Below are 72,089 nucleotides of genomic sequence, written 5' to 3'. Positions count from 1 at the left end.
ATGTTATCAAAAATTTAAGGTATAGGAAATTGCACAGAGAAGAAAAAACTCTGGTATCATTATCGTACTGTTCGGTCATGACCTCTCTGGTACAAGAAAACTAAAATATACGGTATTAAAGCTTTTTTGTATTTTTTCAGCTCATATGATAAATTTATTGAAAAATCTGGTTTAAAAAATAATATTTCTTAGTACTTCATCAGTAGTAAATAGTACATGAGCTCAGAAGTAAATTTAACCAAATAAATGGTTTCTTATGCCATGCTCTAAGCTATCATTATAAAATTACCACATTTTGAGACATTTACTAAATTTTATCGCACTTTATAACACCATATTTTATTATAAATTTTACCAAATTCTTAACCAAAGGGCATTGGCAAATATTATCAAGCTTTTTGGTATTTCCATAGATCCAGAAATGTGGTAAATGTTATCGTATTCTTGCAGTTTTGACTATATTTTTATCTCATTAAAATGCTGTCAAAATTTAGTGAAAATAATGACATATTTGCAATTGTAAATGTTTTGTAATATATATTTATTTAAAAGAACTAGTTATAGTGCGGCTTTGAGGAGAACAGCTCCCGCCAAAAAGTCTGGGGCTGTCTGCTGCTATGGTAACGAGTGAGATAGCATTTTTAAAGGGGGTGTAATGGAGGAATGAAGGAGTCGATTGGTCTACCAGATTGGCTGGTTTATCCACTTTCAAGAGACCTATTCAAAGTTTTAAATTAATATTTACACAATTTTTTGCTTTTTCTTAGTGAGAAAAAAATAATATGGGCTTAAACGAAACCGTATTTTCATTTATACTTTTATTCGATATACGTTAATTTATTTGGAATTCAGCTGCTATTTTTTATTGTAAATAATTTATTTTAATGGTGATTAAAAACATTTTTTTAATCAACCTCTTTTGTCTCACGAGAACACTTCTGAGATTATTTCTCTGTTTCGATCAATATTTTTTTCTCAGAAAAAGAAAAATATCTATCTTTCTTTATAAATATAGCGATTATAATCGCTATATTCAAGAGACATTCGATTTAGATTTTTTATACATAGTTTTTCTTTCTTCTTGTGATTAATTTATTAATTGTGACATACATAAAACTGAAATAAGCATTTCATAAACTGAATACATCGTGTCATTTTATACCTGTCTAAGACTTGACATATTCGTGAAAATATGGCTCGACGGAAATGATGTTTAAAATCTATTAAATGTTATTACTTCTCCAAAGATAAATAAAGAACTAAAATTTGATGAAGGATTTTGATATCTAAACTTATTATTAAATTAACATTATATAATTAATAGTTTGCCGTTTGCTATAACAAAAAGCAATTTTCAATTTCAAATTTGTATTTAACTTTTTTCATTATAATTTTTGTGTGCATAAAGAAGAGCTTTTTAATACCGTTTATTAAATGATCGGATAAAGCATTTACACTTCATATAGAAGGTTCATTAACATTATTTCTTAAATTTTTTTATCTATGAAATTTTAAGGACTATAAGGCTTAAAAAAATATCTAACTAAGAAAAAAAAATCAATGTAAAAAAATTAATTTAATTAAAAACTCTGCTGCTTTTATCATTATTTTTTTCGCTAAAAAAGAAAAATATTTATCTTTCTTTTATCGCTATTTTCATGCGAGGCATTTGATTAGGTTTCCTATATAGAATTTTTCTTTCTTCATGCGATGAATTTATTAATTGTTATTACATGCATAAAACCGGAATAAGCATTTCATAAACTGGATGCATCAAGTCATTTTATTCCTGTCTAAGACTTGACATCAAAATTTAAAAATTTATTGAATTAATAAATTTAAAAGTTAAAAACTCTTTCAAATAATATCTACTAGAATAATGTATTATGCAATTCGAAGAGCAACTTTTTGCTCTTATTTTCAATTTTATAATACTTGGTGGTTCTTACTTTAACTTTTGCAATATCGTACATTTACAGAGAAAGAACAAATTTTAAAAAAATATAAACTTTTTAGTTATAATGTTTTGGTCATTTTAAAAAAATATTTAATTTTGTTAAGAAACTAAGAATTTTAAAGAGTTTTTTCGGATCATAAATTTAATGAAAAGAGAAGTAACATTATCGCTGAAGATATGACATATTTAAAATATCAGGTTTTGTATTCATGCAGCGCAAAGTAGGAATATCAATGTGAAGAAACTTCAATTCAAATTGTTGAGCGGTATCTTTGATATTTAACAAGAAAAACTACCAATGGTCAATGAGTGAGAAATGGAACTGCGATTCCCACGCTGTCATTGTAATGCCCGTTTTCTCTTCTATTGTGTCCAAATCAGCTGATTTCTTGAAAGTTGTCAGAAAAAGGGAGTGTCCTTGACTAGAAATATGCACTTCTAAGTATAAAAATTCTCTTGCTTTGGTTTTTTTTTTTATTTTCTCTATAGGGTAAAAAAAATTACTAAAGAATTTTTGGAAAAGAACAGCTTTAAATTTAGTATTCTCTTTACTTCGGATAAAAGAAACCCCATATTTTTATTTAAAAATTCGTTCGTAATTTGTTATAAAATAAAATTTTCATATTTCAAAATAAACACTGTATTTTAATGTTTTAAAAATATTATTTAATTACACTCAGACATTTAATGTTATTGATTTCATACTCGATTGTTCGAAATATATTGCAATGACAAACAGAGCGACTGGCGAAGACATGCAGCTAAAGAACACCAAAAGTTTTGACTTAATACTATTTTTATTACAAAATTAATGCTTTTAACCGTAAAATTTGTTCTAATTAGAACATTTTAAGTAGAATAAAATTGTCTGATTTTTAGATAAAAAGATTTTTTTCTAATAAAATTTTAGACCATTACAATTTAAATATTCTTTGAATTTAAGAAGCATTTTTTTGTAAATTATAATTATCTTACCACGAAAAAATTTATACTTGCTTTACATAGATAGACATTTGAAACATAGATTTAAAACTTCCTTTCCAATATTTTTTTTTCATACAATATAACATAACCTCCATTTTATCGAGCTAATTTTACGTTTCGTCAGTTCTCGTGCATTTTTTTACACCACGTTACCTAATGTAATTGTTTTTTTGTTTTTTTTAATTTCTTAAATTAAGCTGCTAAATTCTGCTGATTTTAGATATTTATCAAATTGTGATAATAAGAACTATTTCTTTATCTTCATGAACTATGTGTTTTGGCAGTTCAATGCCTGAAATAAATTAAATTGTCACAGGGAAAAAGAAATCGTTCCCATAATACCTATCAATGTTTGTTAGTTAAAATTTTTATTTCTTAAATAACAACCCAGAAAGTTAAAAAAAAAAAAAAAGAATACTGCATTATAGGAAGTATACAAAAAAAGGGTTAATTTTTTTTTCTTCCTATGTCTGGGCTTCAAGGAAACAGGCCTGCAAAAATATTTTCTAATATTAACAGGCCTGCTAAAATATTGCTAAATATTAAAATATTACACTCAAAAGGTTTTTAAAGAGATAAAATGACGCATTGGAAGGACAATAGTTAGATGTAAAAATAAATCTTAAAAATGGCAAGCTAAAATTAAAAACGTCAATATCAACAAACAAACAATCACATTTTCAAAAAAGAAAACTCACGTTTATTTTTATGCAGGAAATTCAATAACATTATTAAAAAATGTTCAAGAAGGTTAATGTATGGCAAAGATATGATTGCGAGAACAAATTATAAACAAAAAATTTTAAACCCCTATGTAGAAAAACAATTGCTGCCAATTAAGTTAAAATAGGTAATATTACAGGATTGATACATTTTTAATATTTCATGATTATTTTTAAAGCAATTCATTTTTATAAGAATAGATTTCTTTCTGACGCATAATATTTTTTGAAATATTAGCAAAACACTAAATATTAATTATAAATAAAAACATATAAGGTTTTAAAGCTATACATTAACATTATATGTTATATACATACATTTACATGACAATATATTCACATTTATACAAAGCTAAGTAAAATAACAAGGAAAAGCATGTTCTAAAATGTTACCTGCTGCTAAACTGTGATGAAATAAAATCATAATACTAAGAAATTGATTATTCAAATATTCAGAGAGGGAAATTCAGCAGGAGAGTTAAGTCTTACCAATTTAAGAGCTCGTATATTGAAAAAACATATATTGGAAAAAAGATGTTAATAAATTGATTAGGAACTTAAGACTTACTAACTATTAACTTAAAACAGTTATTTTTAAAACTTTTTTTGAAAAAAAAAAAGATAAAGTTTAAAATATAAAAATAATTATAATTGAAATAGCCGCAAAACACTAAATAAATAAATAAATGTAATTATTTTTTAAAAATAGAATTAAAAAAACTATTTTTTTTTTGTTTAAAAATATAAATAAAAGAAAAACTTTACAATTTGGTAAATATTAAAAAATAATAAATACTTGAAAAAATTAAAAAAATTACAGTTCATTCATTGAAAACTTTGCGAGGTAAAAATGCATTAATAATGAAAAAAATTGAAAGCTTTTCGTTTCTCTACAATTCCCATTCCTCATCACAAGAATCAGTTTCCTCATCGCAGGATTCTGTTTCTTCAGAATCAGAATCATCTGCTGTGCTAATTATTAGGCTATCAACTAAGTCTTCCATTAACCCATCTTTTTCCCAATATATGTTTTCGAGGTTTTCGACATGCTGACAATGTGAGCGCCATTCGTCAGCTGTCACCCCATTTACAGCCTCGTAAAGAAGAGCAGTTAAATTAGCAAGGCTTAAATCTCCTGTTGTATTTCTCACTCTCACAAATCTTTTTACAGTTGCCCAAGCATATTCTATGGCATTCAAATCGCAATGATATGGAGGAAGGCGAACCACATGGTGTCCCTGATCTTTAATCAGCTTATCAATTGAATAGATAACTTCTTTTGGGCGATTGTTTTCGATCAGGGAAAAAAGTTCAGCCTTCCTCATACCCATATCACAGTCAATACCGTTCAGTGTTAGCCAATCCACCATGACTGCTTTCGTGGCATATTTTGTGGGTGTTGGATTCTCCACCTTAGTGTGGTAAGGTGCATTGTCCATGACAACTACACTCTCAGGTTGAAGATTTGGGAGTAATTTTTCCAACACCCACTTTCTGAAATTTTCGAAGTTCATTTGTCCATGGTAATCCCCAGTTTGGCTTGAGGCTTTGTAAATCAGTTCCGCACCTTGAACGAACCCTGCAGATGTTCCAGCATGGACAAAAATTAGTCTATTTTTCGAACTGCAGTTTACGATGGCACCAATTTTGCTATTTTCCTCGTGCCAGCATTTTTGAAACGTCAAATTGCTGTCCAGCCACGTTTCATCAATATATACAATTTGACGTGACAATCTTCGATGCTCACGCATCTCCCGAAGAAATTTGTTACGCCAGAAAACAATATGTGGCTTTTCAATTAGTAGTTTTCTTTGATTTACGCACTTTCTCCACCGAAAATTCATAGAATGCAAGATTTTTCGCAGACTTTCTTTCTTCCATTTAAAATTTATTTTTTCCTGGAGTACAGGAATCAATTTCGGAATGGAAGGAACTTTCTTCTCTTTAAGGTAAAAGTCGTGAATCGTTTGTCGTATGACACACTTATCAAAATCATCAATATAACAGTTTCTCGAAGATTCTCTTTTCCTGTTTTTTCCAGGTGTACTGAGGATCTCACCTTCTCCCAAACGGGAGACTTCTCCCTTAATTTTCTTCAAAGTATACTGTGATAGACCAGTTGCGAGGGAGGCTCTTCGTAACGCTTGTTGTATTGGCAGTTTCAGGGATTTTTCCCTAGATTCCTCAGAAAAACATTCTAGGACATTGTGGGCAATTTTCCGTGCCTGAGACTTTAATGTCTCACCTTTCTTAAAAATGAAAGGCATAACAATAAAAAACTCTAACAAAAATTTTAAAAAATTAATGAAAACAAAAATTAAAACAAACAAGATAAAATTAATAACGATTAAAAAAAATCAAAACTTAAAACAAACGTAAAACTAACAAAAATTAAATAATTAACGATTAAAATAATCACGAAAAAAAATCTTTTGAAAACTTAGCTGCCCTGTCAGAAAACGAGAGAATAAAAGAAAGACGAGTTCCTATTACTTGGCTCTAGGACTGCCACTAATACTGGGAAAGGGGAGCGAAGATTCGCCGACTTGTGCCAAGCTAAGATCATTACACACTTTCTCTCCACACCCCTATTAGAAGTGACCTACCCTCGTAACCATAGTTCCCGCCAGGACGCGAGACAGGTGTCTGGAGCTGTTCTCCTGAAAGCCGTACTATACGTTTAACAATGTATTCACCTAAAAAAAAACATTTATTTGTCATGCCGGCCAGGTGGCCGAGCGGTTAGCGCGCCTGACTGAGAAGCCAATGGTCACGTGTTCGAATCCCGCTCTGGGCATGGATGTTTCTCTCACTTGTGTTGTCCTCTGTTGTGTGTGATGAGTGCATGTGGCCCACCCTATGAATGGTTTTGTGGCAGTGTGGCGTGGGTAATGTTACGCGCCTCCGTGACTTTGGTTCACAGGTGCCCACTGGGTAACGTGAAATGAGAAACAACTCTGGCATCTTCTAAGGCGAAACGAATAAAGTTCAGAGTCTGCCATTCGAAAAAAAAAAATTCTATTTGTCATTAACACCTTCACGCCGGGAAAAGTGAAAATACTGGTACGGGAAAAGAGAAAATACTGGTAGAAGAACTATTTCAATATTAGATAATATTCGGGAGGAGTTAATCTATTCTCAACAATAACAATTCACTGTAAGGAAATTTATCACGGCGAAGAAGCAATTCAATATTAAAATTGCATTCGTTAAAAACAATTGGTAGTTATGGATTTTTATTATTCCCAGAAAAAAACTAAAAAGTGAAATTTATTGTTACCAGTTTTTACTCCGGTGCGCTGCCAAGATGAGGCAATCTTGCGTGGCCCACCGGTGGGTCACCTCGGCGTGAACGTGTTAATGTACTACGCATGATTCTCCTTTAAGATTTTACGGAGTGTTAAATGCTGCATATTTTTTACTAGACCTGTACTTATTAATCACCTTAATTTTGCTTCCTCGTTTGAGTCTTACAGTGGTCGGGTTGAAAGACAACGGTTCCCCATAGATTACCGCAGTCAAGCAGCATTAGCTGCGGTTAGTAAGCATGTTGGTTACCACTTAGATTAGCACGGGAAAGGATCGAGAGTACACGGTATCCGTCTTCGTTAAACTGTTCTATCGAAAATTTACCAAAGCGAGGTGACGATTTCTTCATTTGAGAATCTTAACACTACAATAACTAGAGCCGTCATTTTTACCGGAAATCAACTTTAAGACACGCTAAGTCCTAAAATATGCAAGCTAACTTCTTTTTAATGACTTTCACTAACTTTTTGAGAACAAAAGCATTAAAGAAAAATTTTATTGGGTTTAATAGTAAGCGAATAATTTGAAGTTCTACCTAGAGTGGCCATTGTGTAGATCATTGTGCAGCTCTAGTGCGACGTAAATAAAGTACTATTTACTGCTTTGTTTCAATTCACCTTTTTTTACTCCGTTCTTTTGTCGTCATCTTTTTCTTTGGGTGTATCTCCCTGTTCAATGAAATCATTTATCATTTCTAATTTTCCTGTTCTCAACAAGAAAAAAAATGAATAAAAAAGTAAAATAAAAATAATGCAGCTCCTTTAGTCTTTGTATTGTTTTGGTCTTGGAAAACTATATGGAAACACTAGACTTTCAATATCATAGTCCTTAAAACTATTTTAATTGTTTTGCATTGTTTATAAGGGTTTTTCGTGCTGCAAATTGATTCTTTAAATATAATGGGCAAAGTAGCTACCTTTTTTGCTTTTTCATACATTTTCTTGGATTTTTACATCTTATGCATTCTATATATGATGGAAGCACAACATGGGTCTCAGATTTAACCCCTTCAGGATCGGTTAATTTTCAAGAAAACGGTCGTAAAAGTGCCTATTTTTTTTATCCAAGCATATTATACACGTATTTGATTAATGCTGACATCTAGTTTAAAAAAAATAACATAACAATCTACAATTACCTTAAAAATATCCTGGTACTGCCATCTGGTGTGTAAAATGAGAAATAAAATGTTTTCCGATAAATAGAAATGAATAAGTTTTATTCTTATTGACACGTTACTACTGAACACTCCAGCCCGGGAATATCACGAGAGCGAGAAATAGAGGGCGAAACCTCACCCTGTCATTTTCACGGGAGCGAGAAGGAAGGGGTTAATAAATATAAGAACGCACTTTAAATTATTTAAAACATTTTTGCATGTTTACAGACATGAGTTTTCGAATCATTTTAAACATGAGACGGAATTGTGGACATGTTTGCGTTTTGGAGAGTAAGGTAAAAAGTAGAGCTATTTTGTACAACTTAACTGCTTTTTTTTAATGGTAGTAGAAAAAACAACTCTAGATTTTACTTCATTTTATAATAGTGTTTTAAACTAATAGTGTTTTAAATTAATAAAAATAACCATTTCTTAACAGCAATTACAAAGGGGGGGGATTACTCTCTAAAAACAAAAACAGCAGCTTAAAAATCCTCCCTTCAGAAATAAAATGTATTTAATGAAGCTTGTTCAGATCTACAGCTTTTAAGTGAAATCTAAATAATTTTTTTGTTTTTCCCTTCGTTATTGATAAAAAGGATTTTTTTTCCAAATTGTCTTTTTTTTAAATACTTTAAGGGCAAAGACGGTATGAAAATTTTTATAATGTAGCTTTTTTAAGACTTTGAAGTGTAATATTTGAAAATTTACTGCTGTAAATTTTATAAATCCTTTCCTTTCCGATAAATTTTAGTTTCACTAATTAATCAAGTATTCAGCTGCTTCATGGCGAACGAAAAAGAGTATTCATTGTTTTGAGGTTTTTTATCTAGTAAAATGATATTTAAAATCGTGACCTTAACGTTTTTTGGCATTACTTTACTAATAAATTAATATTATTTCACTTGAATTTCAATAATATTTAAAAGAGTAAAATATAAAAACCCATGATTTAAGAAATGATTTTCATTATACTAAAGAAAATAAAAATTAAAAAACGTTGTCACAACAATATCTACTTATATATAATAAAAATAAATCCTAAATGCTTCATAGTTGAAATTGAAGTAAGGTTGATATGATTCGAGCACTTAAACATGAAGATTCTCGTCAGGATTTCAAAACGGGAATGAAAGATATAAACCGGTTAAATTCAAGAAAAATCAGAGCTTCCAACAAAAATATGGAAGAAAAATAAACTGTTTAAAAAAGGGCTTAAATTTGTTAACATAAATTAGCATTGTTTTTAGAATATACTACAGTAACATAATACTTACGTTTTTAATACATGAAATGTTTATTCGAAACATTCTACTAAACCAAATTTCAAGTTAAATTTATTAACTTGTTCTAAATTTTCAAACAGTATCTGATATCATTCTCACTTTTCACTTAATTCACTTATTCTCATATGGAATTTTTTAATTAGAAAGCTACTTTTATTTAAATACTCGAATTTTTTAAAATTCGTTTTCTCAAGAAGTACTCAACTGATTTGTCACAGAATTTTGTAATTTGCCATATAATATTAAATTTTTTCAAAAGATGTGAAAAATTGCATACCGTACAATTCAATTTTTTTTCGATTATTATTGAATAAAATAATAAAAAAAATTAAAAACTATTTGTTGCGTGGCATTATCTTTGAATAAATGAATTATATTATTGCGAACGAAAACTTTTCAAGCCACTTATAAAGTTATCGAGATATGGTGCGAAGCATTAAAATTAAGGTTTACATAATTGGGTTTACAATGGTTTGAAAGGTTTAACCTCAAATATATAACTGCAGATGATGTTTTCAGTAACAAAATCAGACACAAAAACATACTTTCTCTGAAGAAACATACATTTTTTTCGAAGGATTTAAAAAAGTCGTATATTTAACATTCCGTTTCTCAGGAACTGTTAAACTGATTTCGTTTAAAGTTTGAATTTTGCCTATAGAATTGCATTTTTTTTAAAATGATGTAAGAGTCTGTGCCCTTTACAAATAAAATTTTTTTCAACTGTTTTAAAATAAAGTTATAAATAATCATTGAAAAATAGTCTTTGCATGAAACTTATGATGAACTTTGCATGAACTTTGCATGAAACTCATGAGGAATTTTATAATTGTAAATAAAAATGTTTTGATTCGCTTGAAAGTTTTAAAAAAAAATACGCATAATGTAAAATTAACAGTAAGGTGTCTAAACTATGGATCGATCTCCTGACTAAACTATTTAGACCATATTTCCCAGTTCACAACTACCCCCCCCCCCTTTATTTGGAGAATAAAAAATTCAAATCAGACAAAAAAAGGCATTATTTTTAAAGAAATTACGTTTTTGTGTCTGATTTTGTAACTTAATAAAATATTGCCTTTGAAACATTCAATTTCAATTCCATAACGAGAAAATATGATCACCAAATCACAAGTTATTCAGGGGTTTTCTTATATTTCTTGCGCACTGTACTTGAGTACTTTTTATCTAATATAATGTAGAGTACTTACGTTTTTAATTCGAGGAAATATGTCGTTAAACCAAATTACCATACCAAATTTTCAGTCAAATATATTAACCTGTTCTAAATTTTCAAATGGTTTCCGATTTCATTCTCACTTTCCACTTAGTTAGTTATTCCCACAGGGATTTCTTTATTAGGCGCCCACTTTTATTTCCTGGTATCATTAGGATCCCTGGATGTGTCGATAAAGCAGAAAGTGTTTCATCTTTATTCTTCAGATTTGGATTTCCTAAAAGCTTTCTCAAGCTCCCCAGAGAAAAATGATTCCTTTATTCCGGGTAGTTCAGTAATAGACTAAGTAAACCGAGACCTTAATTTCTTAACTGTATTTGCTCTTCAATTTCCTTTTTTCTTCCTTAGAAAGTTTAGATACTTTAAAGAAACTTTAAAAAATGCGGGATTAAGAAAAATAAAGTAAGATCTTTTTATGAGTTTTGTAAATATAAGTATGATATCTTATTTTTAACAATATTTAACTAATGCATGCAGTGATTTCTTATCGCAAAAATGTGTACAATATATGATGCAATTAAGTGGGTATTAGGCATTAAAAGACTACTTTATTTTGAATTTTAGCCACTTTTATTTTAAATAAAAGGAATGAATTATTTGAATTTTATTTTAAATAATTTCATAAAAACAATCAAAATACAAGTGAATAATGAATTATTGATAGGATATAAATATAGTTACAGATTTCAAAAATTCACAGAAGTTTCTGAACTCCATTATCTCTTTCACGTAACCATTGGGTTCTGCGAAACACCATTTGGGAATTGCTGCTCTAAGGTATCATGATAAAATTACCAGATTTTACTGATTTTTCAAAATTTTAATCACATGTCATATTTCATTGTTATTTTATTATATATATTTTATTGTTAATTTTATCATATTTCATTGTTAATTTTACCATATTTTATTGTTAATTTTACCATATTTTATTGTTAATTTTATCATAATTTATTGTTAATTTTATCATATTTTATTTTTAATTTTATCATATTTTATTGTTAATTTTACCAAACTCGTCTCCAAAGTACCAGTAAAAAGTACTGAGATTTCTTATGTTCTTATAGAGTCAGAAACACAGTAGATTTTACCGTATTCTGGTAATCTCTATTTCTTTTTCCACAGGGGAGAAATGCATTAAAAAAAAATTGCCAGATTTTTAATTTAAACATTGATTTGTTGAAAAATTTTTATATGGATGGTTTGGTTACATTACATTTTCATAATCATTTGAAAATGTATGTATTTATAAGCAAAATATCATCTCTACTGAAATTATTGCTTAAATTTAATTGTTCATTGCGTTCTCTTTCTTTATATTTAAAATATATTCTTTCGTTTTATATATTCATTTGCTTTGCATAAAAATGTGTTTTATTTCTAAAAGGATAAAATTTTTCTGTTTTAATAATCTATATATTTAAGCGGAAGCAAATTGGCACTGCTTTATCTTTATATTGAATGTTTATTATGAATACTTTACAAAAAGTAATGAGAACCTTATTTCAAATACAAAGAAAGATAAAACCAAGATGCATTTTTAAGATCAATCATAGCATTTCTTTTGACTTTCATATTCTAGTCTTGGTCCTAGATTATAACTCTTGACCTTTTTCAGCAACCTCTCTTTCTTTTCCTCGCTAAGTTCTTTTTCCCTTGTCAAAATCCACCCAAAAGCTAAATAAAAGATAAAATATATTAGGATTTAGAGATCGTAGCAAATATAATAATGTATTGTTTATTTATAATAAGAAGATATGCAACTTTGGAAACTTAAGGTAGACTAATTTATGCAATGTAAAAAATGGATTCTCAAATTTAATGATACATTCTTCGTTTTTGACGAAACCGTTTCCGGGTATATGCTCCGAGCAAATATTTTGCCAAATTACGAAATAAATATAGTCACTTCTCTGAGCAAATAAATTTTGTCTACTGTAAGGAAATATTTCGTCATTCTATTCTTTTTTCTGAAAATGCAGTGCTTAGTTTATCTAACTTTGTCTGTAACCACTTTATCGTTGGCACCATATAACTGGATCAATGTCACCATAGGAACACAAGAAAGACATATAGAACTGAGGGATAAATTACACCCATGCCATAAGCGGGATTCGAACCCTGGATCTTCTGGCTCTAGGCTAACTTTTTGACCACCATACAGCGCAGTCGGCTTATTTCGCCACTCTAGTTGATCTCCCACAATGTGCTACAATAAGATTTCGAGCTGAGAAAATATTTTCGTCGTATATTTGAGAGTTTCCGTTACGTCACAAATCACGTGATTTCGTGACGAAATAATTATCAAAATTAACGAAATATAGCTGAAGAATTTCTGAATTTCGAAAAGTGAAAGTTTCATTTCTGAGAGTGTGGTCTACATTTCATACAAGATAACCAAAAGTTGTTCTGCATAAACTAAATGAATAGCTTCATAAATATTTATTAAGCTATTTTATAAAAGCTATTCAAACAAAAATTAGAAACAAAAAAGTCGGTTTCAATATAATTTTTGTGTATTGATTACGAATCGAAATCATTGTTAAAACTAGCTGTTTTTGAGCAAAACAAATCAGTTTTCTTTATCTTGTTGATTAGTACAGTTGTTTAAAGAAAATTCTAACAAAAGCTTGAATTTTTCTCTTGTATGTTTTATGAAATGCTTATTAATTTATATTTAATTTCTGGGAAAACTCTGTTTTTGCTTATGTTAGTTACTCTAGTAAACCTTTATAACTAGATTTAAATTAAAATTCTGAATTTTTTTTAACAAAATCGAACATTTGCATCTTTGTATAAATTAATACAATTATTAGTACGAATTCTTGATTTTTAATATTTGTTAAGAAATTAAAGTGCAACCAATAATTTTGTTAATTCTAATATCTCCCCTAATTTTTGTTTTTCTCGCAATTTCGAATTTTTTTATTTATGAAATGCAGTTCTATCTGCAAATTGTATACTTGAATAATTAATATACAATAATATTTATCCAATTGCCCTTTTTTCTCTAAAAAACTTTTCTTTGAGAATACTAGTTTAGAAAAACTACTATTATTAAGAGAAAAGTAATTGATCAGTATATGACAAAAATTTCTGATTGACAAAAAAATTTTTAGACCGTAAATATCTCGTGCGACTTATATTGTTGCTTTCATAAATGAACTTTATACTTCTTTCCAAAAATAGCAGACATTGACATTTCAAAAGAAGGCATATTTGCATTTGGCATAAGTTAATTGAATAATCTAGCTCTTTGCAACTACTCGCCGCTAACTTGTATTATAATTTTTAGGCTTATTGCGTGAAACACACTTACCGAAATATCTTTGTACCTCAGAACATCAATCATTCTTTAATCAATTATCTTGAATTATTTTTACACAGTTTGAAATAAGCCGAGAGATGTAAATTTTTATTACAAATAACTTTCTTAAGGGTGTATTTCAAATAACATTATTAAAATTTTATTGTAAATATCCCTTTTAAAGTCTAAGCAATAAGTCTAAGCAAATTAAGATTCCTTATATATTGTCCCGACTATTCTTCATACTTTCTCTAATTAGCCAGAGGGCGTGTAAGCTGATTGTAAAGTACAAAAACATATAAGAAAGACTGGAAAATACAGAAGACTCTTCCCATTAGCTTAATGAATCGCAAAATGCCGGCGAAATTTGCGAAGAACCAAATTTTTCAATTGCCTTAGAATATTTGCTTTCCTGAAACTTTTCTACTAAAGAGAATAACTATTAACGATGCCAACAAAATTACTTTAATTTAAGTTAGGCAGCTAGGTTTTAATTATCAATCATGGGTAAAAATAAATGAGAAAATATTAATCCATATATTTTATTCACATGTAAAATATTTTGGTGCATTAATAAGTTACAAGTATAAATAAACTATATAATTAAAGCATCAACTATTTAAATTTGTTTTTAAAAGATATTTATGAATTCAACTGATAAATTAATTATTAGCTATAGCTTTTCTAACAAAAATTTATTTAAAATATTTTTAGCAGTTTCAGACATTAAAATATAACTTAAATTTTAGTTTGATAATAACAATTTTAAAAAAAATTCAACAAATAAGCGTGATTTTTCTTAACGCTTCAAATCTTTTATCATATTATGAATCTAAAGATATTAAGTTTAATTATTGAGAAGCAAACTTACCAAATCTGAATGCTCCAATCGGTTTGCAATGATACAAAATAACGTATTCATCATATTTAGCATCAACAATATCCACCCAATCTTCCAATCCAACTATAATTTATTTAAATTATATCAGACATAATTAAAAAAATTCATATATGCTATTAAACTATGTAGGATAATGATATGAATCATGGCAAACCACTTTTATATATTAAAATATTGCTTTAAACATATTTTTCCTTGTTAATTAGTATTAGAATATTGATGTTTAGTTGTAATTTTAAAAAATCAATATTTGTTAAATGAACTTTTTTATGAATACAAAAGAAAAAATTTTGATCACCTTGCAGTGTAAGAAAAACAACAAAAAAGTAGTGAAGGAGTAAAACTAAGAACAGTTCCAGGTGTAGTGAAACACCAAGAATGTTCTTTCATACTACTTGGTGTAAAATAGCTGCCGCCATTTTTATAATTATTTTTGGAATTCAGTAACACTGATATTTATAATAGTAAGATAAGATATACACAAGAGTTAGTGAAGTTAATTTTACAAAATAATATAAAGTAAGAATAACTAATTCAGGATTAATTTTTAATATAAATTTAGTTTGTAAATCAAACATAAGCGCAGAGAATAGTAAGGCGAACTCGAACTAAGCTTACAGAGCAGAAACAACAAGAAATTATGCATAATTAAATTATTTTATACTGTTTACAGACGCTTAAAAAGTGAATAAAAATATCCTTATTGCATAACTAAAAACATACAAGCAAATTTCAACTGCGAACCTTAGTTTCTGTAGATGTATAGAAGACAACATCGATAAACCATGTTAACTGGTCAGACGATTTAAAAATTACCCCAACTTTAGTTTCTGTAGATGCATAGAAGACAACATCGACAAACCACGTTAACTCGTCAGACGATTTAAAAATTACACCAACTTTAGTTTCTGTAGAGGACAACATCCACAAACCACGTTAACTCGTCAGACGATTTAAAAATTACACCAACTTTAGTTTCTGTAGATGTACAGAAGACAACATCAACAAACCACTTTAACTCGTCAGAGGATTTAAAAATTACACCTACTTTAGTTTCTGTAGATGTATAGAAGACAACATCAACAAACCAACTTTAACTCGTCAGACGATTTAAAAATTACACCAACTTTAGTTTCTGTAGATGTATAGAAGACAACATCAACAAACCACTTTAACTCGTCAGATGATTTAAAAATTACACCTACTTTAGTTTCTGTAGATGTATAGAAGACAACATCGACAAAGCACGTTAACTCGTCAGACGATTTAAAAATTACACCAACTTTAGTTTCTGTAGATGTATAGAAGACAACATCGACAAACCACGTTAACTCGTCAGACGATTTAAAAATTACACCAACTTTAGTTTTTGTAGATGTATAGAAGACAACATCAACAAATTAACTCGTCAGACGATTTAAAAATTACACCAACTTTAGTTTCTGTAGATGTATAAAAGACAACATCAACAAACCACGTTAACTCGTCAGACGATTTAAAAATTACACCAACTCTAGTTTCTGCAGATGTATAGAAGACAACATCGACAAACCACGTTAACTCGTCAGACGATTCAAAAATTACACCAACTTTAGTTTCTGTAGATGTATAGAAGACAACATCAACAAACCACGTTACTCGTCAGACGATTTAAAAATTACACCAACTTTAATTTCTGTAGATGTATAGAAGACAACATCGAAAAACCACGTGAACTCGTCAGACGATTAAAAAATTACACCAACTTTAGTTTCTGTAGATGTATAGAAGACAACATCAACAAACCACGTGAACTCGTCAGACGATTTAAAAATTGCACCAACATTGGTGCTTTTGGTGACGAAAATATTTAGCTTATATATTAAATTCACGTAAACTTTTTTCTCTGTTATAACAGTTTTCGATTTAGCTCTTCCTTCCTAATTTTATATGAAAGTCTGATTTATCATTTACTTGCGACAAAATTTTTTACGCAATTTTCTGTTTGTTCAGCATCAAATTAAAAGAGATAGTTACTCCATAGTTTTTACAGTATAGAATAGCTATCAAATAATTTTTCTCAATAGTAGAATTACATAAACTGGGAAGGCCGCGGTTGAGATAGACTGACTCAGTGGAATCTGATTTTCTTACAATTAATGAAAAGAATTTGAGATCAAATATGAATCGGAAGTTGTCATGGAGAAATCTTCAGAGGAAGGCATTGACTCACATTGGACTGTCTGGCCAACTATGATGATGATGAGTAAAATTACATAATTTTAAAAATTTTATATTTTTGTCCCATTTAGCATTAACAATGTCAGCCTATTCAGTCAAACTAGAAATTTTACAAAACATTTACATTTTAGATATAATTCAGGAATTTTATTTATGACTTATAAGAACGCTGGATGAATCATGGTTTTGAAAAAGTTATAAGCCCATCTATTCATATATAGCGACTTATTTAAGTGGTATTGTTTCAAACGCAATATACCAATAACGACGTCCAATTAATTCTAATGGGTAAAATAATATAACTTAAAATCTAATTAAATAATATATAATTGAATAAATAATGTGACTTAAAAAATTTTTCAAATAGAAGATTACACAAACTACTCCTTTTTTCGAAGTTATGTTTACTTTTTAACAATTTAAATTTTTTAGTTAAGTTCCTTGGGCAAAAATATGATAGTTATTAATGTAAACATTTGGTTAAAAATGAACTATTCCGAAGAAAGCTTCGAATTTTTTACTATCTATGTTTAGCTCATTAAATTTGCAAAACCTTTCAATTTTTTGAAATGAATTTTTTTTTTTATGATGACAGACGAAATTGATACCTGAAGTTAACTATCAAAAACGTTATTAAATTGTTTTTGCTATGCCATGAGTATTTTAATCTCTTTTATTTCTAAAAAAATATATTTTAAAGACAAATATAATTAATTTTTAGAAATTAACTTTTGACTAATTAGTTTTTTTTTGTTGTCGGAATTTTCTTGCATTTTAAATGCATTTTCATAAAAGCGTTGATTTTGAAAAAAATTCTTTACGATGGCACACATTACAAAAAAAGTATATCGAAGAATTTTTTGGAACCTTGTGCGTATATTTTGTTTTTAACTAAAAGCTAATGTCTAAATGTGAATTTATTATTTTTATCAAGTTTAAGTAAAAAATTTTCATATTTCTCTTTAAAAATGTTTGGAATTTTTCCTTTTTATATTTAGTTCCATTTCATTGAATATATGAAGTGTTTAAAGATTTTAATTCAGAACACATGCAAACACATTTTTGATCTAGGAAAAATGTTAAGATTTTAGCATGACAAGGAGAATTTGTAGTATTTAATCTCAAATGTGCCCTTATTTTGTAGAAAAAAGTATTTTATCAGTTTTTAAAGCTAGTTTTAGATTTATTATTCTAGGACCTCTCCTTACCAGAAATAGAATTAAAATTTTAATTTAAGGTGTTTTCGAAAAAATTATGTCAAATGCAGTCGGATAACTTGAAATCAAAAAGCTGTAAACGCTGCAAAAGCAATAACGCTGTAAAAGGAAATTTATGATCTAAAATACAGTGCGCAAAAAATCGACCATATTGAATAACTTTTGATGCAATGATTCGATCTTCACGTTTCAAGACACTTAATGGTTAGAGGGAGCTATCACAAATACGATAATCAATTAGAGCAAACGATATCTTAAATTAAGAATTCAGACACAAAAACGTGTTGTAGCTTAATAAGCATAGCTCTTTTGGGTGGATTCGGATTTCTTATCCCCCAAATATAGAGAATAGCTACAATCTGGAAAATATGGTCCCAATAGTTTGGTCTGCACAGAGGACAGTGGTTCAAAGCTTGAAACCCTTACATGTTAATTTTATTTAGCCTTTAAGAGAGCCTTTTAATTCAATTGAAAAATTTTTGCCCCCAGTTACAAAATTCGTTTCTCCAAAACAATTCTATAAAAAAAGTAACTATTATGCTATTTGATAATAGTCGAAAAAATTTGAATTGTAAAGTATAACTTTTTTTTTCTTTACTGTTTTAAAGAATATGATTTTCTGTAGCAAAATACAAAATTTGTGCGAAGTCAGTCGAATAGTTCCTGAGAAATTAAATTTTTAAAAACTGATATTTTTACCTAACGATGCTTATGATTTCGTAACTCAAAATATCTTCAGCATCAATTAATTAGTTTATTTGAGGTTAACCATTCGAACCATTAAAATTGAGCTCTTGAACGTGAAGATCCGATTATTAGATCTACAGTTATTCAGGGTGGTCCTTTTTTCCCCCCTTTTTTTTCGCACTGAACTATCTATATGTAACATCTAAACATTACATTTTTTGTTATTGAATATTAATACATGTTTATTGTTGTAAATATGCTATTAAATATTTAATATGTTGCTAAATATTTAGTGATTATTTTTTGTTTGTTCAAAATAAATTACTTATTTTATAAAGTATAAACTTTTGTAATGTATATAGTTTTAAAATGGCTTAAAAATAAATAAATGAATTCTTTACCGTTTAAATTTTTTAGGATAATCTTCAAAGTATTTATAAAAGCTTGAATTTATTATTTTAAAGTTTTTTTTTTGTTATCAACAAAGCTTTTTTAATTGTTTTAATCTAATTATAATTCTCTCAGGTAATTAAAGTTTAAAAAAAATTCATATCACGGAGGGAAAAAATTTTTTCGCTTCTTGGCTTAAAATATTTACTTTTTATCAATCTATTTAAGGGTAGTTTAGATATAGCATACTCTAATCCTCCTTCATCCTATTCGGATCAAATCCATTTTTTTCGATTATAATTTCTTTAATGTTTACCAAAAAACTATTTTTTATCTGTAATATTACAAAAAATGCAAATAATTATAAGAAATGGTACTAAAGTGAGAAGGTTATTTTAATTATTTATTATTCATTCAAAGAAACAGGGTTCAATTTCAAAATGAGATAGATAAAATCAGAATGAATTTAAGGAATTTGATATGGTCTATATCAAAATTAACAGATTTAATAATGGTTAAAAAAATTTAGCTAGCACCATTTCCGCCAGCAAATACGTATTTACATTCATTAGTATAAGTATTATTTTTGTTTTATGAAATTCTTATCGATATTTAACCTTTAATTAGAACTTGAAGTAGAAAATTGTTTTTACAGTTTAAAATGAACAACGGAAACAAAAGTTGTAAACAAAATTATTCATTAAAAATTTTAATTTATGAAAACTATATTAAATAAATAATGAGAGTTAAATATAATTCGTACTAACACACACTTAAAGCATTTATAAAATTGCTTAAAGGTTTAATTTTCTTCTGCTATCGTTAAAACCTGTATTAGAATTATTTTACCCATTTCAGGCCAAGGATAGAAATTTTATTAAATGTCGTATTATTTTCAGTGAAATATGTTTAAAATACATTGGTTAAGACAAAAAATAAGTTTCGTATATGAAAAATAATACTTTATTCAAGAAATAAAATGGTGCGTAAACGCATCATTGGCCAGTTCGATGAACAATTCATTTAGCTCAAAAGTTATATTTTTAATGGAAATATTCGAAGCATTTTGGTTACGAATGGGCTTTGCATTTGATGCAGAAATAAATCGCGTGGTTTTTACACACTTTATACCGTCTGAGAGCTTTTTTTTTCATGCTCACTTATTGTATGTCCGCTTCACTCAGTCCGTACTTCTTTTGGTAGAGCTGCGGATGATGAGCGACCTTTATTAGGAGGGTAACTTGCAATGTACATACTTTCACTTGATGGATTATTCTTGGATTCAGATTTTAGTAGGGAAATCGCTATATAAGATCTAAAGTCTATAAGGGATATTTTTGATCTAGATGAAATTCTATGTATCTTCCATGAATTTACTATAACTCTATCAATGATGTTTGTAATTAATGGCTACCACCATTTCTTACCTTGAATCTTGATGAGGAAATTAGCTATTGTCATGTAGGTCTACACCTTCCCTATGCTTATTGCAATCCGAAATAACGGTGGGTTATGAAATCACAACGTCTTTACTTTCTTTGCAACTGCATCGTTTGGCATTTACAAGGGACAAAATGGTACCGTTATTAATAACACTTGTTACCACAGCATTGTCGTTCAATTTTATTGCACATGTTTCTGCATCCTTTCTGAATACAAAATTGTAAGATGTACCATGTTTTTATTTTTTTTTCATATTTTTGGAGTCACCCAATATACAACCAGCTATGCGATTTGTACGAGCTGTGCCAGATGCAAAGAAAATTTCGAATAAACCACAGGAAGAGAAAAGTTATCAAAATAAGTTTTGTGCTTCTCAGATTTTATAACAATTCTAAGTATCTTCATATGACGCTTGTACCTCCATAAGAAATAAATTGGAAAAGGTATCTATCAGACGAGCACAAACACCAAAGTTTAAATCCATATCTTACGGGCTTCCCCTTTATATACATTTTTGATGAATGCCTTCCGAAGTAAGGTACCATCTCGTCGTCAATAGACAAACGTTGAAAAAATATTCCAAATTGTAGATATTTTAGGTTTTTGTGCATAAGAATTTGGCGTATCTTATCAAATTTGGCTGTTTTATCAAGACAAGAATCATCCGGCAAATGAATATTTTGCTTTATGCTTTTAAATCTGCTTTGACTCAATCATTTCGGAATTATTAACAGTCCTATATCCTCATCCAAAGACCAGTACATATCTATTTGAGGAGGTGTATGGTATCCAGAAAGAATTGGTATACAGAATATGTATACCTCTGGATACCAAAAAGAATATGGTATCCAGAAGGCACTAGTTTAGAGAGAATTAGTATTGGTAGCAATCTATTTAGTAAATTTCAAAGAAATCCCTCAAAATTTTCAATAAAACCCGGAAACCTTCCATTAAAAGTGGGTTTTCATATTTTGCTTATTTCTCATGCATATGGCTAATAGTGCGTTAGCGCACCATTAAATTTTAATTAAACTTTTTTAATTTTTTATGATTGTTTTTTTAAATTTTATTTTCAGAACTTACAATTTTAACCCATTATAAAAACATATAATAAATCTCCAGTGGAATAATTATACAGTTTCAAAAAATTGACTTCTTCGAACACAGCTTGAAATTAAAAAGCGAGCGTGTCTTGAAAATTTCTCAATGGAAAGTATTTACTCTAATTGAATTACTAATATTTTATAAAATGTCTTCAAAACCATTAAAAACAGCAGAAAAATAAAATTTTTGAAAAATATTCACGACAGTGTTAATAAAAATATTTATTATATATGCGTTTATGTTATATACTTATTATATATGTGTTCGTGCACCTTTGGGCTAAGATAGGTTAAAGTCAGTATATTATTATTTTATTTTAAAACCCTGCGCTGAAGAGTAGATCCAAAGTTGAGCTTACGACTATCAACATTTAACTCAGCAACCTTGTTAGAACGTAATTCAGCAGACAAGGGAACTCTTGGATCAAGCTTTGGATGGTACATGGATTAGTGGTGATAAAGTTCTACGCAAATCATATTCAACGTACAATCTATTTGTCACTTTGTCCTTTTATTTGTTTAAGTGTTGAAAAATTTGATTCGCAAAGACAGGTTTATACAAACTTTTGAATAACATGCACATGTTTAATTCGGCAATGAATTTTCTTTAAATATGTATTTAATTAGAGAATCTGTTTTCAGTTCAAAAAATCATCGTTCAAAGCATTAGGAAGACTTTCAAAAAACAAACTAAATGTATTTTGTTCTAAATCTAACAACTTTTTCAATTATTTTCAACTTCAAACATTATTTTCTAGAGAAGTACGTGTAATCAATCAGATCGTATACAATCCTTCCTAAGTTGTGAACCACACATTATAGTTTTATGTAAGGCACATTTATAGTTCACGAAAATATAACTTCTTTTTTTGATTTTGAGGAATTTATGCGTAATTATTTGACAATACTCAAGCAATTTATAATTGATTTATTTTTTATCGTAAGCATAACTCACCCATTTCAATGGTAAATTTCATATGATATGGCGCTTCAGGATATGGAAATAGACCGCCATTGAAATTGATCTCGAATCCAGTACTATAAAATAATTTTTTAATTATTGAAAGATAATATCACATTGGCTACTTGATGATAAAACACTAAGGTATAGCGTTACTTTAAAGTTTAGTGATAAAAATAACACAACTTTAATCTGTAGCATTAAAAATATTTTTCTACATATTTTAAACAAAAGTATAAGAAGATATTGCATTCCATAATTTAAGCCTTAAATTTAAGAAAACAATAATTTATTTTCGAACAAATAATGCATTTACAAAAAATATAAGCATTTTATTTATATTTAATCACGCTTAATTTTTTAACAACACCCCCATTTAGTGTTTTATTTATCTTTACATAGTATTAAGAAGAATAGAGATCAGTAAACTAATATTATTCAAAAATTTGTTAATTTGATTATTTAAATGCTTTTAAAATAAGCGCTCCTGTGGAGCATTAGGACGGAGGGCTGTTGGAGATTTGGAGGTCATGAGTTCTATCCAAGCTGTTGACAAAACAACCGGAGTTTATGCACGGCAAAGTGTGCGTTTAATCTGTCGTGGCTCGAACAAAGAATATGCACAGGGAAGAAGGCTAGTATCGATAGACATAATGTAAACCGATACCCCAAGATTCTGTGCAGTCCCGGTGTATAAAAGACATAGCAACGTTTAGGGGCACAGCAGCAGAGGTTTTCGAAACGTATTTCCACCGTCCTCTCCTCCCACCCACAACTGGGGTAAGCGTAGGGTTTGGCAGGAGATGAAAAGTTTTCTCTTTTTATTTACTCTTGGCTTGATCTGCCTTTTTTCACGATTTATAAATAGTACTGTATTATTAATTAAAATTCATATTATCTATGTTGATTTCTGCATTTGGAACATTTTCATCATTTAGAATTTAATGATTTACTCTAAATCTCTTATATACGACTTTTCTCTAAGCTTTTAATTTTAAATCAGCATTGGAGGTTAAATAAAATTTGCTGTGAAATTTTTCTACAGCCGTATAAAGTCTCCTTAAGAGTGATTTCGAAAACACTGAAATTGTAAGTGTTTAAGACTATGTTAATTTTTGCATATAATATAGAGAATTTATTTAAGCACTAAAAATATTATTAGGATTTTTAAAAAAGATAGAGAAAAATATTTCAAAAACACTACAATTCTATGAATTTATGAGTAAAGTAAATCATTTTCGCCAGGGGGGTCATGCAGGTTAAGGGTCCATAATTTCGTGACAACAGCATGATAGTGGCAATCTTGTTGGCACTACGTACAGGCCACATTTACTTCCTAGACAAGCTGGTACTCATAAATCAGAAGCTGGATGGGCTTAAAGCCGCCACTTTAAATCAAACACCAGTTCTTTGCAATGACAGTTCAGTCTGATCACTGGGCCATTGCGTTTGACGTTCTGAATAATGCATTAATATCGGCTATCAGTATAAAGAATTTATTCATTCCTCCAAATTCTCCAATAGATGATTTTTATCAGAAAATATGCTTTGTAAACATATTTGGGATGTTTTTATACAATTTATAACTTATTTCATCAAATCACAAAAATGTACCTCTCTTCTATCATAGATGTGTTGAAATTCAAACCTCCATCTGTTACTGTCATGTACTGAGTGTTACATCTTTGAGGCATGAGGTACTGGAAGGGGTTAGGGAGTCTTGCAAACTCATACCATCTACCACCCATCTAAAGAAAAAGAAAACGACTTTAGTAATAACAGTAAATTTTCTTAAATATTTTTCGTATCCTTCATTTTAAGTATTTTTCATATCCTTCATTTTAAATATTTTTCATTTCTTTCATTTTAAATATTTTTCCTATCTTTCATTTTAAATATTTTTCATATCCTTCATTTTAAATATTTCTCAAATCCTTCATTTTAAATATTTTTCATATCCTTCATTTTAAATATTTTTCATATCCTTCATTTTAAATATTTTTCATATCTTTCATTTGAAATATTTTTCATATCCTTCATTTATTAGATATGCCTTGAAGTTCAATTATTTTTGCTAAAATATAAAACAATAATAAACGGTTTTTTGAATGAAATCATGTTCGGAGGAGATGTTTCTATAAGTGGAGAACTGAGTTTTTAAATTTCCTCTCTAAGTACAGAAATATGAAAATTAAAATAAAGTTGCTATTCTTGAATCTTTTTATAAAAATGTCTAATATTTTTGATATTTTTGAGTAATTGACTAATTTAATAAATATTAAAAACTTGCTAACAACTCTTGTAGATTTTAAATAATTTAAGTTTAAAAACATTAAAAAAGTTATGCTATTTTTTAACTTTGATGTAAAATAAATACATTACGTTTTAATATCGATTTTTTTATCAATTTTATAAAACTTATCCAAACTTTGATCTGTCTACATGCTTTGATATAATCGTTAAAAAATTTTAAAAAAATTTAAAATTTCATGCGTTTTGTATTTATTTTCTAATTTTTATAAAGAAAAAGTGAAAGTAAAACTTAAAAACTATTTAAAATACAATATAAATATATTTTCACATTGCATGTTTCGTGGAGCTTTTTTTAAAGTTTTAGAGTATTATTGTTTTAAGATAGAAAAAATTTGAGAAAATTAAACATTACTGGGTCTTTTAACATCTTAATAAGTTAAAATAATTTGTCTGAAATACTACAATAGATTCATTATAGTTTTAATAAATTAAAACAAATTAATTATTTATATATTATAGTTTTAATACGTATTTTATTTACATCCATCTTTATTACGCTTCCTTAATCGAAAATTAATTTATAATTCAGTAATGTGTAAAACTAAATTACATTTATGGTACCTCATACCAATAAGCGTCATTCCACATAGATCATTTACATTCAAACTTCATTCTCTGATTCTATCAATATTTATTACAATGAAAAGTATCATTAATTAGATTAAAATAATAAATTTACTGTAGCGTATGTTAGGTATATTGTTAAATATTTAAATTTCAATTAATCTAAATAAACACCAAAACAAGTTTTTATTAAATTGTGTGTAATTGCCACTCTTTAATAGATTTATGACATTCAAATCTCTATTTATAACAAATATTCTATCCTCAAAATAATAAGCCACAATTTATATCAAGTGCCATTCACACTCTTTATGATGCTAATCATTATAAGCTGATTATTCAAAGTTGCAGTAAAGTACATTAATTGATAAATTATTTTATGATTTATACACAACAGAAAAATAATTTCATTTTTTTTAAATTATTGCTTAAAAACTCTTATTTTACAACTTTCATATGCTTATCAAATTGTTCAGAAAACTTGAAAATATACATTTTAGTAGAATATTGAATTCATTAGTATTTATATCGATGTTTTTCTTATTACCATATCCAAAATATGTATAATAAGATATTTTTGAAGTTTATTCACTGAAAAAAATCAAAATGCAAAAGAAAAAAGGAGTTTTTATAATTTTAAAGAAAGAAATGCACCAGAATGCTAAATAGTATTTTAAAAATTGTTTTTTGGCTCATTTTGAGTTAAATAATTAGATGAATTTATTATTAAAAATTTTGTCAAGTCAACTAATTAGTATGATTTTTTAAAAGTTAGTTAACGTTAATGAAACTTAAAAAAAGTTGCAAAGTATTTATCTAAGAACATCATGATAATTACATGATATATGTTTAAATTTTGTAATCTGGTTCATTTATTTATTAAAGTTAAAGAGCTAAAAATTTAGAAAAAGAAATTCAATTGTTAAAATTTAATAAAAATTTATATTTATAAATAAATTGACTGAAATGTTAATATCCAAAAAAGGAAAAGGAAAAATACAACATTAAGCAACTAAGATAAGCAAAAATGAGTTTCAGACAAAGGAGATAACTTCATAAATTGACTTCAAATATTATTTCAAAAATAGCAACGACATTTATTTTATATCACATAAAAATGGAAAATATCATAAATATATTTAAAAGTATTTTTTCCAAATAAAATTTTTAAAAAATTGTAATTATTTTAAAAAATTTCTGCAAAGAATTTGATGTTATTTGTAAAATATTACTACTAGCAGAATTTTAAAAAAAATAAAAAATAAGAAAAAAGCACCAAAATATATGGACAAATTGTAACATTTTATTATACGAATACGTATGTAGAACGTAAATGTAGAATATATTTAGAACGTATGAATAATTGTTCACCTTTACAAGAAATGAGTACTACCTACTACCACTAAAAAAGATAATATTAATAGTAAACTTTAGTCAATGTTTTCCTTTTCAGCAAAAACTAAAAGGGACAGGCATTGAAAGACAAAGACATTTAAAAAATTACGAAAAAAAGAACTATTTTTTCACAAACGATATATTAAAATTGAAAATGCTTTATGTTAAAACTGATATATATGTTAAAACTATGTTAAATGTGTTAAAACTGAAACTATGATAAATATGTTAAAACTGAAATTGGAAATCAAGCTTTAACTTTAGCATTTAAAAAGAAGAAGAAAATTAACTCCATTATCGATCAACAAAAAGGAAAGTAAATAGACTTTTAGGCACATAAAAAAATTATTTGTACGTCGGATTAATATTGGTTTCAAGAAGAGCATAATAAGATTAAGAGTAATTTAATTATTACTCACTTTTCTGTAATCAAAATCTTTCATTAGCGGTGGATGCTCGCACATATCAACCTTTAGCGGCCTAAGAGATGAAACAAGTTTGGCTAAAACCAATAATACGATACTAAGATACTTCATTGTTTCTTGAAAGTTTTGCCTCGCTTGATGGATGGTACAAGATGTAACACTTCTGCTTCCGTATGCTCCGGTTTAAATATAATTAATTGTTGTCGCAAAGTTATGTCACAAACTAATCATTCGTGATAATCTCTGACTGTTACTTTCTCATGTTTTCCAGAAAAACTCCGATAAGATGTATCATTTCGAAAATAGACGAGATTTTCGGTTAGATATTCAACAATGCACTTTTGTTTTGATGGAAGTTTCTAATTTTAGATTGTGAATGTTAGAATTGCGGTAATAAAGTGAAAGCGGAAGTAGAAACAAGAAAGTAATCTTTACACAACTCTTACATCGTAATTAAAAAGTGAACAGAAACAAGTTTCGAATTTTATATTGTGGACAAAACGGTAATAAAATGAAAGCGGAAGTAGAAACACGAAAGTAATCTTTATACAACTCTCACGTTGTAATTAAAAAGGGAATAGAAACAAGTTTCTAATTTTATATTGTGGACAAAACGGTAATAAAATGAAAGCGGAAGTAGAAACAAGAAAGTAATCTTTATACAACTCTTACATCGTAATTAAAAAGTAAACAGAAACAAGTTTCAAATTTTATATTGCGGACAAAACGGTAATAAAATGAAAGCGGAAGTAGAAACACGAAAGTAATCTTTATACAACTCTCACGTTGTAATTAAAAAGGGAATAGAAACAAGTTTCTAATTTAATATTGTGGACAAAACGGTAATAAAATGAAAGCGGAAGTAGAAACACGAAAGTAATCTTTATACTACTCTCACGTTGTAATTAAAAAGGGAATAGAAACAAGTTTCTAATTTAATATTGTGGACAAAACGGTAATAAAATGAAAGCGGAAGTAGAAACAAGAAAGTAATCTTTATGCAACTCTCACATCGTAATTAAAAAGGGAACAGAAACAAGTTTCGTATTTTATATTGTGGACAAAACGGTAATAAAATGAAAGCGGAAGTAGAAACACGAATCTTTATGCAACTCTCACATCATAATTAGAAGGGAACAGAAAAAAAGGGAGCAGAAACTTTTTTAAGACTGTATTATAAATTTTAAATAGTTTAAGTTAGAAACACAATGACACGAATATTTTTGTTAAATATTTATTAAAAATTTATAATTGGTTAACGTAAAATTAACTTGATTTTTGTGTAACAAAAAAAGAGCCATGTTGGTAGTAATTTCATGAGAGACTATTTTGAGAAAATAGATATTTTTTGTTGTTGTAAAAAAGGCAAAAAAAGCGCCGCAATTTTTCAGGTGCCACTTAATTGCATATCGTGGGAAAACAAGCTGTTTAGTTTCAAAACTACTTTCAACCATTTTTGAAAATGTAAAATAAAAAATAAGTATCATTCCTAAACATGAATCTAAAAGTTTTTTATTGTAGTTTTATTTTGTTCAAAAATCGCAAAATACTTAAAATCTATCTATCTACACACACGCGCACACGCAGGTATATATACATATATACATGTGTATATATGGGTCATTCTCACAAAAACAGTCATTTTCATGTCCCCAGTATATTTTATGTTTGTTTTACAGCTTACGAAAAAAAAAATTCAGGGAAAGTGTCCTTCAGAATGCAAGCTATCAAAGGAATAAAAATAAAATTATCAATTTTTATTTTTTATTTATTTTAGGTAATTAAAATATACCAATATGTCATTCCCTCACTTGTCCCCACTGCTGATTTAAAAAAAGAAAATTTTTTTTTTCTGAAGTAAAAAAAATAAATTTACAAATTCGTGTTTTTTATTTCAGAATATAGAAATATAGAATTCAGAAAATAAATTTTAAGTTTAATTTCTGATAAAAATATTACCACAGCACTATTTTAAACTTTGTCCCCAGCGTTTCGCGTCATTCCCTCACAACAATGTTTTTATCGTCTGCAAACTTCTTAGAATAAAAATATTTTAATAAAAACTTCAGAAGTTAACAACTGACATCATAGAACAAAATTCCAGTATGTTTCCATTTTCAACTTAAGGAAGCTTTGCTGTAAAATAAATTTTAATGAATCAAACCAGGTAAAATTTTTTACATTTGTCATTCCCTCATGTCGTTTTTTAAAATAAAATAAAATACAAATTCATCGAAAAAGTGGATAATTATATTTTGCTTTCTTGTATGAATATAATTGTATGTGATTGATTTCAGAAATCAATTAGGCCTAACTGTTATTTTGAAATTTTATTGAATTTGTCATTCCCTCACTATCATTCCCTCACTAATGTATAAAGTGAGGGAATGATTCAAGATGAGTATATTGTTAAATTTTGCTTTAGTTTGTTCTTGGTTTTTCTTTTTTTAATAAAAATAGAATTAAAAATTGCGGAATATATTGTATTAAGTCTAATTCTAAAGTCTAGCCCATTCTTAATTTAACTTTATTTAAAATATAATATTGATGAAGTTATCATATTCCAAAAATTATTTTTGAATGAAAAATTTAATTAACCTGATTAATTTCTATTAAAATTATATGTTGTAACTTATAAATTATATGCTATATAAATATATGTTACTTTTGTTGGAGAACTTACAATTATAATTTTATAATTTGATGAATTTTATTTAAGTGCCAAGTTTATTCGTGAATTCTACACAGCATGAAATAAGACAGCAGTTATAATGCAACTATGATCTTGAATTAATTAGTTTAGGCATTTTAATAAATACAGAATGACTATTTTAAGAACAATCTAAGAAATATTATAATCTATTTTCCAGATAGCTCAACTATGGATAGCTTAACGAAAAAAGAAGCTCGTTTAAAGAAATAAGAATATGATCGAAAAAGAAGAGAACGAATGAAGTCAAATTCCTCTTTAATTTTAAAACAGAAAGAACGAATTAAATACCTGGAAAAAAAGGAAAGAGGACGAGTGAAACCTGCTTCACAAATGACTAGTCGTAACTTAAGAGTGAAAAGGAAACAATGGAAGAAAAACTCCAACAAAGTGGATTATGAGTACAAGTGAAGTAAAACATGTTCATATGCTAAGTGATGGGCCATCAGCCCAATATAGAAACAGAAAAATGTTTCATCTGATATCCCAACATATAAAACAGCTTACTCCTGGTATTCTAAACTTTACTTGGAACTATAATGAATCCGGACATGGAAAAGGAGCTCCCGACGGAATTGGAGCTGTTATGAAAAGAACAGCAGATCGGAGAGTGGCAGAAGGAAAAGATGTGCATAATTACGAAACACTTGTTTCTGTATTAAAAGAAAATTGCTCAGTAACTTTATTTGAAGTTTCAATTGAGGATATAAAAAAATGTGATAAATTAATTGAGGTAAAAATTAAACCATTCACTGGCACAATGAAAGTTCACCAAGTTGCATACAGTGCAAGGAATAACATATTGAATTTTCGCTCTCTTTCGTGTTTTGCATGTGATGCATCAATTTTGTGTGAACATTATAATTTGGGAACTTATAAAATAGGCAGGGTTCAAACAGAGATCAGAAGAAGAAATCCAAGGAGTATCCAAGGAGTCCAAAATTTAAAATCTTTGCGCAAAAAATAACCAGACAGTTTTTTTTTTAAAAATCAAAAAGCAGTAACTATAAAGAACTTTCAAAAATATATATTTTGCATAAGATATTTTTTTCTAGCCCTTTAGAAATAAAATTTTACTTTGTCAAACTTCATCAAGAAAAATAAGGTATCACTTTCACACATAAATACATTTTCCAGCTTCAAATATTTTAATAAATCTTGTTAAAGTACGTAGTACAGATGTTAAAGATTAACATAAAAACCTACCAATCTTATATTTTTAAATTTGAATACATAGAATCTAAGGCATTTTATACAAAGAGAAAAAAACAGTAAATCATTAATTAAGTTTGTTTGTAACATGTAAAATTAAAATACCGCAGAAGTAAAGATCTTACATTCAAAAAATGTAACAATTGATGTAATGGCTCCCACAAATGCAGGAAAATAAAAATGGCCCTTTCCAAAAGACATACATAAATACACAAACACAGACATAAAAAAAAATTCTACCACCCATTCCATGTGACAATCGTGCCAGCCAATTTTATTTCCCAAACCTGTAAAAACTATTAAATATATAAAACTAAATTATAATAAATAATAGATATACTTAATATGTTATCATTTTCAAACTTGAGGTAGCTGTAACTGAGAGAAAAACATGTATTGAAATAAAATATCATTCCCTCACTATCAATGTCATTCCCTCACTTTTCAAATAGTGAAATTAATTAATTAATTTAAATATTAAGTATAATTTAAAGGATATATATTTTCTTTATAATGCCATTACATATTTCTATTAATAAAAAAAGTTTCAGAGCTTTTTATTCATTTTATTTTTTTGGGATTTTATGAACCGAAAAATGACAGTTTTTGTGAGAATGACCCATATACATATTTATGTTGTATTTTTCTTACCCGGCAAAGAAAGTTCTCACCTTTTTTTTTTTTACTTTAGCAACAAAGAATTGAAATATCAAGTATTGATATAACAAAGAATAAAAGAATTGATATTACAAATAAAATAATTAATATTGTAGAGTAACTACCACTATAAATTTTGAATACCAATTCACTAGTACATAAGACATGTTAACTTGATTCTGCCTTGCGGTACCTTTTGATAGATGAAGGCTGACATAGTCTATAATTAAATTCCCTACAATATATCAAGGAATTGAAATATCAAACGTTTATCTGTAATAAGCATGAAAGCGTAAATATGCATTGTTACAATTTCGGAATGAAAATTCCTTTCTACTCCGGCGTGGACAACGAAAAATTGAAAAAAACTGAGCTACGTTGAAATGTTAAAAATGAATAGTTCATATCAGCAAACAAAGCGTTCCATATTCTGCTTTAACTACATTAATACAGATTCAAAAATAATGATTTTATTCATTGCTATTGTTATTTATTGAAAAATAATTAAATTGATGCTTAGTTTCTGCAAGTTCTTCTATTTATTACATGTCATTTATTTTAATTTGAATACATAATAGTTGGGTCATTTAACTGCTTTACAGTGTGGAAACAGGCGTTATCGACAATGCCAAACTTCATCTATGAAAAGGAACCCCACCATAGAATCCAGTTAATGTGTCTTATATACTAGTGAATAGGAATTATATTTTTTGTAGTGGTAGATACGCTACAGTACTCCTCCACCAGAATTATATCTGTGATAAAATTCGATGAACGGTTACCACTAGTTGATTCATTGCGGTTTTGTGAGAAGCCGGGAGAGCTGTATTAAGATCACCGTACTTTTTGTGTGCTGATTGTGAGAGCTGTACTAAAATCACGGTTGTTTCTGCTCCTGTGTTGTCATTAGCAGTCGAGTGTATACGTTGTACGCTATGTGCGATCGAAACTGAGTAGCAACAGCGCGAGGAGGTGGATAATGTTGCAGTCACAAGTAGCAAGTCAACTGCTTAATGTGAACCATCCATCGAAGTAGGCGTGTTCAGATCGAAGTGGGAGTTATTGTCAAGTTAGTCGTGTTCGTATTGAAGTGGGAGATCCTGTTAAGGTCACCAATTAAGTTATAGACAATGTCAACCTTCATCTATGAAGAGGTACCCCATCATTATTGTGTCTTATATACCATTGAATTGGAATTATATTTTTGTCGTGGTAGATACGCTACAACAGTAGTCGCTAAATTTCTTGAAACTTATAATGTTGTTTTCAACGAAATAGTGAATTTTTAATAGAAATTATTTTTTAAAGTATAATTATTAATATTTATTGACTAAAAATTTCACTTTTTTAAGGAGGAATTACTTTTAAAGATTTTAATAGTTGATTTTAATTCTCGCGATTTTATGTTACTACTCATTCAAAAGGGCTTAACTTAGTAGCGAGTTAGAGGGCTTGGTTTGCTAACCAAACCCTATAAGATTGAGCAGAAATCTTCAGTGTTTGTGGAGTGTCAATGAACAGGGAATTTAATTTGAAAAAGGCTCTTTTTAGATAAATTTAAAAAATTATTTTTAAGTAAAAGATTGTTTATATTGATGTTCAATAGCCACTTTCAGATGGTTTTGCTTAACAAAAGCAATTTACTGTTACCTTGTTGCGTGATTAAACTTTGTTTCTCAAAGTCCATGCATTATATGCTTTCAATTCTTTTTTAAATTAAAATAAAAATAAAAGGAAGTACAAAAAAATTTGGTAATATTCTTTAAATGTTTATATTCACTTCAGTTTTAAAATATTAAAAAAAAAATTAATTGAACTAAATGAAACGTGTAAAATAACTTTTTCGTTGATTATTACTGAAAGTGGCTAAAAATAAAAGTTTAGAAAGAATAAAAAAGACTGCTTCCATTAAGAATATAAAAAAAATATTTAGGTTCAATTTAAAACAGCATGTTACTTACTCAATGTTGTTCTAAATAAAAAAAATTGGCGCTCAATTTGTTAAGCAATATTTACATAATTACAAATGAACTTAAGAACTTAGAAAAATTTATCTGAAATTGATACATAATGTAATTGTTCGTTTTGAATTGTGATTACAAATGAATGCAGAACCATTCCTGTCTTAATAAGTTAATAATTTTCGTTGTTAAACTTGCTGAAAATTCCACCGCATTTTGAAAATAATGTGTTATTTCTCAAGAACTATTTAACATATTTGCTTAAAATTTTCACCTTTGGCATAAAAAACTGCTTCCATTAAGAATATAAAAATTGCAATGGAGTTGAGGTACTTACCTCATATCCTCTATAAAATAGACACCTCCCTGAACTGAGTATAAAAAGAATGGTAAAAACTCAAAGAATACGGTAAAATTTACCATGCTTCTGGCTGTATGGAAACGACAAAATGCTCGGCTCGGTAATTTTTGCCGAAATATTTTTGTTTAGATTTTGATAAACTTAACTATAAGGTACGGTTTTTTCAACGAGTGATAAAATTTGGTAAATGTTTTAAAATTTGGTAATTAATACATTAGGGGATGGCATAAAAATGATATATTCGGTTAAATTTACCTCTCAATTTTGTATTTTTTTAAAAAGTACGTGATAATAAGAACTATAATTTTGAAAACTAGAATTTCGGGTAAATGGAAAAATTATGAACGGAAACATTACCAAATTAGTAATTTAAATACCATATAATTTGGTTTCTATTACCAGAATTATTGTTTTTTTTTATCAGAATTGCTATTGCCATGCCGTATAGCAATTTTATCAGAATTCATATTTTCGTGCGGCCTTTTCTGTTGAAACTTATTTTTTTGCAAAAAGTGTTAGTTTTATTCGTAGAGTATACAAAATAAAAGACAGAACATCTAACCTAATAGATATATAAACTTTAAAATGCTCAACTTCTTTGACCAATCTCTCAATTGAACTGACTGAACCATATTTTCCACATTTCATCTTGGCCTCACATTTTGAGTATCAAAAACGTTAATACGTCTAAAAAAAAAAGGTTCATTTTTTCCAAAGAGTGACCTTAGTAAAAGGAAAGTGGGAACCGACAGTGAGCATTATGAATATATTCATGCGAACTTTATGTATTATATAATTATTATTAAGTTTATTTCATTTTATAACTGGCTCTATTTTGAGTTCATGACTATCAATGGCCATTGCCTCCTCCGCAGTATAATTTGAATTTAACACAGAAGACAAGGAAATTCCTGTATCAAGTATTGGGACAAGCTAGCTTTCGTAGAGAAATTTTTGATGGAACTAATCCGCCTTTGTTTTACATGGAGAGGAAAAAAACGAAGACCACTCATGGTTATCCAGATGGCAAGACGATTCAAGCCCATGATCCGCTTACCACTGAGGATATTTTAAGTCAGAACTGAGATCGGTGAGAGCCGGGAGTAAAATGCTTACTAACCAGCCACCATTGGGATTCGAACCGAGGTCGCCTCAGTGGGAGCTGAACGCTCTTTTCTCTGAGCCACCACGGGCGAAGCTTGCAAGTTTGAAAAAATTTTTCGACCCACTTGTTATTTTTTATTGTTAACACGAAATATTAATTTAAAAACAAGCAATTCTATATTTAATCAAGGCCACAAACAACAACTAAAGTAAAAAAAGGCTTTTTTATAATACACTAAATAAGAAATATTGTAGTCTTTATGGCTTACTTTATTAAAAATTACTTCGGGGATTAAATTTTTATAAAGCAGCTGAAATTAAAATAGTTTTGCTTGTTATTTAGCATCCTTGGAAACAGATATTACAACCAACGCCGTAATATATTTCTTATCGTTTTTTGAAAACGTTTAGTCAGAAATCTCTTCTACTTTCTTGTGACTCTGGCAACAGTTAAATAAGAAATAAATTAGATATCAGAATGCACTTTCTTATCACCTTAAGTTCAGAAAACTGGAGAAGTTCTCGTAGGTTAAAAATAGTTCTGCGACTCCTTGACGGGAAATACGAAGCAAATTACTTTAAATTCGAGCCAGTCAAAGTAATTTAAAACTGCGACTCGAAATAAGTTTTTTTTTGTAAGCAAAGTTCTGAAAATTTATCTAGTTTATAACTTTTAAGAAGAAAGAAAAATTGCGCTAAATGACTATCGTACCTCCTATTATAAGTTAGGAAACTTTTTAAGTTATTTAGAAACTGATTTCTTTATTTATATCTGAATTTACTGATTAACTAATTCGTCAATACCTGATTTAATGGTCTACGAATTGGCAGATATCTCATTTGCTATTGTGAGTAATCACGATGCTGACGTAAAATATCATTAGTGGTAAACAGATCATGGGAAAAAATCTCCTTAGTGAATCTACCAATAGTTATCCATTGTGGGTTAATGAATTTACGCAAATTTATTCTCTCAGTGATGGACTATTTTATTGATTTGCTGACAACTTAATTAGCCAATATATATTTTTGTAACCCTCTTTGAACAGGAGGAAGAGTCTATAAATTTAAAACGAAACAAGCAAGCATGAAAACAATCGTGCTGTGTTCCTTAGGTTTTCTTTTCCAAATTCAGATTATTATTATTTTTTTTTTGGATACAGATTGTTGTTAATTTCGTTATGATGAACACGTTAACAAAATGCTCTTATAAAATAATTATATATTTGGAAGCCAAAATGATCTGTGTTTTCGTGGAAGATTTGGACGAGTGAGAATAAATTACGAAGGATGGCGAGTGGAGCGTGCAGGAGGCCGTGCATTCTATTATTATAAATAATATCTAGAACAATACTTCACCCTTTCAAACTTTAATAAGCTATTAAACAAATTAATTAATAAAATTTCGATTTGATTGGTAAGTGATACTTAACATTTGTATGCATGCAGTGTGTTAAACAAAAAAACGAGCACTATATGAACAACTTTTGATCGAATGATCGGATTTTGACGAACTTAAAACTCAATCTTAATGGACTAAAAATCTTACCTTAAATATGCTAATAATTTAACCATTTGAATCGAAAAATGCGACATTTTATGTTACAAATTTAAGTACAAAAACGAACTTTTGCGAACGAAAGGAACATGCCTTTTTTTCGGTGGATTTAAATTTTTGACCATTAAAATATGTTGTTCCTGCAATCCTGAAAAGTAGCCTTAATAATTTGTTCTAGGGCAGTCCGAAGTTAAGACTTCGTTAGTCTCAATTGTACTTTTTGCAAATTTTTCCATACAATTATGAAATTTGTTTTCCCAAAAATTATTATATGAATAAACAGCTAGTAATTATTTATTATTTTTTTAAAATAATATTCTTATAAATTTTGATGAGTAACGTACACACATTTTTATTCCAGTTTAAAGTATTTAATTTTAAATGACAAAGTACAAAATTTAATTGAAATCAGGCGAATGGTTTCTGAGTTGATATTCGATATCTCGAAAGCTGCTCAATCGATTTCATACAAAATTTGTATTTTATAATTTCAAATTACATACTTCAACATTTGGATGCTTTACCACTCAAATTTTTTTATTAATTCTTTTTAATAATAATAAAAATTAAGGAATAATTATTAGAACTTATTCTAAAATTTGACGGTGAACATTCTACTGCCTAAACAATTAGGATCATGTGTTTTACATTGCGGATACCCTCCATTTCGTAAGGGTCAAAATTCCAAATCCATTGAAAAAAATTTAAGATTTTTTTTTAATGAAATTGTGCTTTTCTGTTTAATTTCATAATGTTTCTTTAACTTAATTGTGTGTCTAATTACGTAAACTTTTTATAATTTCTTTTTCATAATGACTGCACAATTAAATTCTATATTTAATGTTAGACTCTCAAACCATTTAGTTTGGACCCTAGCGAGATAAAATCCGATCAGTACATCAATTAACTATTCAGTAATTCGTTTTTTTTTCTTCTCCTTTTGCGCACGGTACACATGCAGAGAGTTGTCATCTTGGTAAGATCATAGACAACCACAAATGTAAAGTTTTTTTTCTGGCACTGACCTGGCACTAATTAAATTATAATATATTTAATTATTATAGGAATAAAAAGTTTTAGCACATCACAATTGAAAAAATTTAAAATTGAAAAAAATTCTTCATGAAATAGTTTAAAGCAGTAAGGAATAAATCTACACAACAACACCGACAAAAAATATTTGCAGATTCAATATACGAGTGTTCTTTTGTCAGTGTAAGGAAATATTACTCTCTAACTTCAAATTGTTTTTCTTCAAAACACAAGAAAACTCTTTCTTGATTAATGCCTGACTCACAGAAATCTTTTGATTACGAGTTAGGTGTGAACTACTTCTCAAATCGAAAGAGAATCTAAAATGTCTGTGAAGTCCTACAAAATAAATGTTATTTTTTCACTTCTAAAAATTTCTTGGTAAAAATTGTTAAATAGCAATTTATTTAATTGTTATTTTATCATTTTCAACCAAAACAGTCAAATAACCATAAAAAAATTATATATAAGCTTTTAAATGCGCGAAAAAAATTGTATTGATTGTTTATTGATCGTTTTTTAATGTTTATTGATTAATTGATTGTTCATACGATTTAACAACTAGAATTCTATCCGCTGCAACAAGGCCAACCTTATAAGGCCATTTTGTTACGCGCAGTTCGGTACTTACTGCAGCTGAGAGGGCTGATTGGTCAATGTCATGCTCGGCAGAACGGGGGTTCGAATCCCGTCGTAGATACCACAATGTTTCTTCTATTCCTTCAGTATAAGAAAAGTTTCTAGCTTCCTGCACTCTTCAATCAGTGACCCTTAACTATCAGAATACGAAACTATCGTTCACGCATAAATGGTTTGGCACCCATAGAGCTCCTATGCCCGTTTAAATTTTATTTTTATGATTTAGAAATTATGCTAGTTGCCGTGCAAAATTTTTTAACTGCACCAGTTGTTAACGGCTTCAAAACCGTAAAGGTAAAAAAATGTTCCTAACCATAAGTTGTGTGGTCAATCGGATAAACAGATTGCTGCTTGTCATTCTACCGTAATTTCTAAGTGAAAGTTTAAACAGTGTGCAATGTAAAAATATATTATTATCCTGAAAAAACCTATCGAAAGACCTAGTAAAAGCTTAGAAAAATTGCTTTTAAGGATAATTAAATTTCCATACTTCTTAATAATTTTAGAAAAAAAAATTTGAAGTTGAATCCTAATATCAGTACTTCAAATGATATTATCTGACACTTTAAAAGACTTAAATAAACCATATTTCTGTTCAGATTGAACTTCCGCTAACCTGAGGTTGTGAATGTTTCCTCCATTTACCAAAATTTAGAAATTATATAATACTATAAGTCGAATAAGCCGACTAGTTATATGAGTCGCTATTTTTGATTACAAGAAAACGAATTTCTGGTAGGTCAAGTGTATAAGTCAACCGCTGAAAAGAAACCAAATGATATTTCAAATGTCAAAATTTTTTTATGATAATTTCAACAATTATAAGACATAAAAAAGTCTACTTAATTGTCTGAAGTTAAGATATTTCGTATCAATTATGCTTACAACAACAGGAAATTTCAGCGCTGTTTTTATTCCATGTTTCAAATTATACTAGAAGCGTTGCAAAATATGGACTAAAATGTTGCTGTAATTTTTTTAAAAAAAAAGTGGGATTTTTTGAATTTTTCGGATGAGGATGGAGACGATATTTTGTTGGACGCAGCAGATGAATATGATGTAGAACCCATTGCACAGTGGGATCTGTATGACGACACTGCTAACGTTATTGAATCCAACACAGCTGATCTGGAACATTTCAATTTGTAGCTTTATGGCATTTTTTTAAAAAAATTCATTGTGTTTTGTTTTTTGAAATACTCTTGAATAAATCCTCTTAATATTTCTTATTCTATGTTCTTTTACCTGAAAATAATTTAAGGTATTGTTTCTCTGGAAAAACTTTATACGTAAATTAAAAATCTGATGACACAAAATGTAAAATTAATTTATAACAAATTTAAAACAGTTTTTGAAATAGATTAATTGATACAGAGCTATTGTATCATCTCATCGTTTATAACACAGCGACATTTCATGATCAACGAATGTCCGACTTACTTTATTATCAGTTTATAAGTCTACCCCCTGATTTTCGTAATAATTTAGGAGCTTGAAAAGTTAACTTACACCGGTATATTCGGTAGTAACAAAGCTTCATATTTATTAAGAAATATAATTATATATAGATAATTATTATACCATAAATTTATGATAATACCATATATTATTTTTTCATGGTCACAAACTATTACTTATTTCTTATTACCTGTGTTGGTTTAAGAAAATCAATTTCTGATAATTTATTTAAAATTATACAGCTTAAAATTATTACATTTTAACAGTTATTTAAATGCTTTCTAAAAATGCCTACTTTTAGATCGAAAACAATACGCTGTAAAAAAGTAACTGTAAATTCTACAGAAAAAAAACTGTTTAAAGATAAATACAGATTTTTTTTCTCTTTTTATTCATTAACCGCACAATGCAAAAAGTTCTCGTTTTTTTCTGACTTTAATCCGTTTATTTGGCGATTTAAAGCTGTTTCTCGCAAAGCACTTTTTATTCTGCTCTTCACCCTAATCATTAACAGATTAAAATTATCAATTCAATTTCTAGTTTTTGCACTGCAGTTTTGCTTACATTAAGATAACTTTATATTTTTTCAAATCATTTTACGACTATTCTCTATACGTACTTTTACTTTTCAGAGATTATTTTATAGTTTTGAACATCGTAAAATTAATATTTCTTTCTCGCTCCCGTGGAAATGACAGGGTGTGGTGTCGCCCTCTATTTCTCGCTCCCGTGATATTCCCGGGCTAGAGTGTTGAGTAGTATCGCGCCAATAAGAATAAAACTAATTAATTTCCTTTGCCGGAAATCATTTTATTTCTTATTTTACACACCAGATGGCAGTGCCAAGATATTTTTAAGGTTATTCTAGATAGACAGTTTCTTTTAAACTAGATGTCAGCACTAATCAAATACGTGTATAGAAAAAATAGTCACTTTTATGACCGTTTTCTTTAAAATGAACCGATCGTTAAGGAATTAAGATTCAGTTTCATTGTCGAATTGCTACTCTACCTAATTATTATCTGTGCTTTGATGCAATTTTTTGGCAAGTCATATTGCGAGACATTTTCATAAGAGTGAGTTTTAAACATTTTTACATTTAAATATGATTTCTATCAGTAGGAATTTTAAAGAAAATTAAAGATTTTTCTTGAAAACCAAACACTTGAGCTGCTGTTGCTCAGTGTACAGAGCACTCACCTCCAAGATGACTCGCGTTCGAATATCGGCGTTAACTGGCCACGCGAATCCTATTCTCGGCTAGTACCGACTGCAATGTTGACATAGTTTTCTTTTTGTTAGTTTCAAGAGGGATATTTTTGTTAAAATAACAGAGTTTGTTGTTAAAATAACAAGATTTGTTTTTGTTTCTTAAAATGACAGTACTTATTAGCTCAAAAAACAAACTTCCGCTTTTAAAAAATTTAACAGATTTTTTTACAGTGTAATATAAATTGTATAATGGGTGCAATGTATAGGCTCATAAATGAGTGCAGATTATTGTCTTATGAATGAGTGCAAAAGATATTTTTATTATAGCTGTTCATAGATTCAAATGGTAAAGTAAAGCAATGGATAATCTTAATAGACAACATAAACAGAAAGTTTTACTAAAAGAACAGCTTATTTTTTCATAATATTTCAATAAAATAAATGATATAGCATGATGTTTTAATAAGACTACAAAAATCTATTCTGTTTTACATTAAAAAAACTTTTAGTTTTATTGAACACAGAAATATTAAATGAGTTGTAAATTTTTTCACAGATCACATTATCTAAAAATAAATAAAGTATATAATCGCAGAATTGCAAAGTTGATTTATTCACAAATAATTACAGAAAGAGAAAAGTAAATAATTAACTGGGATAAACAAAATGGTTGAAATAGATTCTACTAGGGTAATCAGCGCCAAATATTTTCTCTTATATAAGTGTTCTTATTTAGGAAATATCAGTCATCTACAAATTCTTATCTAGTCTAAATATTGCAGATTCTTTCATTGCTCTTGTATGAAGAAAATGAAACTCATTCTTTTTCTTGCTTTTAATGGAAATGTAACGATCTCTTGAATTCGAAAGCAGTTCAAGGCCGTTCGTTATGAAGATGTCGCCGCCGAACTGAAGAACTTTTCACTTCCCTTACGTGCAGAAAATCTAAAACAATTTTAATGTCTTTAATTTCAAGAAAAAATAATATCATTTCTTAAAAATATGTTTTATGATGAACTCGCAGAAAAATTGTTTTAACACTGAACCATAATAACAAAGAAAATTTGCTGCAACCTTAATAAGCTCTTCAATAGAACCGTGCTTCCGTTCAAGGTGAACCGTAGAAACAGGTTCCATAGTTAATGATAGCAAATGACCTGTAGTCTATTGAACCACAGTAACTTGACACATTAATATGGTTGTTGAAACTTTAAATGATATTGTGACTTAATATGCCGCAAATATTCTAACAGAGTGGCAAACTGATGAATTACTAATTCACAAATATTTACTTATCATCCTGGTAGCAGAATTTCCAGAGTCAATCTGCAGCACAGTCGTCATAATTTCAAATTATTGCAAAATTAGGCCAATTAGGCCTAAAATTAAAATTAGGCCTAATTAGGCATTAAAATTAGGCCTAATTATAGCAAAAATTAGGTCAATGTGGTAGGCGTACATCAAAATTAGTGCATATAAGTTATGGAAATATTATATATACACAAGAATGTCATTAAAAACTTGTTATTTTAATTAAAAAAAAATTTGTGATTTTAATTATATGGTAAAATTTAAAGTTAAAAAATAAATTTAGTTCAAATACAGTCGTAAAAAAACAACTAGTTTTCTGGTACTAAGAATTAATTTTTTAATTCTTTTTTGTCATTAAAATTTTTTATTTTTCAAAAATTCCAATTGATAATAGTAACTTATTTTTAAAATTTTGAAACGGCAGCACTTTTCGTTTGGTTGTGTATCTGCAGATTGGCAAACAAGTTTGGCTAAATTAGCTAAAATCTATTATATATAATTCTCTTACGTGGCTCCCAAATTTTGGCTGTATTTCTTTTCCGCCGGTGGCAACGTTCGCTTTGTTTTGTTTACGTTTTGAAAACACCAAAGTATTCTGCCTTTTAATGATGTGTTTCTGATCTAATATATATAATTCTCTTACGTGACTCCCAAATTTTGGCTGAAGTACTTTGTACAACTAAATAAAATTCTTTTCACAACACTTAAATATTTACTTTATTTTCTTCATTTATAGAGAAAACAGTCGGCAAAGAATTCTGTTAGGTTAAAAAACATTTCGCTAAAAAAATAACGAATTCTAAAAGAAATAAAAATAAACAAATGCTGTTGCCAGCCATAGAATTTTTTGAAAGTTAACTTAGCAACATAAATCAAAATGACATAGAAGCGCAACTAGATCAAAATTATGATACTTGAGCGCTTGACGTAACAAATCCTTCAATTCTAAAAGTGTTGTATCGCCAAATGCCCGAATTAACAATTGTGTTGTTAAAGAAATTCTGTAAAAAGTTTTAAATAAACAACCTACTTCCACAACTGCTTCTTGAAGAACTTGGCTCATTGATTAAAAATATTGTTTTAATTTTACAGTACTAACTTTACTTCTACTTTCATTATTGCTATGACCCTCTTTCATTACATTTTACAACTTCATGCTAAATTTGAGGACTTTAAGTTGTTTTGTGGTTGAATACTGACATTTAGAAATGTGTACATAAAAGAAATAATATTTAGAGGTTAAGAGTTGCCTCAGAAAAATTTGAATTGTTGACATTGAATTTAACAATGGAAACAATCGTTTTTGTGAAAAATTGAATTGTATTGTTGACATCAAAACTAAAAATATTGTGTTTCAACTTAACAATACTACCTTAATTTATACGTTAGAATTGCCTCGGAGAAATTTGAATTTGTTAGCAATGACTTAAACAAAAAGTTTTATTTCAATTGGCAAATACTATACTATAATTTTAACTTTTTCTATGACTATACTCCTTTTCTTACTCTTTCCTTTGTTTTTCATACATTTTATATTTTTGTGCTAAAATAAAAAACTTATAGTTGTTCTGCTTCTGAACACAGATGAAATCACAAAATAATGGGCTTCATTAACAATCAAAAATATATACATTTATTTTACAAATTCCACATTATTAGGGTGGCGCCCTTCAGAGAATTAAAAATACAAAATTATTTTCATCAAAGCCGATGCTTTCAGTGGCAGACTACTATTTCATATTGTTTTACAACACATGGTTTTAGCCCTCTGTTGGGAAAGACTTTAAAACAAAACTTACAACAGTTACTTTTCTCAACAACTGAAATTTGGAATAGTGTGATTAAGAAAAATATGTGAACTGTTTGCAATTTCAAATTAATATTGAAATTCACAGGTTTAGAATTTTCTACAGTGAAAAGTTTTCGGAACTTCAGTATTCAAAAAAGTATACAAAAGCTAGACGTTAAGAACGTATCCAATGAGCGAGCAAAGCGAGCACTGGATTGCGAAGCAATCGGAAATGAACTGTGAAAGCAGTTCCGGGGGTTGGCGAGCTCCAGCGAGCAGGGGGTAAAGCCTCCTAGTAAATAATAATTCAGTAAATTTAGGAATTAAAAATGATTTTTCTGTTTTTCCTCTCTCTAATTTTCAGGTTTGTTTTTTGAATCTCGGTAAGGGGAGGAAAATAATCTTCAAATGCTACAATTGTTTTTTAAATTCGGAGATAAAAAAATAATCTGCAGATTCTCTGATAATCCGCAGAGCCTGCTGTCATGCTGGAGGATTTCTCCCACTGGCTTATCACTATTCTGAAATAGTATCTGCTCAGAATTAAAATTATCATTCAGAAGTTACTATTCTAAATAGAAGTAATCATTCTGAAGTTCTTATACAAAATAAAATTTATTATTCCTAAGTTACTGTTCTGAATCGAAGTTATTATGTGTATTTTAACATAACTTACATAACATAATAAACATAACTTATTTTAATTTAAAAAGTGAGTGTTCACTCTTTAAATATAAATAAGTTATAGTAAATAAACTCTTTGAATAAAGTCAGTCAAAAGGAATTAAAACATTTATAAATACAGTGCATAATAGATATTTATACTGCATGTTTAATAATTTTGTCTTCTAACTTAATTAATTAAGCAAACTAACATTACTTAACCTAATTGTCAAAACTTCCCTACTAAATGCCTTATTGTAATTTTGTTACTAACTCTTCTATAATTCTTTTGTAACTCTTTTGTTACAAAAACTGCCTATTTAATTTTCATGTCGGAAAAGAAAACATAATAAAATGTACAATTTTGTCATTTTTTTTATAATTAGTACTCTTACAAGATCATGCAGCAAATCGCGAAGAGACAATGACTTCTTTAATTAGTTGACAAATGTTTGATCAATAATTTTTTTTTACAGGAACGTATCAGACTATTGAAACCTACATTTTAAAAACTTTTAACTTGATTCAGTTTACCCTGTAAATAATATATCTTTACGAAATATCTCCTTACATAATTACTTACATGTAGATCATATGCTATAAATCTCACCAAAAAATAAATTAAAATGAGAAAGCCTACCATTATACTGAGGGGTAGTTGTTGTGGGTGGAAAATATACGACGTTGCCAGCAGCACGACTTTGAATATTACTTTGGACATTAATTTCATTTGAATCATCTTCATCTGAAAAATGGATTGATTTTTTTTATCTTTCTGAAAACGATAAAGACTTATGTTTTACTAAATTTCCATTGAAATATACTTGTGCTTATTGAGTATTATAATGTTGTTTAGGAAGCCGGTAATGTATTTATGTGCAACAAAAAAAATTTCTTTTGTGAGACAAAAGAAGTTTTAGTGCTGCTTTAAGGAAAACTCTTCCAGACTGAAAGTCTGGGGCTGTCTGCCGCTATGGTAACAATCGCGAGCACATTTCTAATGGGGGTGAAATGGAGGAAGGAAGGTGTCGATTGGTTTACTCACGACGACTTACGCTAAGATTAAGACAAAACCATTCACCCCACACCCCTATTCGAAGTGACCTTTCCTCGTAACCATAGTATCCGCAACGACGGAGACGGGTGTCTGAAGGAGTTCTCCTGAAAGCCGCACTATACTTCCAGCCTGTCTTTTTCAAATAGTTGTTTTGAAAGCTCAACTTCCAGTAAAAATTTACAAGGCTATGAGATTTTAAATTCGTATATCAATGCATTTTTTCTTAAAATAAAACATTTTACAAATTTTAAAAAACACTAAATTTTTTGGAAAGAAAATCCAATTCTAAATTGAATCCTTAGATATTTTAAAATTTACACATTAAAAAAATCTCTAAACCATTTTAGCTCTAAGGCATTTGTTGAAGATTTCATTGGAATTTTAAAAAAATTATCAGCATGAATATCAAAATAAAAATATTACTTATATTACTTTTTGAAACAAATTCCATAATTAGGATTTTAAATCTTTCACATTTATCTGTTTGAATTTAAAGATATATTTCAATATACAAATTTATTATAAAGATTTATTATAATTTAAATGATTTCTACTGAACGTCATTTTTATAAGAGCTATGTTTTACTTGTGAGAACGAAAATAACTTTTTGTTTAGAGCAAAATAAACTTCTAACATCAAACAACTAATATGTCATAACCAGGGATCATAACTAACATTTCTAAAACTTGAACATCTCATTAAAACTAAAACCTTTTCTCAAACTATCGGAAATAAACGGCTTTATTTTATTTTTACTATCATATTTTCTTTCGCGTCATTCATCTCGCAGTAAACATGATTGGTTGCAACATGTTTACTAATTAGTAAACATGATTAGTTTACCCGCACTGTGTCTGTACAAACATCATACGTGTTCCTTTATTTTTGGTGGTATTTGCTTTTCATTACTAACACATTAAAATGCAAATAAAAAACTATTTTATGTGATTTTATTTCGTTAAAAAACTCAAATAGAAGAAATAAATGAGAAGTAATTTGAATCGTTGACGAGGCATACCAATTCAAATTGGGAATAGTTTTTATCGTTGTATGTTAAGTTGCTTTTTTCTTCATTTTTTTTAAACATTTTATGATAAATATTTAGATTTATATCCATTAATATGAAATCTCTCGTTTTTTTTAATACTTTTGATTGACATCTACCCAAGCGCGAGCTTACAAAATAACGAGGGGAATTTTTTTTTTCTACTATGGATACAAAAGTCATTATTTAAAGCAAAGAAGGCAGAAAATCACGAAAAAGCTCTTAAATTTGCAATAACTTTTGAACGCATCGGAATTTCGAAACAAAATTTTTGTTAAGTTCACAAATTAAAATAGCTCGTTCAACATGTTAGTTGCAATTCAGCGAACTACAGATAGACCAAACATGGTATTTTTTCCCTACAAATTTAACAGGTTTTAAATCTTACTGATTGAAAAATCTTAAATTTTTATTTCACCCTACTCTGTGCTTTTTTAATACGATTCTTCGTAGTTCTAAGTTTCTAGGCATGGTAGATTTTGTACAGGAAAGCAAAATATAACGTAACGAAAGAGGAAGAGAAAAAACTCACAAAAAGCACCTAAAATTATAATAACTTTCAAATAAATTGGAATTTCGAGGAAAAAATTAAATTCATGATTAAATATGGCCATTTTAGCATTTTAAATTGCAAGTCTATGGTTGCATTTCTGTGGCCTGTGGAACAATCCCTCTTGTATTTTTTTCCACAAGCTTAACAGCTAAGAGTTCTCGAACTAATTATCGAATGTTATTTTTTTATTGCATTGTACCCCTCATACATTTTTCTTCACACCTTTGCAATTTCAAATTTCCTAGTCTTATAGTTTTTTGCGCAGTAAAACAAAATTCAACGTTAAGTTGAACATATGAAACAGCGGCGGCTGGTCTTACGATTTTTAATGAAAAAAAGATAAATCTAAACCAGGAATGGTAAGTATATGACCACACCAGAAACTTTTGGCAGGACGTCAAAACATTTGAAAATAAAGTTACACGTGTATCATGCATAGAAATATGAGATACTAGCATTTGAAAACGTCTGCATTTTAATAAACTTTTAGTCTGAAACTTACATAAAATCCTACTTGCTATTCCACAGCTAAATCTTTATAACGAAATGAAAGATTAATTCCTATCAGCTGATGTTAAAGAAAAAAAAAAGAACTAAAAATTATCTTATAAAGTGTGAATGATCACACATTCTTTCCCCCTATCTCGGCGGTTATTATGATGAATTCATTCTGGTAAACTTATTGTACCAGCCATAAGCGAAAGGTTAAGCACTTTTACTTTAACTTCCATTTTAATCCCTTAATCTGATCTCTCCAAGTAAGCTGTTAGCTAAATCTCTCATCTTGCTTCGAGATGCGTGTCAAGATTCTTGTATTTTTTTGATTATAGGATTATGTTAATAAATCGTGACTTTCATGGAACGGTATGAGTTCTAATTATTGATAAGAACATAACGGATATATAATAATGTTATTTGAATTCCTGCGTATGAATTTCTAAAGTTGCATCTCCCCAGTCAATATGATTTTTGGTGCTCATACGCTTTGAAATCATTTTTTGGTTTTTGTGATGCCGATTTCCTTAAATTGAGCTACTATGATGCCCTAATATAACCAATTACTATGTTTGTATAAACACAGCTCTAAAATTTCCTGCGTCTTTGGACAAAACCCGTACCTTTTTAGGGTCCACCTTTCTTACTCAATAAATATATATAATTAACTTACCAGAATTCACCATGTTCTCATTTATTGATTCTCTCTGCAACCTAGGATCACTTTTTCGAGCAGTATTATCTATGAACCTGTCTCCTCTCTTCACATCTCCATAACTTGGATCATCTTGGTAACTGTAGTCAGAAACTTTATCTCTATTCGTATTTTCTCCTCCTTGGTAATCGCTGCTGTAATCATCGGGATTATTTTGCCTTTCTCTCGGAGATCCTCGAGGTCCACTATCTGGGTACTGATCTCGTGTTTTGCCGTTTTGACTTTGCATGTGATCAGAAAATGTTTTTCTGTTTTGAAAACCAGCCGATTTTTTCTCGTCTTTTCCAACGTCCTCAACGCGGCTTGGATACTTGTCCTCTCCCTTCTCTTCAACGAAAACCTCATGGAAGCTTTCTTTGTTGTTCTTAATTTCCGATTTTCGCTGCCCCTTAACGACAGCCGTCTTATTTCTGTAAGCCTCTTTGCTCCTGAGTAACGTTTTCGATTGTTTCTCCACCTTCTCTTCTTTGAGGTATATGTCTGGCATACTTACGTTGAATAGGTCAGTTGTGGACTCGTTACTTCCACCGATTCCAGTGCCATCACTCACAGTTGCAGACTGATCATCCACTTCAGAGCTTTGGATCACTGGCGCTGCATTTGGTGAGGCAGTTGTTATTACGACCATTTCTCCATCTTTAAAACTAATCGGTTTCGGGTCATACTTACTCTGTGTGTCTGTGTTCTCATCATCTGTCTGTGGTATTCCTTCATCTATTTGAATATGTCTCATTCTACCATATGGAGATTCATGAGGGGCAATGTTTCCTGGTGGTGTATCATAGTCTGGATTTGGCAGCTCTTGACCAGGTGGTAAGAAATTTTCATCAGGCAAGAAGTTTTTGTTATGCAACTCATGATCGGGTGGTAAGAAATGTTTGTCATACTGATCTTGTGGCAAAGTGGTGTAAGTTGTAGTCGTTTCGGTTGCAGTTTCAGTTTTATTTTGAGATTTATCTTCAGTTTTAACATGGACATTATCGTTGACTTTCTGCTGTTCGTTTTCGATAACGCTAGTCTCTTGCTGCAACCTCTTATCGTTAACAAGAGTTTTCTTAGTTCTGAAATTTTCCACCACTCTCTGCATTTTCTCTTCCACGTTTGGTGATCTTAAAACTTCTTTTGAGAGCACTTCATTAGTTTTATCTATCAGGTTAGATTTCTCTTTGTTGCTTTCTTGCAACGGTGCTACTACTGTGACTACTATATTTTTCGGAGCGGTGTCCGCTACATTAGACAAAGTTTGAAATTGGTTTGCTGGAGCCTCTCTGAGTGCAGGTCTGGAATTCTGATGGTTATTACGGAATTGTCTTTCATTACCAAATGTATTCTGAGGGACAGACTCTTGTTGAGAATTCGGCAATAAACCATAGTCATCCTCATTTGACCCAAGCGAGTCTAAAGCTCCCGGGATTTCATTTAAATCTGGATAATCCATTGGTACATTATCGGCTCCTATATCAACATTTCTTTTGTAACCTATATCATTCATATTTTTCTGCCTATATGTATTCATCGGTGAAATTTCAGAATTAGGATGTGGAGCGAATCTTTTCAGGTGTGAATATCTGCGTGTGTTTTCCCACATTTTTATGGGATCATCCTGGCTTTGATCATCTGTTTCTTGTGATTTTTTTTTACTATTACGTGATGATTTTTTCACCGACTTTGTTTCGCGGCTTTCCACAGCTTTAGGTTTATCGGTATTCCCGTATCGTTCGGGCTCAACATCGGACATCTCCTTATCGAACCACTTACCCAAACTATCTGGTCTTTTGAATTCGATATTTCTGACGTTCGTGGAACGTTGACGTTTAGAAAGTTTTGAATTATCTGCAGCTCTTTTAGCTGACTTAGTAGTAACAGAAGATGCTGTCGTTGCAGCAGAAGTTTTAATTAGCACTTCAGTTTCAGGCAGGGCTGGATCTGTTTCAGTTTGGTTTTCAGGAGAGAAGTTTTCATCCTCCAGAGAGAAGTTTTCGTTTTTGGGAGGGAAATTTTCAATTTCAGGAAGGTAATTTTCGTTTTCACGAGGGAAATTATCATTTTCAGGAGGAACATTTTCAGGAAGAAAGCTTTCGTTTTCGCGAGGAAAATTTTCATTTTCAGGTGGGAAATTTTCGTTTTCTGGAGGAAAATTTCTTTTACCGGGTGGAAAACTTTCATTTTCAGGTGAAAAATTTTCATTTTCAGGAGGAAAATTTTCCTTTTCAGACGGAAAATCTCCTTTACCGGGTGGGAAATTTTCAGTTTGATCACGCATTCGAAATTGATTACCGTATATTTGATCACGATACGCAGGATTTGGCATACGATTATTATAGTATTTTTTATTGGGAAAAGTTCTTTGATTTTGGAAATTATTGATCCTCTGATCATTACCGTACTTAGTTGGAGGATATTCTTGGAATGGTGGTCCAAATCTATCTATGCTCCTTTGGATTGCAAATTTCTTATTAACGTTTGGGTACCTTGACAAACCTCTCTTTAATATCAATTCATTATTTAATTCTAAAAAATAAAAGTATCTTTTAAATCTCAGTTTATTAATTATCAGTGGTTTGGTATAGTAAATTTCCTATTACTTCAGGAATTCGATTGAGCAACAATGGCAAATAGATAATCAAAAAGCATTTAATTATTTCTAATTTTTAAGAGTATATTAGTAAAACTTATAGCCAAACTTATAATGCTAAAACAAAAACATAAAAAAGATGGAAAAAAACAAAACGCATCTCAAAATATCGATTGTCTTAATATCACCCCAACAAAAATACGGTAAAACAGAATATTATGTTGTAGAATACCATGAAACAGAATGTCTCATGGATAAAAAACCACAAGTTACTAATCTTTAGCAGAAAACATATCATTGACCACAATCTCACATGGATATCGTCTAGCAATAACCACGTGTATAAATGTCTTATTTACAATTTACTATATTATTGTTTTATTTTATTTTACAATATTTATTTTATAACCGGAGTTGAACAACTGATCCATGTTTGAGTTTATGACTGCCAATGTCCAAATCCGAAGCCTTGTAATTTTGGACCATACCCAAAAGACAAGGGTACTATTGGTCAATCCTCGGGACAAACTCGTCTCCTTGGAGGAATTTTTGATACTGTATTTCTGTACTATATTTTTGCTTAAAAACAGCGCGCACATCAGTACTTCGTGTAAGTATGATTTTATTTTAGAATTAGTCGACGGATAAACCAAAAAGCAAGAAAAATACGAAGAATTTTTTTTTCTACAATGGCATAATTTAAGAAATAGTAGCTTATTTAAAGGAACATTAAAATGCATTTAGCAGTATAAACTTCAGAAAAAAGTATTCATGGAAATTAGAGCGAGAATGCTTTATTCAATGAGTTCCACAACAAATTAGTCCAAGTTTTGAAACGTCAACGATCTTTTCACCGACTTTTCAAACAATCACGCTCATAGTTAACAAGTGATATCATAATTCTATTTTTCTTTTTCCTCTTAAATAAACAAACTTCAACAGAAAGGATCAAAACGTTGCAGAAGATAATAATATTCAATTCATGAATTGCAAATACTACTTACTGAACTATCTTACTGTATCTAGTTTGATCATTCTGCTTAAAATACATCAATCAGAATTTTATTTTCTAAATGCATATTTAATATAAATTATTAAATAGATGAAAAAGTTTCACTTTAATCATCAAGATAGCATTTTAAAACATGAAATGCAATATAATTAGATCAAAAGTTATTAAAGCATTTTATATATTTATATATTGTTTTTCTGCGCACTGTATGTTATTTAGGGACTAAAATCAAGTGTTGACTCAAGCATAATCATAATTAACCGCTTGCAATCCTTGGATTTAACAAAATCAAAGTTAAACCTGTTTGAAGATTAAACAAATGTTACTAAAAAATTATTAAAATTTTTAAAAAAAATTGTAATAGTTTGCATATTAAGGTGTCCGACTTGGGGAAAATCGGTAATTTCGAAGGAATATTTTTTTTAAATACTCTATAATTGAAATTACGATCAGTTATCTTTCTAAATCTCTTTAATTCGAAACTGAGTGTTATAATCAATAATTAATTATTTTATTCATGTAAAATAGTGCTTTATATTTACATATTTTAGATCCATTTTCTGAAAAAAACTGTAATTTTAATAATATATCTTAAGGCTAACACTCATTAAACAAAAAGTTTATTGTAGAACTCTTTGAAACTTCGTATAAAGATTTTGTATAACGTCAGCAATAGTTTGAACTGAAATCTAAGGTCAAATGTAAATTTATTATTTTTATCACGCTAAGTAAGAATGTTCAGAATTTTTCTTTTAAAAAATTAATATTGAACAATCTATTTAGTTTTATTTCATTGTATATTCAAAATGTATTTTATATATTTCATTTCAAACAGCAGGCAATCCTATTTTTGATCCAGAAAAAAAATATTTTGCTATTTATGTAGAGATGCTAACATAACGTAAGAAAACAACAACTAGATTTTATGCTCAAATTTGGTTTTATCTTAAACAATTATTTTTTACATTTTTATTAATTTTTGAGCCTATAAAATTAAAATTTAGGCTGTTTTAAAAAAAAACTGTTCGATTCCAGTTAAATACTTTAATGATTATGGAAAATTGCTAACTAAATATCACAATATAAAATTTTGTCTTAAAATTAAGAGTGAGAGCTTTTGAGATTACCTCACTAAGAAAAACACAAGTCACCACATTCAAAGAGTAGAAATATGATATACACATGAAACTTAAATGAAAAGAATAAACTGAGGTAAAAAAATACCTGGATAATCTTTATAAATTTCATCATAATCATAATTATAACTATTTTTTTCCGAATATGCAAAAGACTTAGAGAACGCACAAACAATTAAAAAGAGCATATAAGAGAACGCCATTCTTTTTAATAGCTGTTTCATTTGAGCCTTGATACCTTTGTAAGCTGAAAGTAAAAAATGCATACGTTAGATTAATGTATGATATTTTAAATTTCTAATATAGCGCTATTCAATGTCTTTTAATAGGTTATACTGCCTTTGGATATTGACTTTATCTAATAATTTTTTCAAGCAAAAAAAAAATGACATTTCAAGCTCATGTAAGAACGGCATTTGAAAAATACGTTTCCTTTTATGAATTTTAATCGAAATATTTTGAAATTACATATGTTGAGACAAGGTTTTTTGAGATTCCAACGAAAAAATCCATTGAACAGATAGCTCTTGACTGTTATTATTAAATTAGCATTCCTACAGTTTTTAGAATAATGGGTCATTAATGTTAAATGTGGCCTCAAATAGAGTGAGATAAAAAGCTATGATAGAAGCCTTATGCTCCAATTCGGAGTGAAGAAGAATGTGTATGTAGTTTGTCTACGGTAAGAAGTCCCCCCGCCACAAAGTCTGAGGCTGTCTGTTGCTATGGAAACAAGAATAGCGCATTTCAGGGAAGGTAGTTTTTCTTCATTCTAGGGCTAACACAATAGACAGAGAATATAGATTCCGCTTTTCTCGTAGCCCGAGCTAAAATCAGTCCCAAACAAAGTCCCTACACCCCTACTTGAAATAGTTATACCTTGTTACTATAGTCACCACCATGGGTTCAGACGAATGGCTAGGGGAGTTCTTATTTTAAACAAACTATATGTTGGTTAAATAAACAGAACACTGAGACCAAATGCAGTGGGAAAGCTGTCAGTGTTGCACATCGGTTTCGATCAGTAAGAACGCATTCGCATCGGTAGAACGATCAGAAGCTGGGTGAGCTTACCACAAACAAGGAAAGAATCCTGAATTCTAGTAATAGGTAAATATAGCTCGTGATAAAACAAAAAAATTTTAAAAAAATTTAAATTTGACTTTTTTTTTTGCAAAAGTTATATAGGAAAGGAATACAATTTTTGATAAAATCTAGACCGTATTATTTCATAAAACAAATTATGATTGTAGAAAGAATCAAATATTTCATTAAATCATCAGTCAATTTATCCATTCTAAATTTCAGAAAACCAGTTCATTAGTTTCTAAAAATTTGAAAATGTTATACAATATTTTTCAAATGTAAGCACTTAAAATTAAAACAAAACATCCATTTTATTAAATAAAAAATTCGCAAAATATAATTTAATCGGAGTTTAAAATAAACAGAACTTTATGATAAAATGAAATAAATGTATATATGTAGTGTTACCCCTCAAATGATAGAAAAAAAATACTTGTCTCACTAACTATAAAGATTTTTATGAATTTCTACTGAAAAAATAATGCAAGTTCTGACTGCAACAGATTTGAATACACATACCATGATTTTACGGTGAATATGAACTCGGAATCAAGTCAAGTCAAAGGTATAGTTATTAATAAGCAATCGTAGAAGAAATTTCCGTTTCAAGTGCAGCTTTAATTTTTGTTTTATTTATTTATTAATTTTTGGCGCAATACTGTTTTTGCCTCAACCGTACACAAGTTAAGAATTATTAAGAAGTTAGGAATTATTATTAAAAATCGCAATTTTCAACTAGAAAATTTCTTATCGAAATTTTCTCGAACAAATTTGTTATAAATCATTTTTATCCAGCTTTGTGATGGCTAACTAAATATTTTTAAAATAAAATATTAATTATACGTTAAATTTTATGGAATAAAATGCAACCATATCAATCTTTCTAGGTAAAAACTACTGAAGAATTCCAACTTCCTAAAATTCTAAGACAAAGAAAAGTCATTCTGGAATTTCAATTTTGGATCTGATATCGGTTAGCGACTAAGTTGATTTGAAAATGTAAGAAGCAGGCTCGGTGAGTCAATTTTATTCTAATACTTTTCATTCTACAAAGCGCCAAAATAAAAATATATTTTATTTTTCGCCTATACTTTTTTTTTATTTTCTAGCCAGAAATCCTCATTGTTACAGTCTTCTGTAAGCCTTAATTTAATTAAAAAAAATATTTTTGAGATCTGACCCCACATGCGTATTCTAATTGGCAAAATTTAACTGTTGTATAGCGATCTTGGTAAATTTAATTATCGTTTGCTTTCACTAAACAACTTTAAATTCACTTGCATTCTTTCTTAGTGTGTTTTTTATAAAAAATTTTGGGAGAAATATACTGTTTCAAAACGTCCCTTGGCGAATAGATAGCATTAGTATTTAGGTGCATTAAGTAAAATGGTGCCAAAAACGTAATACAATACAAATAACTAAAGCATAAAAAATCATGATTTAATATGAAAACATAACAAAAATAAGACATGACATAAAAACATAACCAAGCATAACAAATATATGGATAATATAAAAACATAGGTTAGAGTGTAGAATAAGGTGCCTTTGGATTGGTCACTTTAGCATGAAGCATATAATATAAATGCAATATTCAATTTTCCGATTATTTTTATAACAATTTCAAATCTTTAAGTTTTTCTCATTTTTAGTTTATTTTTCCTATTTACATAAGAAAGTTGCTTAAATAAGGAGACAAATCTATTCTAAACTTTTACCGCAACATAACATAGCAAAAATGTGCATTAAAAACATAATTCTCTGGTTACCACATATGATGCAACATCGCTAATCACGATGCCCATATTGGCGATATTTTAAGGGGTTCACTAAATATAGACACTCTCAAATTTTAAAGAAAAAGAAATTATTGTACCAAAATTTGCACCAGAGTTGCAACACCTAATTCCTGATAAACTTTCCTTACCTTTGTAACGCAAGGCTCTATCACAAAAATCTTAAGCTTTAATTTCGAACTTATAGACTTTTTTTTGCAAAACAATTATAATAATTTTTAATGACATATTTAATGAACGAAACAAAAAATGTGCATATAAGGTTGAAATGCATGTCAATTTCTTACATTAATGCATTTAATCCACGACTGTAATAAATAACTGACTCAATTACTTCTTCATGTAGATAAGTGGTTAGAGTTATTTTTTTTTGGATAAAATTTACGCAATTGTACTAACTGGATACATTTTACTTACCATCATTTTTTAAAACCTTGCTCTTTATTTTGTTAAATCCTTTTCAGTTTATCAAAAAATTAATTCTGCGAATGTTTGAAATCATTTGTAAACAATGAGAAAAAGTTCAACACCAAACATGCTTATGCAAGTTTTGAAAACCAAATATTCAGGTGGACTAGACCTTAAAATCAATCACTCTTTGAAAATTATATAATTGGGTATGTTTAAGATTTTAAGTCATTAGCGTATGTATATTTGACCGAAGCGCCACCTTTAATTTTCATCAGATTTATTTGTTTTAATATTTCACTTTAGGTTGCGTGGCAACCAGAGATAGTTTTGTTGTTGTTCTTTTTTGTTGTAATTTAGAATTATAATTTTTAGAATCCGTTTTTGATGCTAAATTATTTGTTATTAAAAGATTAAAGTTTTATAATTGTTGTCATTCATCTGTAGAACTTGTAGTTCATTTGATTGATTTTATTTAAAAGGCGTCCGCATTATTTATTTTCACTTATCAACGACATTTTGTGGCGTCCGCGACAGGACGGTTGATACGCTATTTCTGATTTGAAAAATGTTTTTAGCATCAAAAGGATTTAAAAAGGAAGATCTTATTATTGTTGCCCAAGAAATTGGCGAAGTATTACCTCAAAAGGCTACTGTAGCGGATCTGAAAACGATCATTTTGAAAAGTAAAGAATATTTAGCTGATCCAGATTTTGTAACAAGTGTATTGGTAGCTACTGTCAATGATCGACGACAAAAGGAGGAATATGAAGAAAAAGAGAGACAAAGAGAATATGAAGAAAAAGAGAGACAAAGAGAATATGAAGAAACAGAGAAACGAAGAGAATATGAAGAGAAACAAAGAGAATATGAAGAGAGAGAAAGTATAAGAAACCATGAACTGGAGTTGGCGAGAATTCAAGCTACATCGCAAAGAACCGGTGAGTCTCCGCCAAATATTATTAGTGCCAGTGCCAGAAAGCAGTTTAATTTGCCAAAATTAGAACTTAGGCAATTTAGTGGAGATTTAAAAGATTGGCTACCATTTTGGGGACAATTTGAACAAATTAATAATGATACAGATATTGCCCCTGAAAACAAATTTCAATACCTGATTCAGGCTACAACTGTTGGATCTAGAGCTAGAGAAGTTGTAGAAAGCTTTCCTCCAACAGCTGCAAACTATACCAAAGCAGTAGACAGCCTTAAAGCCCGATTTGGCAAGGATGACCTTTTGGTCGAAGTTTATGTTAGGGAATTGTTGAAGCTCATAGTTTCCGTTCAAAAGCATGAAAAGATATCTATGACGTCCCTTTATGACAAACTAGAGTCATATCTTAGAGCTTTAGAAACGTTAGGTGTTACGACCGAGAAATGCGCTTCAATACTATTCCCTATGGTAGAATCTTGTTTCCAAGAAGAGTTTCTAAAAGCCTGGAACCGAAGTTCTTCCCGCGTTGCTTCAGTTGACGCCAAAGAGCGATTAACGAACATCATGGCTTTTCTGAAGGCAGAAACGGAAGGTGAAGAAAGAATTAATTTGGCCATGTCAGGTTTTGGCTTGGGATCTGATGAAAAACGCCAACCCTTTAAAAAGAAAGCAAGAGATTTGCCAACAAAAAGATTTTCAACAGCGGCAAATCTATTGACTACAGATGTAAAAGATTTGAAGAAAGTGTGTGTGTTTTGTTCAGGGAAACATAAAAGTTCAGATTGCTTTTCCGCTCGAAATATGACTTTAGCTGAAAGAGAGAACATAGTAAGAGAAAGTCAATGTTGTTTTGCCTGTTTAATGCAAGGACATCCAGTTCGTAAGTGCAAAGCTTTTATAAAATGTGTCATATGCGGTAAAAGACATGTGGTACTAATGTGTGAATCTTTAGCTGCAAAAAATCGTGAACCCGATAAATCTGGGCAGAAAAGTGAAAGTTCCGAAATAAACATGTCCAACATCACGTACGGTCCGAAAGTGTTCCTTCAAACTATGAAACTAAAGCTGATATCTGATAGAAAAGAAATTGTGGTGAGAGCAGTTTTAGATTCTGGATCACAAAGAACATATATTTTAAAAAATTTGGCTGAAACGATGAAATATGTTCCCTTGAGAAAAGAAACTCTCATACACTCTTTGTTTGGTGGTCATAAATCAGATAAATTTGAACACACGTGTTATAGAATTAGATTAAGGAATCCAGAGAATAACTTGACTTGTAACATGGAAGCTTTGGATCAAGCATCTATTTGTGATACTATAACACCTGTTAGCTTTGGACCCTGGTTAAAAGAGCTTGAAGAAATGAATATAAAGTTGTCAGACGTCGGAAATGAGTCACAACCAGTTCAAATTCTGCTTGGAGCTGACGTAATAGGAAAACTTATGACAGGAAAACGAAGAGTTTTGGCAAGTGGATTAGTAGCAATAGAGACACTATTGGGATGGACTTTAACAGGGAAAGCACCTGAAAATGATTTACCGTCAAGCAATGCAATGTTGGTTACTTCACTTTTAGTAAAAGAAATGGATATTTCTGAGCTGTGGAGATTAGATTCTTTAGGAATAAAAGATCCTTCAGAACAAAAATCTAGAGAGGAACTGCAAGAAGCCTCAATGGAACATTTCTTAAATACAGTGAAAGTTGAAGGAGATGGCCGTTTTATAGTTAGTCTGCCATGGCTTGATGGGCATTTGCCTTTGCCAGATAATTATGATTTGGCGTTAAAGAGATTGCAAATGACAACACGCAAGTTGAAAACCGACAAATTGTATGATGCCTATGGAGAAGTGTTCAAGGACTGGGAGAAAGAGGAAATAATTGAAGAGGTTCCAAAAGAAGACATGGAGATACCTTGTCATTACTTACCTCATCGACCTGTGATAAAGGAGAGCAGCACAACTAAAATCAGGCCCGTGTTCAATGCTTCTTCTAAGAGAAAAGGAGTTCCTAGTTTAAATGATTGTGTAGAAAAAGGGTTAAATTTGATAGAAGTAATTCCCTCAATGATAAATAAATTTCGGAGATATCAATTTGGCGTAACAGCTGATATACGTAAGGCTTTTTTGCAAATAAGTCTTTATGAAAATGATAGAAATTTCTTGCGATTCTTATGGTATGGAGAAGATGGACAGCTGAAACATTTTCGTCATCGAAGAGTTGTGTTTGGCGTTTCTTGTAGTCCGTTTTTGCTAGGAGCTACTATTCAATACCATTTGAATAATAAACTAGAGGAAGCAATGGGAGGGAATGAAAAATACCCTAAAGAGATTATACAGGAACTAATATGCAGTTTTTATGTAGATAATTGCCTCACAAGCGTGAAAACTGAAGTAGAGCTGAAACAATTCATAGAAGTTGCTACTAATATTATGGCTGAAAGACAATTTGATTTACGAGGGTGGGAGTCTACTAACCCATCAGAACTTAATTCTAGTGAGACCAATATTCTAGGAATGAAGTGGAATAGACAAAGTGATACTCTGTTAATTAATATTCCTGATATGAAAGACACAAAACTTGAAAAAATCACCAAAAGAAGCATTTTAGCTGCCTCACACAGAGTTTTCGATCCTATGGGGATAAGTAGCCCGGTATCGCTACGACCAAAATTATGGTTACAAAATTTGTGGAAAGCTAGAATTGGTTGGGACGATGAAGTTGACACAAAAACACGAGAAGATTTTACAAAGTGGCTAAGTCAGCTTGAATATCTGAAGCACATAGAAATCCCAAGGTGGTTACATTGTGACAAAGGTTACGAAAGCATTTCATTACATTTCTTTTGTGATGCCAGTAAATTTGCGTATTCCACAGTAGTTTTCCTGAGAATAGAAGATGAAAGCAATGTTCAAGTTCACCTGATACAGAGTAAAGCAAGAATTGCACCTAGCGGGAAAAAGGAAACAACGATTGCTCGACTTGAACTTCTTGGTGCCACAATTGCAGCTCGTCTGTCTATTGAAATAGTAAAACAGTTTCCGACGGACAAAGTTCATTTCTGGACAGACTCAACAACTGTATTAGCTTGGCTTAAAAGAGAAGACACATGGGGTGTATTTGTGGAAAATCGAGTTCAAGAAATCAGGAAATTGACTCCAGTAAAAGCATGGAGGCATTTGCCCGGATCTATGAATCCCGCAGACTTACCAAGTAGAGGTTGCTCTGCTCAACAACTTGGCAATTCGAAGTGGTGGGAGGGTCCCAGCTGGCTATATCTTTCCCACACGCAATGGCCTGCAGCAGCTGACGAAATTTCCGTTAATGAAGAGGAAATAAATTTGGAAAAAAGAAAACAAGTAGTTATTTCCATGGTAAATATTGAAGTAACGGAAATATGGTGTAATTACTTTTCAACATATAGCAGAAATGTAAGAGTAGTAGCTTGGATCCTACGTTTTGTCCACAACGTTTCACATCAGGATAAGTTGAAGGGAAATTTAATCTGTGAGGAGTTAACAAAGGCAGAAAGTGTGATTTTTAAGTCAATGCAAACAACGCATTTCCAAGATGATAAATTTCTCGCCAAAATACAAGCTTTTCGAGATAAAAGTGATATTCTGAGAGTAAAGACCAAACTGGTACATAGTGATGAGAATGAGAATTTCAAATGTCCAATCCTTTTACCTGCTAACAGTGTTGTGTTAGAATTAATCCGTGAAGAGCATATAAAAGCGATGCATGCAGGTCGTTCCATCTTACTCTCAAGACTCAGAGAGCGATACTGGATTCTTAAAGCTAAAAAGTTAGTAAATAAAATTATTTCCAAGTGTGTGATTTGTAAGCGTCATCAAGCTAAACCAGTAGAAGTTCCGTTTGCGCCCCTTCCAAGAGAAAGAGTTACTCAGACAAAAGTTTTCCAAGTGTCTGGTGTGGACTATGCCGGTCCGCTGTTTCTAAAATCGAATGAAAAAGCTTGGATCGTTTTGTTTACCTGTGCTGTGTACCGAGCAGTTCACTTTGAATTAGTACGGTCTCTCACTACAGATGCTTTCATTCAAGCATTCAGACGATTTATCGCAAGAAGAGGTAGAATATCGGTCATTTACTCGGATAATGGAAAGAATTTTGTAGGAGCAAACAATTATTTAAAGAATTTAGATTGGGACAAGATTGCTGTGTACTCAACCGCTCAGAAAATAATTTGGAAATTTATTCCACCCACAGCAGCATGGTGGGATGGATGGTGGGAGCGGATAGTTGGAATGCTTAAGACTCTTCTGCGTCGTGTGTTAGGTAAATCTGTTGTAGATTATGAAGAACTAACTACAATTTTATGTGACTGTGAATCGGTTATAAATAGCAGACCATTGACCTACATTCACGATAATCCATCTGAATTAGTGCCTTTAACTCCGGCAACATTTATATACGGGGAAGGTAGCAACAGCAACGAAACTCCCGATCTAGACCTTGTGAATCGAACCTCTATGTTGAAACGTGTGAAATTTTTGCAAAAATTACGTGAAGATCTCAAACAAAGATTTAGAAATGAATATCTTGCTCAGCTAGTGCACAAGGGAATAAGAAGGAATGATGTTATAAACATCGGTGATATTGTTTTAATAGGACAAGATAATGCTCGACGCATAGATTGGCCTCTTGGAATTGTCTTGGAGCTTTATCCTGGAAAGGACAGTATTCCTAGAGTAGCCAGATTAAGAACCTCTCAAGGAGAAAGGATCCGACCTTTCCAGAGACTTTATCCTTTAGAGTTATCAGCAAAGAACGATATGGATGTTCTGGAAAAGTCTTCAAAGAAACTTAACTTGGAAGTTGATAATATTCCTAAGTCCGTTGATGTGCCTGATAATTTGGAAGTGAATTCTCCTATCAAAGGCAGATTGGGAAGAATCATAAAAATTCCACAACGTTTGGATTTATGAACTTTTTGTTATTTACATAATGACTAAATATTTTTTAATTAGTTTCATATAAAGGTGACCAATATACATGAGTTAGTTTGTATTTTAAAGAAATGCTAAATGATTGTTCCAAAGTGCTATTTATAATATCACTTTGCAAGGTGGGAGTATGTTTAAGATTTTAAGTCATTAGCGTATGTATATTTGACCGAAGCGCCACCTTTAATTTTCATCAGATTTATTTGTTTTAATATTTCACTTTAGGTTGCGTGGCAACCAGAGATAGTTTTGTTGTTGTTCTTTTTTGTTGTAATTTAGAATTATAATTTTTAGAATCCGTTTTTGATGCTAAATTATTTGTTATTAAAAGATTAAAGTTTTATAATTGTTGTCATTCATCTGTAGAACTTGTAGTTCATTTGATTGATTTTATTTAAAAGGCGTCCGCATTATTTATTTTCACTTATCAACGACAGGGTATAATATGAAAGAAACACAACTACTTCGATTTAGTAGGAACAACATATGACGCAATGCTAAACGAATGGAATTTAGTTGTTGTTTATTTAGTTATTGTTATTAGCAGTTGTTGTTATTTGTTTTAGTTGTTGTTGTTTATTTAGTTGTATTTAGTTTCAATAACTTTTCTTTATAATGCAATAAAATCTGGCGAGCAGCTATTTAAACGATCGAACACTTCGTTTGTTTATTTGTGGCTTGAAGTTAGGCTCGCAGAAAATGCCGTTCATGGGTTAAATTTAGTAGGAACAACACAACCTGTGACGTAGCCTGTGCAAGCCTGTGCACAGCCTGTGTAGCCTGTGTAGCCTGTGTAGCCTGTGTAGTAGCCTGTGTAGCCTGTGCAAGCTGTGCACAACCTGTGCAAGTACCCACCCAATTGGGTGGGTACTTGCAACTGGAGAAGAAATGAAGTGAATATGAATAACCACGTGATTTGAATCAGATTTTGATTGGATACTTGTTAACGACTTCACGCGTGTGTGTCGAACCAAAGAAGTCGAACCTGGTTAATGGCTTCTGAATCGACAAATGAATCGAAAATGAAATGCCACGATTTACCTAATGCAGGTATCGCTGTACAACATTATTTTTACACTATCATCTCTTCTTCCTCATCTATCAGCAAAAAAATACTTAAAATTTTGTAGCTGATGAAGATAAATTAAATATTAAATGATTCGTCAGATGTAAAAAGCTACAAAAATAATGATTAACTGATTCACAGGTTCTCATTTCAATGAGTCGTCCATTCACTAATTCGTTTTTTTAATGACTAGATATTTTCTTAATTCCCCTTTTCATTGAATAGCCAATTTACTGATCCGTCCCTATCCCGTAAATGAAAATAATTTGGTAAGACAAATAAAAATATATTTTGAAAATCTTTGGCATACTGGCACCATTTTCTCTAACTACTTAAATAAAATTATTAACAATATAATTAAAGAAGATTTTTCTTGGATTGTCAGTAATAATAAACCGATTTTAGAATTTATTAAACAAAATAAAATTAATTCTATTGCAACTTTTGATTACCAGAATCTCTTCAATAGCATTCCCCCTAAGAGTTATTACTATGATCATAAAAATACCATTAATGGCGATTTTGATTATTGGGAAATTCTAAATAATACTTGTCTTTTTAATAATTATATTTACAATAGAAAACGTATTTCTTATTCAAATTGATAGAATATCACAAGGATCTAATTTTTCCATCTCTCTCAGATAACTTATTTTTTACACTGTTATAGAAAAATTATACTCTTAATGTTAAATTTGTTTTTAGATTTATTGATGTTTTAATTATATTTAATTTATATTTTTATCATGTGCAAATCCAATTAGAGCAAATACGTGACTAAATATCTGTACCAACTGGGAAAATTATGTTTTTTTTTTTCTTTTTTAAATGAATGTTAATAATTTTCTAAAATCATTGAAATCGTATTATTAAACACCAACCTTATTAATTATAAACTTTAAATTATCCAGTATAATATTATTACCTTACGCCTATACATTTTCGGGCTAATCCAAGGTAACTCAAACGACCTGATGTAAGAACGCGCCATAAAAAGATCCCTCTATTTAAGCTTTTAACCCCTATTTACGCTTCTATTTTCATATTTTGTAATCTGGCTGACTTAGTACGAAAATATGTTAAATCATATTTGAAGGATTCCAGAACGTGTAAGTTCATTTAAATTCTTAACTCACATTATAGATTACGTTTGGTATTTAATTCTGTATATTTTGTTTGCATTTTTTTTTTTGGTGCTTAATATGTCTTATTTCAAACATTTTTTACGTAATATGATCAATTTTTTCAATGCTCCTCACACTATTGTATTGATATATTTTGTTTTGGCTATATTTATACATTATTAAGAAGTACTCCTGTTTGCGGATAAAATCGTGTGAGGTGATGACGAGATTAAATCTCTTCATGAGTTTCTATTCCGGCTTTTAATTTTTTTTTAACTGAAAAAAAAAATATTTAAATATCTTTAAAAATATTTTAATAGTTTTTCTTCTCTTTTCATGAATCTTTACTGTATTATTTTCCATGTTTTGTCCATATTTTTAACTTTTGAACGGGTGTCATAATGGGAGTTGCCATATGGCGTAACGTAAATAGTCGTTATAAATAGTTTAATGAATAGTCGTTAATTGAAGGAATTGGGATACCGGTAACGGCATTTCCTTTTTTTTTTATGTTTCCACCTTTTAGTAAATATTTAAGAAGATTGTGAATCTTCTCTAGTTTTGTGATGATTATATAGTTTCATTTCTTGTTTTTTTTTTTCTTGAAAAAAAATACATTAATTTAAAATATTTTTTTTAAATTTAAATTTGATTAATTAATTAATCAAAATTTTGCAATCAGAATTTTGCATTTTTGTAATTAGAATATAACACATGTCTTTACAGAGTTTTAGTTTTTCTTTCATTCTTTGGTTTTTTTTTATTGTAGCCTCTTTCTTTAAATATATTTATGATATAAGGCATTCAAAAGTGCTATTGATAGGATAATAGAAACAAATATATATTTTATTTCATATTATTTTTGAGATATCGTGTTGCCATCTATTGATTGTTTATGACAATAAACGTGTGTATTTTAATTTAAAAAAATAATTTTATCATAGAAATTTAAGAATAATTCAACTTCAAAATTACGAAACTCAATAATCTTAAATTAGTTTTATTAGTATTCGATTTCAATTCTATAGTATTTGGAAAAATGAATAATAGTAATATTTTTGCAACACATTTGCGAGCTGATAGAAAATAATTTCTGCAATATTTCACAAAACTTCAATAAGTATCATAAATTTTCCTATGAATTGTAGTATTCTTCTTGATTTATTCAAAATGGTATAAAAGATAAATTTTAGAATTAAGAAAAATTACTTTCATTTTAAGGCATTTTATATCTAAAATTTAAAATTTATGATTTAATATCATAACAAATGAAGTATTTTGTTAATTCTTCTTTATATTCGCTTTAACTCAAATTATGGAAAAACTTAAAAACTTAAAATTGTATGATATATTTAGGACCTGGAAATTGTTTTTTTAATGAATATATTCAATTTAATTTTAAAAAGAAAACAGATTTATATTAAAGAGTAACATTTGCTGATACTAGATGGCAGCATCAAAATATTGAAAGAAAAGTTTTTGAAATCGGGCATTTTTTTTATTCTCTCATTTAACTGCGACAATTCTTAACTTGCATGGAATTAAATATTACATAGTCAAATTTATTCACATGTTATTTCATTTATTTTTCCTATGTCTTTTTTTTCATTCCTTAATTTTGTAATTTAATATAACTGGATTATAACACAGTTTCTTCATAACAATACTTTTAATTAATTAAATATTTCAACTAATAAAAATAATTTACTGCAATCAATATAAGAAATAAATGATGAGAAAAGAACTTTCTGTTGATTTAAAAGTTAGTAACATATCACGAACCATTCAAAAGCAAGAGAAAATAGTTTTTTTTTAGAAATTTACTTTTATTTATTTATATGCATCATTATTAGGCAATTCTAGTTACTGAAAAGGCTCAAGAAATTTTGAGCATCCTCAAGTCAGAGCTGAGAAGAAAAATGACTAATTCTGCTTTTATTAATAAATTAATAAAAATTAAAAAATTGAAAAAATGAATAAATAAATAAAAAAAGAAATAAAATAAAATTTTAAAAAAAATTATAGTTTAAAACATCAGTTTTTTTTCTTTCATTTTTCTTAAGTGTAAAATAATGACATTTAAAGTGTTTTTTTTTGTGGTAGTTAGATTCAGATGCTATGTAGTATTTACTACTGCTCAAATAAAATAACATAATTATGAAAATAAAATTTAAAGATGGAGATTTTTAAAATGTTTCCTTCTTAATTCAAATCGCTTGACAAAATTCAAATTAGTCAGCATTTTTACTGAATAATTGTTTTTTTCTTTCGGAAATTAATTCTATTAACTAAAATATATCTAATACCTCTAATATAATCTATTAACTAATATCTCTATTTAACATTAAAAACACAATTTTCTAAAACCGTTTATCCTTCTCAGTGCATTTTTATTGGCCAGTAAATCATATGGTATGATTTTCAAACTGATTAAGATGATTCGATAAGATTCACATCATGAATAGATTTGCATTATGATTAGATAAGATGATTACTTTCGCATAAAATTAACAAATTTATAAGGGTATACTTTACCTGCAAATTACTAATTTTCTTTTTTTTTTTTTTTGCGGAATTTCCTATAATATTTATTTGGACTTTTTCAGTAATACTCTATGCGATTATTTTTTGTTTGATTCTGAGAACTATTCTGAATTAAAAGCTTACAACTAAAAGCGATGTTCCTTTTTTTATGGTGTTCATGTGATAAGACTGTTTCATGCAACTGAAAAAAAAAAATTTCTTCAAAATCCTTCTTTCGTTGAAAGGACCTCCTAAATTATGCCATTCTTTTCACAGAAAGCGCAGAGGGTGCCTCTGAAAGACTTTCAATATTGACCCCCTTGGAGGTTCAATTGATTTAAAATGAGTTATCTACTACATTAATTGATTAATATTGATATCAAATTGATAGCAAACTGGCCCCCTGAATTCAAATTCTCTCCCGTGAATCCTTATATGTATTACACTGTTTTATTTCCCTGGATGTTCATCATAAAGATCTATATATTTTTTAAAATTACATCTTAATATTATTAATTTCCTAGTAAATGGTCTCTAAGTTATTTAAAAAACTTCATTTTAATTATTACTTGATATAAAATTATGAGAGCTTACATTGTAAAAAAAAATATATATTTATTGTTACCTTGTTATCATTACCCCCGATCTTAAATGCACTTATCAATAAAATGCATTTTATTGACTATTTCATTACATTAAATCTAATATATATACATATATATTAGGTTTAATAGATTAATTTATATATATATATATATATATATATATATAATACAAAAATTAAATACTTTCGTATTAATGAAAGAATTAAAACTCTTTCGTTTTCATAAAATGTCTTTGTTAAAGAATAAGCGTAGAGAGATTCTATTTTGGGAATTTAAGGCTGAAAACATACCATTGAAATATAAATAGATTTATATTTCAATGGAAGAGTTATTTTTAGAATCTTTCCCTCTTTCACTTCCATATTAGGAAGCAGTAAATGATTTTCTTTAATGCGTAAGGTTACAAGGAATGTACGAAGTGTGTCTTTTTACCTCAAATCTGTGCTGGTATAAAACGTAGGAACACTAGTTTTGCGTGTCCTTTTCATCATGATGTGATCCTGATAAGCTGTTCCGGAACTGTCAGAAGTCTTGTCCATCCCCTCCCGTAGGGAGTGCGGATGTGAACTGTTATCAATACCAGCCTACATTTAAATAAACCTGTTTAGAACGTCTGATGGCTTACGACTGCATTATTTCAAGCTAAATACAGCACTGATAGCAGGGATGTAGCCCTGTTATTACATATATATATATATATATGTATATATATATATATATATATATATATATATATATATATATATATATATATATATATATATATATATATATATATATATATATATATATATATATATATATATATATATATATATATATATATATATATATATATATCGAACAGGTCATCGACCCACTATCAGTACACATAGTTGTATCAAATACAACGATATCGTGATTATTTACCAAAACACTACACATCGAATTCGATAAAAATTTGATCATTATTGATAAATATAATTATCTAATATGATAATATCTCGGTCATTATCGATAACAAAAATAAAGTATTATGATTATCATGCATAACTCTACCAATGTGATCATTGATAAATTTTATTAGGATAATGAAATTAATCATCAATATGAAAATAATGCAAATTAATAAAATTGGAAAAATATCATGTTTTCAATATCAATAATTCTATAGAATTCCTTGAGACGGTAAAATTTGTACTTTTCGGTTTAAAGTTAGTTCGGTTATTTCCTAAAACTGATAACCTAGATACTTCAGCCTTTTCGTACGTCATTTAATTATTTATTTATTTTTCTCTTTTAGAATTTCTTCTAGTTTTGATGATTTATTTACGATTCAACAATAACATTTAAAGTAATGCATTTTATTTTGCCGAATTTAATTTTTACATTTAAGTTTCAGTGTGGGGGCTAATACTTCCCCAGCAACAGTACTTCTAACAGTAAATGGTTCATTTACAGAAATAAGGAAAAGTAAATTAAATGGTGATTGTTTGCCGTGAAAAGATGATGCCACATTAAATTGAAAATACTCATCCAATGTCTCATCAAAATAAAAATACAAAGGATACATTAAAACAGGTGCCATAGCAGAACAATCCTCTCACACTTTTAAAACGAATATGATAATTCTATTCAATTGATTGAACAATAGATAGCAGAGTGAAACTGAAATGGGTATTAGTGTTCATATTACCCATTTCAGTTTCGTGCTGCTGTTATAATGCTGTTATAATATTATCATGCCGTTATAATGGCAAGGCCAATAAACAGGGTCTTTATAATTAAAGTTCCACTTTGAAATGGCTATAAAAATAAAACTACCCGACCAAATGTCATCAAACTTGGTAAATGTCTATAAGAGGTTATGGGATTTTAGTTCCCGCAAAAAAAAAAAAAAAAAAAAAAAAAAGTTCAAAAATTCACCACCAGCGGTGAATGGCGCTGTATGCAATAAGGTTAAACGAAATAACAGGTGCAACAGATAACAAACCTGTGGCTTGAAATTTTGCCATCATTTTCCGTAAACCTTGCTGTGTCATTGGACCTCGGCGTTTTCCTCTTACAGTACGGAACTTTTGTAAAGCCCTCCGTTCATTGCTGTCGCATTCATAGTAACATTTCACGAGTAAAGCACGGTCTTGCATGGTAACAGAAATTGTCGACTCAGAACACTGACAGTTCAGACAAGGCGCCTCACTTTTATATCTGCAAAGTCACATGACGTGTAAAACAAATTTGCATATTTCACATCTGTTTAACACTATTGCATACAGCGCCATTCTCCGCTAGTGGTGAATTATTGAACGATTTTTTTTTTTTTTTTTTGCGGGAACTAAAATCCTATGACCTCTTATAGACATTTACCAAGTTTGATGACATTTGGTCGGGTAGTTATATTTTTATAGCCATTTCAAAGTGGAACTTTAATTATAAAGACCCTTGTACTATAATGGGTTTTGCTCTTACCACGGGTATATTTTGCAAGGAACTTATCATCTTCCCACAACCCTCCCCAGAAGGCATTTACGGCAACCTTGGGGCTGAATTTTCTTTTAATTATCACGAAAAGTTTAAGGTATTTTTATTACTTTTTTCAATAAAACAAAAATAAAAAGTTTTCCAATTTCAAACCTTTTAATCCTAACATGAAAAGTAATTTTTTAAAGCTTTCTTGAAGAATCTTGTTACTTAGGTTTAAAAAAAATAAGCAAATGATAAACCTAGTTTTTTTAATATTTTGTTGGTTGTTGTGGTAAGGTACACAGAAATATAAAACGAAAACAATAATCCAAGAAAACAAAATAACACGAATGCCAACTTTATCCTCAAAAATAATAATAAATAAAAATAAAATCTTATACAAAGTCCTTATTCTATGGAAAGTAGAAAAAACGATTTGAAAATCTTGGTTTTAATTTGTTTTCTAACTACTTTCTAATATTACCCTCAAATTCTTCTTTGAATGTCATTAAGTACATTATTCTGAAAATATTGTCTTGAAAACAGATGCTTACGTCATGCGCAACAAAGCACTGTTTTTACTTCTGCGATCATTTGCACACTTGAAGATAGCCTTGACGAATTGATTGAAAGTTGAGAATTAGATTTTCGAAATACTATTCTATTTGCTTTTTATATCTGTTTATTTAGCTGTGTAGTTTTCGTATTCTTCGCTATGTAAGAAAAAATTAACTACACTGTTTGACTGTATTTTATTTACGTGATTTATGTATTGATATATAATTCTAGTTTTTAAACTGTCGAAGGGTAAACATAACTTTTATGTTTCAAACAGATTTATAGTTATTGTTATAGATTTCAAACTTGAAAATTAATTTGTTTTTCCTTTTAATATGTTTCAAGACTTCATCTAATATGCATATAAGAACAAATACTTTATTTATACTATTATTATTACTTTAACTTTAGATTTGTACTCGGAGGAGGGGGGGGGGACTATCTGTCCTTACTGTGGGAGCAACGTTGGCCCACCTAATATGCCCCTGAAAGAGTGGTCAGTAAATTTGCCCTTAGATGCTTGTATGATGCCCAAGTGGGTCATTCTAAAAGGTAGGCATTGGAAGCAAAAAAAAAAAAAAGGTTATCCGAAATTGATTCTATGAAAAAATTGTTTATAACTAATTATTATTTTTTAATTAATAATATTCTAATACATTTTGATTCTAAGGTTTATTTGATTGTAAAATTACATATTTTACTTATTTTAAAGTGTGTAATTTTCAATGGCAAAATACAGAATTTTAACG

The 72,089-nt window shown here is 29.3% G+C and overlaps 4 protein-coding genes across 4 annotated transcripts; 1 reads left to right on the top strand and 3 right to left on the bottom strand.

Moving 5' to 3' along the window:
* Window positions 1-4,179: 4,179 nt before the first annotated feature.
* LOC110283561 (uncharacterized) lies at window positions 4,180-6,335 on the bottom strand. The gene has a single exon (XM_087157478.1). It carries the CDS (start codon window positions 5,928-5,930, stop codon window positions 4,554-4,556), a length of 1,377 nt encoding a protein of 458 aa, XP_087013604.1. The 5' UTR covers window positions 5,931-6,335; the 3' UTR covers window positions 4,180-4,553.
* Window positions 6,336-12,099: 5,764 nt separating this feature from the next.
* LOC107456661 (apolipoprotein D) lies at window positions 12,100-27,813 on the bottom strand. Its single transcript, XM_016074590.5, has 5 exons — window positions 27,575-27,813; window positions 24,498-24,631; window positions 22,878-22,960; window positions 14,833-14,925; window positions 12,100-12,331 (listed from the first exon to the last, which is right to left on the bottom strand). The coding sequence occupies exons 1-5, from the start codon at window positions 27,689-27,691 to the stop codon at window positions 12,201-12,203; spliced, it is 558 nt and encodes a 185-aa protein (XP_015930076.1). The 5' UTR covers window positions 27,692-27,813; the 3' UTR covers window positions 12,100-12,200.
* Window positions 27,814-42,070: 14,257 nt separating this feature from the next.
* LOC107456662 (uncharacterized) lies at window positions 42,071-57,231 on the bottom strand. Its single transcript, XM_016074591.4, has 5 exons — window positions 57,136-57,231; window positions 53,925-54,083; window positions 49,072-51,624; window positions 45,888-45,992; window positions 42,071-42,429 (listed from the first exon to the last, which is right to left on the bottom strand). The coding sequence occupies exons 2-5, from the start codon at window positions 54,058-54,060 to the stop codon at window positions 42,359-42,361; spliced, it is 2,865 nt and encodes a 954-aa protein (XP_015930077.1). The 5' UTR covers window positions 54,061-54,083; window positions 57,136-57,231; the 3' UTR covers window positions 42,071-42,358.
* Window positions 57,232-57,694: 463 nt separating this feature from the next.
* On the top strand, window positions 57,695-63,004 carry LOC122270317 (uncharacterized). The gene is made up of 2 exons (XM_087156605.1): window positions 57,695-57,812; window positions 57,933-63,004. The coding sequence occupies exons 1-2, from the start codon at window positions 57,695-57,697 to the stop codon at window positions 63,002-63,004; spliced, it is 5,190 nt and encodes a 1,729-aa protein (XP_087012731.1).
* The last annotated feature ends 9,085 nt before the right edge of the window (window positions 63,005-72,089 follow it).

The sequence above is a fragment of the Parasteatoda tepidariorum genome, chromosome 2, assembly GCF_982258835.1.
Source record: "Parasteatoda tepidariorum strain Cologne lab strain chromosome 2, Ptep-v5.0, whole genome shotgun sequence".
NCBI lineage: Eukaryota > Metazoa > Arthropoda > Arachnida > Araneae > Theridiidae > Parasteatoda > Parasteatoda tepidariorum.
This window is presented reverse-complemented; position numbering and strand designations above follow the sequence as displayed.

Bases quoted from the DNA above. Each gene is read 5' to 3' on its own strand.
- LOC107456662 (XM_016074591.4), bottom strand. From the start codon at position 54,060: ATGAAACAGCTATTAAAAAGAATGGCGTTCTCTTATATGCTCTTTTTA. The intron at 51,625-53,924 runs GTATTTTTTTAC...TTTATTTTTTAG, and splicing joins AATTTATAAAGATTATCCAG to AATTAAATAATGAATTGATA. The intron at 45,993-49,071 runs GTAAGTTAATTA...TCCATTTTTCAG, and splicing joins TGAGAACATGGTGAATTCTG to ATGAAGATGATTCAAATGAA.
- LOC122270317 (XM_087156605.1), top strand. From the start codon at position 57,695: ATGTTTTTAGCATCAAAAGGATTTAAAAAGGAAGATCTTATTATTGTT. The intron at 57,813-57,932 runs GTAAAGAATATT...ATGAAGAAAAAG, and splicing joins GAAAACGATCATTTTGAAAA to AGAGACAAAGAGAATATGAA.
- LOC107456661 (XM_016074590.5), bottom strand. From the start codon at position 27,691: ATGAAGTATCTTAGTATCGTATTATTGGTTTTAGCCAAACTTGTTTCA. The intron at 22,961-24,497 runs GTACATTTTTGT...ATTATTTTATAG, and splicing joins ACATCTATGATAGAAGAGAG to TACTGGATTCGAGATCAATT. The intron at 12,332-14,832 runs GTAAGTTTGCTT...TCTTTTATTTAG, and splicing joins GATTGGAGCATTCAGATTTG to CTTTTGGGTGGATTTTGACA.
- LOC110283561 (XM_087157478.1), bottom strand. From the start codon at position 5,930: ATGCCTTTCATTTTTAAGAAAGGTGAGACATTAAAGTCTCAGGCACGG.